Below are 72089 nucleotides of genomic sequence, written 5' to 3' on the forward strand. Positions count from 1 at the left end.
TCACTCTAAAACCCTAAACCCTTCTCTGCAAGTTCTCTGCAAGTTCTTTTCCTTCTTCATCAATCTTCTTCATGGATGCTCAACAGCAAGAAGTTTTTAACTTCTCCCAACAGATGGAATCCAGTTCTAATCCCCAAACCTCAAACACTCAAACACCAACTGTTACAGGCGTCACCATAACCCCTGTTTATCAAGAACCCCACATTCTTGAACGAGAAAGCCACATAAACCTTTCAACTCCCTTTGAAGGTTTGGATGTTTTGTGTGAATCCTTGGTTGATTTTGACAACCTTAGAAGAAATGGCGTTGATCTTACTAGGGAACTTCGTCAACAAGGATGGGAAACCTACTTCAACAGGCTTTATGGTCCAATCTACCCTCTTCTGGTCAAGGAGTTCTGGAGACATGCTGATGTAGATGACCAATTCATTGTCTCGTTTGTTCTAGGGGTAAAAATCGTTATCACTGAAGCATCAATTGCTTCCTTGCTGAACATGGAGAAAACTGGAGGAAAAAGGATTTACAACATTCCTCCTAGGTCTAAACGCATCACTGAAGTTATCAACCCAACGATTTTCAAACCAAATGTTGAAGGTAACCCCTCTAAGAACAAAGAGCTACACCAGAACCTCCGAGTGTGGCTGAAAATCATCCTGGGAACAATCCACCACCGTCCAGCTTCAAATTCTTCAGATTACATAAATGCAGACCAGAAATGCATTTTATATTGTATTCAGAAGGGTATCCAGATCAACCTCCCTGTTCTTCTCTTCAGATATCTGAGGGATTCTGTCAGAGAAACCAGAAACAACATGAAGCCAAGGTCTTACATCCCTCTGGGGAGATTGCTCTCTGACATCTTCATTGAGCATGGATTGGTAGATGATCTGGAAAAGACCAGATGTATGGATGATCTGGCAATTGATGTAGGGAGAGCTTTAAATGCCAAAAACCTCAAGAGCATGGGAATCATCAAAGAGATCAGAGTCAAGCCAACTCTGGATACATCCTGGGAGTCTCTAAAAGATCAGAGGAAGATGCCTCATGGCCTTGCCAGGTTCTTCAAGAATGAACCCAAGAGTGCCATTGCTATCTACCTTCAGGATCGTCTGGATGAAGGCGTTGATATTTCTGATTTCAGTCTCGACGACTGTCTGGATTCAGTAGAAGATCTGGTCAGATACAAGAGAGGTGTCTCTGAGAAACTGATAGCTGCTGAGGCAAGGAAAGCAAAGAAAGCCAGACTTGGAGAATCTTCTGGAATCAAATCTCCTGCTCCCTTGCAAACTTCTTCTTCTGGTATGTCTATTCCTCTTGTTACTTCTGTACCTATGATGGCTTCTTCTCATCCTCTCACAACATCTCCCATATTTACTACCTCTGAAATCCCACCTACAACCATCAGAACCTCCCAACCTTTACCAATACTAAAAATTGCCCGTACTTCCATCCCTCCATCTGAACCTACACAAACCACTTCCTCTTCATCATCCTCAGAACCTGAAACACCTCCTTATGTTTCTCTCTCCTCTGACCCTGATTTTTCTGATCCTGAATCCCCAACCATAGCCACTCTCTATGCCAACAGACTTGCCTCTCAACAACAAACTCTAACACAATCTGAAGTAACCTCACCACTCCAAACTTCACTTCCACCACAACAAACAACAACTCTCCCCTCTGAAACTCAACCATCTGATCCCTTCACCTCTAATATCACTCCACCAATTATTCCCGCTGTACCTGGACCAGACTCTGACCCATTAGACCTAAATCCACTTTATGCTTCATCCCCCAGTCTTCAACCAAAAGCAGATTCTGAACTTCAACCAGAAGCAGAATCTGAACCTCAAACTCTAAATCTTAGCCCTCCAAACTCTCCACCTCATTCACCTGAACTTACCATACCTACCCTTGAGGAAGCCATCAGGCAGGTAGCAGAAGCTTCAATCCAGAAGATCAAGTCTCTGGCTAACAACTCTGAAGTCAGTGATGATCCTAAATCTGTTAGGACACACTGGAACAGAGTCATTAGTTGGATGACCTCTGAGTCTTATAGGCTGAAGAGTGTCTCTGAACAAGTCAGAAATGGCTACATCAGAGATGCTGAGGAAAGACTCCAGGAGAGATTAGCTAGAGAGGCTGAAGCCAGAAGGCTTGAGGAAGAAAGGTTGGCTAAGGAAGCTGAAGAAGAAGCAAAGAGACTAGAGGAAGAAAGACTGGCAAAAGAAGCAGAAATCCTAAGACAACAAGAAGCTGAAGCTAAGGCTCTGGCAGATGCAGAAGCTCAAGCTGCTGCAGAAGCTGAAGCCCAGCAGGCTCTGACTCAGGGGGAGTCTTCAACTGCTGTTCCCATGATTCTTCAGACTCTGAAGGACCTTAAGGAAGATCAGAACATCCTCCGAGACAGAATGGACAAGCAAGATACGGTCAATGAGAATATCCAGAAGATGCTTGCCATGATCTTGCAGAAATTGCCTCAGAACCCTTAGGCACTTAGGATTTTATGTTTTGCTTGCCTTTTTGTTTTCTTTTTGCTTCTGTCCTCTTTTTTTGGATCTAATGTTTTGCTCTTAATGAATCTGATGTTTCTCTTTTAATGAAGTGTTTTTCTCTTTAATTCAATTTTTATTACTATGTCTTTTTTATTCTGACAAAAAGGGGGAGAAATCATTAAATAGCTCTGATGAAAATTGTCTAAAAACCTTAAGCACTCTGCAACAATTGTAGAAATAGCTCTGATAAAAACAGATCTGATTAAATAGCTCTGATTAAATAGCTCTGATTAAATAGCTCTAACATTAAATTTAAGAAATTGCAGAAAGTTTTCAGAAATCTCATTACTTGGAAAGCTCTGGTAAGAACTTCTGAACTCCCTAGCACTAACTCAGGGGGAGCTTCTGTCTATCTGATCTTATTTCATTCATGTTTCATCTGCTATTTTAAGTAGTTTTGTCATCATCAAAAAGGGGGAGATTGTAAGAACAAAAATTGTTCTACAACAGATTCCTTGATTTTGATGATAACAAAGGATGAAACCAAAAATGGCACCCTAACGAAAAGTTTCTAAGTGTGCAGGGTTCTAAAGAAAGAAGAAATAAATCTGATGATGTCATCAGATGCACAACAAGATCAGATACAAATTTTCAAGTATCAGAAGCATCTGAAGTGGAATCTCTTTCAAGAAAGTCTGACTCTGGACAAAACTACAAAGTTTCAGAAGCATCTGAACATGAAGTAAAGTCTAGAAGCTCTGACTCTGAACAACGCCCTCTGAAGAATCTATTTAGATCAACATCAGAAGCAAGATTCCTAGTTTCTCCAGAAACACAAATACTCTGATTATGGATTTGCTAATCATGAAGAAGTAACGTTCAAGTCAAGTAAAGATTTTCAAATAGATTTCCTAAACAGAGAAAGAGACGTTAATCTCCTCTTCCAAGAGAAAAGATACTACTTGTGGTAAGTAGTCACTTCAAAGATGAAAAGTTAAACTGCAGAAGCTATTTAAGTGATGGAGTAAACTCAGTTTAATATCCACCAGATTCAACTCTACTCCAACTCATATATAAATAGAGATGCAATTAACATTCAGCAATAAGAAATCAACTAGCCAAAACTATACTGAATTATTTCACGCTCAAGAAAATCATCTTTGCTCTCAAAGAAGTTCACTAAGCTTTTGCTTATTAAGTGAAAAATCTATTCTTAAGTTTGTAATACTTGCTTTCTTAGAAGCACTCTAGATTACATATCTTGTATCTTTTATTTGTTTGATTTCCTCAAGTGACTCTGTGTAGTCTGTAGACTTGAGAAGACTAAGAGATTTTCTTCTCTCTTAGGTGTTGTTTGTAATCTTTCAAGATTAGTGGATTAAGTCCTTGTTGAAGGCGAAATCACCTTGGTCGGGTGGACTGGAGTAGCTTTGTGTTATAAGCGAACCAGTATAAAATCATTGTGTGATTTTCATTTTGGAAAAGCGCTTATTTTTTTAAACAATTCAAACCCCCCCTTTCTTGTTTTTCTAGCCGCATAAGCAACTCTACTGGGGATACTGCCAGCCACTCCAATGGTGATAAACCCACTGAGGGAAAAATAGATCACACAAGTAGATTCTGCCACAAGCCACTCTACTGGGGATCAAAAGTATCAGGAAATCAACCAAATCTATGGATGATAGATCACCAACCAACCCGACTAGGGAACAGAAGTTTACAACAGGCAGAAACTGCCACAAAAGTAACTCTGTTGAGAATATCAATTCTGTTGGAGATGCTGCAGGGAAAACATGAAACTTCTGCAGGAAACATCACAGACACAATCCACCGTAACACGAATCTACTGGCGAATTATCTGAGGATGAGAAGGAAAGCTGGGGATCAACCACCAACTACTGAACCTTCCAAGAGGAAACCACCAACGGCTGAGGAGGAAATAATCACTGCTCTGCTGAAGGGATAAGAGGTGAAAACCTCAACAAGCACTCTGATGGAGAAAGATAGCATAGATGAGGTATATCATGCCAACAGCTCCGCTGGCGACTTTACTGAGGAAACAGACGAAGTACCGGGATGTCAACCCACCAACTACCGAATCTTCCAAAAGGAAAGAAACCATGCTGGGGAGAGAATATTGTTGGAGAGGATTGTAGAGTTCTCAACAAATACTCTGGTTGGGGAACAAAATCTGAATAGAAGCTCTGCTTAGGGAACAACCCCAACAAGAATCTGGAGAAAGAGGATACAACCAATGCCAGGAATATGAACAAACGTCTTACCCTGTTGGAAATCATGCCACCCTTGGGAGAGCACTAAGAAATTCTTAAGTATCCTTTCATCATTGTGAATGTTCACTTTGTTTAAAACAACAATTTGAAAAAATTTACTTGTTTAAAACAATGACATTTTATCAATTAAACATGCAAAATATTTGTTGAATTGAAACAAATAAGAGTGCAAATGATTGGATAAAAGCTCAAATTGATTTAATGGAATGGTAGCCTGCAAATGGCAAGACTCCATAGATCTGTACAAGTTTGAAATCAGTGATATATATTGGAAGAGGGCTACATTGAACATAATGATCATTTCTCTACCAATTTGAATTTTAATGTATTCGAAGCTTCAGTCGGTGACGAATCGAGAATCTCTGACGAAAAGACAGCTGTGGAACAGAAAGTCTTGTCAGGATGCAGTTACTTGCCAAATCCCTGATTTTTGCCTAGATTTCCCCAGGGTGGGGTACTCAATCTAGCGGGATGCAGATATTCTCTTTTTTCAATGTCTCTAACTTTTGCCTGGATCACCCTTTCGGGTTTTCCACCGAGACGCTCATTTTTGCCTAAGCTGCCCTTTCGGGTTTTCAACTTAGCGAGCCATTCTGTTTTTCTTTTATATATTTTTTTTAGGCAAAGTATTTCTTGATTGCATCTGAATTCACAGGACGAGTGAAATCCTCCCCATCCATCGTTGTAAGCATCAAAGCTCCGCCTGAAAAGGCTCTCTTAACAACATATGCACCTTCATAGTTTGGAGTCCACTTGCCCCTGGAATCGGGCGCGAAAGACAAGACTTTCTTGAGCACGAGGTCACCCTCTCGGAACACACGAGGTTTGACCTTCTTATCGAATGCTTTCTTCATTCTCTGCTGATATAACTGACCATGGCACATGGCAGTCAATCGCTTCTCTTCAATCAAATTCAGTTGGTCATAACGACTCTGAACCCATTCAGCATCAATCAAGTTGGCTTCCTTCAAGACTCTCATTGATGGGATCTCCACCTCTATTGGGAGAACAGCCTCCATGCCGTAAACAAGAGAGAAATGGGTTGCCCCTGTTAAAGTGCGGACAGATGTATGATAACCATGCAAAGCAAATGGCAGCATCTCATGCCAATCTTTGTACGTAACAACCATCTTCTGGATAATCTTCTTGACATTCTTGTTAGCAGCTTCAACATCCCCATTCATCTTGGGTCTGTAAGGAGAGGAATTATGGTGTGCAATCTTGAATTCAGTGCACAACTCTTCCATCATCTTATTATTCAGATTAGATCCATTATCAGTAATGATCTTATTAGGCACACCATAACGGCAAATCAGCTGATTCTTAATAAACTTCACGACCACTGTTAGATGCCCAAAAGTGCTTATTTGAGCTATCATATGTGGGCATCTTTCACTCTTTTGCCTTGCTAAAATTGTCAAAATCACATTTATTTTACATGGAATGCGTACATTGATAAACAAGCTTGGTGCCTTTGATGTGTTTGTTATTGTGCAGGAAAGGCATGAATCAATTGATAATAAAGACACAAGAGAATTGGCAAAGGAACCAAAGCAAAGGAGCATTTCATCTGCCTGCTCGCTAGGCGAGGCTGAGGCGAAGAATGGGTTCGCTAGGCGAGCTCCTGGCGAACAGCTCCAGTAAATTAGCAAATTAATTCGCTAGGCGAGCTCATGGCGAAGTCTGCAGCGAATTCATTCTGTTTTGGTGAAAAAGTGCAGCCAGCACTCACTCGCTAGGCGAGGCTCTAGCGAGTCCCCAGCGAGCATTCCAGTAGCAAAACCTCTCAACCTCGCTGGGGGCGAGCTTGAAGCGTTTCCTTCGCTAGGCGAAGGTATGTTCGCTAGGCGAACATGACAGTTTAGCAGGCCCTGTTTGCTCTGGGCGCAGGGGCTTTTTGTGCCCATTTTAGGACCTCGCTAGGCGAGCTATTATGCTCGCCTAGCGAACATGACAGTTCTGCACTTGTCTATAAGTAGCAGGTGCCACTTTTGGGCACCATACCTCATTTTTACCAACTTTTCCATTTTTTGTACTTTCTCCTAGATATTTTACAGCATTGCTTTGTGGGAGATTTTATGCCCTAATTTCATTTCTCTTCATCTAGCTACCATCTTCCACAAAAAGAAGGTGGATTCCCATCCAACTTCGATTATTCGACTTGGATGTTGATCAACCCTCTTTTCTTACTTGCCGACCAAGCTACCATGAAAATGAGTAGCTAAGTCTTCCATTTGTCAAGGTTAGATGTAGGTGATCGCTAGCTTTGTGTGTAAATGTAAGGATCCTCATATGTAAACTCTTTAACGGTAAATATATGATGAAAACTTTGTTTCTATTTAAAACTCTTTGTGTTGGTATTTGATCGAGAGATGTTTACCGATTCTTGACCTAGGTTTTCATCCAAACTTGTTTGTTAGCTAGAGATAGTAACGAATGATTTTGTTCACCATAAGGTTGAACCAAAACGTTGTCTTTTTGATAGATTGTGTTCGAGAGAAACAATGGATCAAAATGACAAAACTCACAATGGGTGTTCGAGAGAAACGCATTGAGAGGACTTTGTGAAATTATTTATCATCTAAAGGAGTTTATAAGATTGTTGACCGAGCAAATACATGCAAAGCAAATGTAATCATTGAAACCTAACTTTGACAATATTTCTCATATTAATCAAAACGTAACTTTTACCGCAATTAATTACTTTGTATGCAAGATAACTTGATTAAAACCAAAACCCTAGTGTTACATTAAGTTAAGATTAATTCAACCATTGAACGGCAGTGATATCTTACAATCTCTGTGGATACGATAACAAAACCCGACACTTAAAAACTGTCTCAACAAAAATGGCGCCGTTGCCGGGGATTGTAAATTGATATTGCGAGCATCGCATTGGTTGTTTAAGTTTTAGCTTGTGAATTTTTGACTTGTGCTTGTAATTTGTTTGGTTTAGTGTGCAGCTTACGTTTTATGCGAGGGAAAATCCCTGTGGACGAACTTCTTTTTGATCCTGAGATCGAGAGAACCGCAAGGAGGCTCAATAGCAAAACAAGACGTAGGAGGCAACAGGCTAGGCAACGCCAAGAGCAAGGAGAAAGTTCTTCAACCACAAATCCACACCCATTCGTACCAAACATGGAGCCACAACCACCACCACCGATTTCTACTCCATGTATCAACAGTCCAAGGAACACCGCTCAGTTTGCCAACCAAACTGGAAGGCAAGCTGAGATGAAGACGGGAACTCTGAATTTATTGTATGGGAGTCCATTCACCGGAATGGACCATGAAGACCCATTTGCTTTTCTCACAAAATTCTATGAGATAGCATTGGCTGCCGGAGTGGATCAGGCTCAGGAGCTTCCGTTGTTCAGACGTTTATTTCCTCACGCTTTGCTCGGTAAAGCAAAGGATTGGTATCTCGATCAAACACCTGCCGTAATGACAGATTGGAATGTGTTAGAGGAGAAATTCATTGAAAGATTTTTCTCTCATAACCGATTCATGGAATCAAAGACGGCCATCTCGGTGTTTTCTCAAGGAACCAGTGAATCGTTGAATGAAGCGTGGGAGAGATTCAAGTCCATGCTAAGGAAATGCAAAGGGCATGGATTTGATGAATTAACTCAAATCCATATCTTCAGAAATGGACTTCAACCAAACTGTAAGACGTTGTTGGATGCCACCTCGGGTGGCTCGTTGATGTCAAAAAGTGCCGAAGAAGCCACAAACATTATCAATCGCATGGCTTTGAATGATCTTCAGAGTCAAAGTCGTGGAAATTCTTTGAAGAAGGCGGGAGTGCTTGAGTTAGGGACGAATGATGCCATACTTGCCCAAAACAAGCTCATCTCACAACAAGTGGAACTCTTAACGCAACAAATCAAAGAGTTAAGAGAACCGTCAAAAGCTAAACAAATAGCTTGTTGTGAACTTTGTAAAGGTGAACATGACACCGGATTTTGTCCACCTCCCGGTTTTGACGAAGTAAATTACATGGCCAATCAACGGGACTATCAACCAAGACAACAACAACCTTATCAACCGCACCCTCAACAACAACAACAACAACAACAATTCCAAGGGAACCAAGGGTTCCAACCTAGAAGCAACTATTATCATAACCAAGGTTATGGAGGTGGTTCTTCTAGCCGTCAAAATCCTCCCCAAAATCCGTATCAATCTCAACAACCGCCGGTAGTCAATTCTAAATTGGAAGAGACATTGACGCAATTCATGCAAATGTCAATGGCCAATCAAAAGAGTAATGACGCGGCCATAAAAAATCTTGAAACTCAAGTTGGGCAACTTGCCAAGCAACTAGCTGAACAACAAACCGGTCCTTCTTTCTCGGCCAATACGCAAACAAATCCTAAGGAGCATTGTAAGGCGATTATGACGAGAAGTGGAAGGGAGTTGGGTAGTGAAAATGAAAAAAGAGTGGAGAGTGAAAAAAGAGAGAAAGAGAAGGAGATTGAGGAGAAAATAGTGGATGAAAATGTTGACGGTGAAGTAGGAGTGTGGAGTGATGAGGAAGTAGTTGAAAATAATAAAAATAATGGTGAAGTTGAACAAGAAAAAGGTGTGGAGATTGAGGAAAATAATAATGATGAGGTGCTAAGGGAGGTAGTGAAGAAGCCTAGATGGAAAAGTGCTAGAATTGCAAAGGGAAAGGAGGTAGTGAGCGCTACTCCGGTCCAAAATCTTCCTTACCCTCATGCCCCTTCCAAAAGGGAAAATGAACGGCATTACGCCCGGTTCATGGATATTTTTAAGCAATTACAAATAAACATTCCGTTTGCTGAAGCTTTGGAACAAATGCCAAAGTATGCCAAGTTCATGAAGGACATACTAACCAAAAAGCGGAGGTATACGGAACCGGAGACCATCGTCCTTGATGCGAGCTGTAGTGCCATCATTCAAAGGACGCTTCCTAAGAAAGAGGTTGATCCGGGAAGAGTTACATTGCCGGTTAAAATTGGTGATGTGTATGTCGGAAAGGGACTTATTGACTTGGGGTCGAGCATAAATCTTATACCTTTGTCAATAATCAAGAGGCTTGGCAACATCGAGATTAAGTCCATCCGAATGACATTACAATTGGCGGATAAGTCGACGACCCATCCTCATGGCGTAGCCCAAGATGTGTTGGTGAAGGTCGACAAATTCTTTTTCCCGGTGGATTTTATTGTAATTGATATGGAGGAAGATGATGATGCTCCGCTCATATTGGGCCGACCATTCATGAAGACCGCAAGAATGATGATTGATGTTGATGACGGTTTAATGAAGGTGCGTGTTCAAAATGAGGAGGTCACCTTTGATCTATTCGAGGCGATGAAGCATTCCAAGGATAGAAATGATAGCTTTCGCATCGATGTGATGGAAGACGCTATTATGGAAGTTTCAAAGCATATCCATGAGATATCTCCTATGGAGTTAGCTCTCGACGACTCATTGGAGGTTTTCACTGTTGAGGAGGAGCTAGCTCTTGAGGAATGCTTAAAGGAACTTGATAGCTTGGAAGACCTACAACCGTGGGAAGTAGAGGAAGAAAATTTGAAGAAGGAGGTAATTGACGAGAAAGCGCCAATTGAATTAAAAGAGTTACCTTCGACTTTGAAATATGTGTTTCTAGATGAGACCGAGGCAAAGCCGGTCATCATAAGCAACCTTTTGACAAAAGAAGAAGAAGCCCGTCTAATCATTGTGCTAAAAACCAATCAAGAAGCTATGGGTTGGACTCTTTCCGATCTTAAAGGAATTAGTCCATCCTATTGTATGCACAAGAATTTGATGGAGGAGGATTTCAAGCCGGTGGCTCAACCACAACGCCGCTTAAATCCTACAATGAAAGAGGTTGTAAGAAAGGAAGTGGTGAAGCTTTTGGATGCGGGAATGATTTACCCGATTTCGGATAGTCCGTGGGTTAGTCCCGTGCACGTGGTTCCGAAGAAGGGTGGAATGACCGTAATCCGTAATGACAAAGACGAATTGATCCCGACTAAAGTAGCAACGGGGTGGAGAATGTGTATAGATTATAGACGGTTGAATACCGCGACTCGTAAGGACCATTTTCCACTCCCATTTATGGATCAAATGCTTGAAAGACTATCGGGCCAACAATACTACTGTTTTTTAGACGGCTACTCCGGGTACAACCAAATTGCGGTTGACCCGGTTGATCATGAAAAGACGGCTTTCACGTGTCCGTTTGGAGTGTTCGCATACAGAAAAATGCCTTTTGGGCTTTGCAATGCGCCGGCGACATTCCAACGATGTGTCCAAGCTATTTTTGCCGATCTAATAGAGAAAACAATGGAAGTCTTCATGGATGACTTCTCAGTGTTTGGTGGGACGTTTAGTCTATGCTTGGCAAATTTGAAGACGGTGTTGGAAAGGTGTGTGAAGACTAATTTGGTGCTAAATTGGGAAAAGTGTCACTTTATGGTGACCGAGGGGATTGTGCTAGGCCACAAAGTCTCTAAAAGGGGGCTTGAAGTGGATAGAGCTAAGGTTGATGTAATTGAAAAATTACCCCCTCCGGTCAATGTGAAGGGCATCCGTAGTTTTTTGGGGCACGCGGGGTTCTACCGGCGCTTCATCAAGGACTTCTCAAAGGTGGCTAAACCTTTGAGCAATTTACTCGCCAAAGATCAGGTATTTCTCTTCACCGACGATTGTTTGCAAGCTTTCGAGGTTTTAAAAGAAAAATTGGTTACCGCTCCAATAATAGTCGCTCCCGATTGGAAGGAAAATTTTGAACTAATGTGTGACGCGAGTGACTATGCCGTTGGAGCGGTACTTGGCCAAAGAAAGGACAAAACTTTTCATGCTATACATTATGCGAGTAAGGTTCTTAACGAGGCTCAAATAAATTATGCCACAACGGAAAAAGAACTACTCGCAATAGTGTATGCGCTAGAAAAGTTTAGGTCCTATCTTATAGGGTCTAAAGTCGTGGTATACACCGACCACGCGGCGATTAAATATCTGCTGACCAAGCCGGATTCGAAGCAAAGGCTCATCCGTTGGATCCTCTTGTTACAAGAATTCGATGTCGAAATTAAAGACAAGAAGGGGTCGGAAAACTTGGTAGCGGATCATTTATCCCGCTTGGTGAATGTCGAGGTCACCGCATCTGAAAAGGAAATCCGGGAAGAATTTCCTGATGAAAAATTGTTTAAGGTTCAAGTTAGGCCGTGGTTTGCAGACTTTGCAAACCACAAGGCTAGTGGTTGTGTGCCGGCCGATCTAACTTCGAACCAAAAGAGGAAGTTCCTTTCGGATGCGAAGTATTATGTTTGGGATGACCCATACTTGTTTAAGTTGGGTAGCGATAACCTGTTAAGGAGATGCGTAACTGGTGATGAAGCCCAGAGCATCCTTTGGCATTGTCACAACTCGCCTTATGGCGGACATTATAATGGGGTTAGAACGGCCACAAAAATTCTTCAATCGGGATTTTATTGGCCAACTATTTTCAAAGACGCACATACCCATGCGCAAAGTTGTGACAGTTGCCAAAGAAGTGGTGGGATAGGTAAGAGAGATGAGATGCCTCTCCAAAATATCCAAGAAGTGGAAGTGTTCGATTGTTGGGGCATAGATTTTGTTGGACCTTTCCCACCCTCTTACGGGAATGAGTACATGCTTGTAGCTGTTGATTATGTCTCTAAGTGGGTTGAGGCGATTGCCTCACCTCGGGCGGATGCCAAAACGGTGATAAATTTTTTAAAGAAAAACATCTTTTCCCGATTTGGAACCCCCCGAGTGTTGATAAGTGACGGAGGGTCACACTTTTGCAATGCACCTTTGGAAACAATTCTAAAACATTATGGTGTGTCGCATAGGGTGACAACTCCGTACCACCCTCAGGCTAACGGGCAAGCGGAGGTCTCTAATCGAGAGATTAAGAGAATCCTAGAAAAAACCGTGTCTAATTCTAAAAAAGAGTGGTCCCAAAAATTGGACGAAGCATTATGGGCCTACCGTACGGCCTTTAAAGCTCCAATTGGCCTAACTCCGTTTCAATTGGTATTTGGTAAAACTTGCCATTTGCCGGTTGAATTGGAGCACAAGGCTTTGTGGGCCCTAAAATTTCTAAATTTTGAACCTGAGTTGGCCGGTAACAAAAGGAAAGTACAACTACTTGAGTTGGAGGAGATGCGCAATGCCGCATACCACTCAAGTTGGTTGTACAAGGAAAAAGCAAAGAAGTATCATGACAAGAAGATCCGTACCAAAGAATTTGTGCCCGGACAATTGGTCCTATTGTTCAACTCCCAGTTGAAGTTGTTTCCCGGGAAGTTGAAATCGAAATGGTCCGGGCCATTTCGGGTGAAAGAAGTAAAAGAGTACGGGGCCATTATCATTGAAGACATGGACGAGAAAGACAGTTGGACCGTGAATGGCCAACGATTGAAAGTGTATCTCGGCGGTCATGTGGATCGCGAGAGTTGTGCTCAGCCGCTCGATGCTCCCCTGTGAGCATCGCACCGTCGAGCTTAGCCGACGTTAAACAAGCGCTAGTTGGGAGGCACCCCAACATTGTAAGTATTTATTGTTTTATGTATCATGTTGAATTCTGTTACAGTGTGCGAAACATGGCTGGATGACTTGCAAGTGCTGCATTTTCAAATGCATTTGCTGTCATGCTCGCTTGCAGCTCGCTAGGCGAGGCAGAAGCGAGCATGCTCGCAAGCTGCTCGCTAGGCGATGCAGCAGCGAGCGCTGCAGCACTGTTTTATATTTAAACACTTCAGCAGAGCCATTTTGCCCTACCTTCAAAAATTTGTCTGAACGGCTCTGCTGAGGATTTCGTGCGTGGTTTCTCAAACTCCCTCTGTTGCATCTTTATCACCGACACGTGCTTCTTTCGCCAATTGCAAACTCTCCCCACTTCTCTTTTCCAAATCCGTTTACCAAAGGTTTGCCCCACTTCCTTTTTCTTTTTGTTTACTCTTAAATTCCAAATATGCATAGCAAATAGGATAAATTTGGTATGGGAAACATGGAGGTTGCATGAGATATTGTGGAGTTTGCAATGTTGTACATTTAGGTTTTCTAATTAGGGATTTAATTTTACTTTAGGTTTTCCATGAAATTAGGCATCCCCAATAGCATTGAACAATTCATTATCATGAGAAATCATTGGGTTTTGCTGTGGGAACCTTGTGTGTACGGGTATTGGGAGAAACATCTTTGAAAATGCAGAAAATCCCAAAACCCGTAAGGTTCGCTAGCAGCTCGCTAGGCGACCTGGGGCGAACGTTCGCTGCAACTTCGCTAGGCGAAGCAGCAGCGAACATGACAGTAATTTGAATTTTGTTTTAATGGCTAATCTGTTTGTTGGTGTGTATTGTTTCTTTGTATATTTTGCAGAATGGAGTCTAGATCTGGAGCTGGTAAGAAGAGAAAAGGAGATGCAACTACTTCCAGGACCGTGCCGATTCAATTCGACAACGACAAGTTCGTAGGCCCGAAACAAGCGGCACGTTACATCGCTTTGGAGAAGCGAAAAATCCTTCCTGAGAGGCGTTTTCTGATCAACCCGCAGGGCACTTACCGAACTTTCGCCGGGTTGATAGACGCCAAGAAGTGGGATAGGTTGATAAGTCCCTTGGAGCATTATGACATTGGTACAGTGCGGGAGTTTTATGCTAACGCACTGCCCGACGACGACGAGCCCTTCACTTGGGTTTCTAGAGTTGCCGGGCATACTATTCCTTTTGACCGGGATGCGATCAACAGAATCCTAGGGGAACCGCTCCAGCTGGGAGCTGATCAGAGAGACCAGTACCACACCGACCTCAGACTTCATCGAGACGTCGCTGCCATTACCACCGACCTGCTTTTGGCTGGGAGATCGGTTGAGCCGAACCCATCTGGGGTTCCTGTGAGATATCACCGGGAGGACATGACTCCCATGGCTCAGCTGATTCTACTTCTGGTTTTAACCAACATCCAACCCAAATCACACACCTCTACTGTGCCGATCCCAGTGGCACATTTAGTCCATTCCATCCTGACTAATGTTGAGATTGATGTGGCGAGGATAATCGCCAATGAGCTGAAGACTGTGGTTGAGAGTGGGCTGAAATCGGGGGCTCGTGTGAATTGCCCACTGGCCTTCCCGTGTTTGATTATGAGCTTATGTATTCAGGCTAGGGTGAGACTTCCGTCTCGTGGACAGGTTAGGATCCCGGCTCCAATTGATGATCGGTATGTAGCTAAGTATTGTAGAGCTAAGGCTACCGCTGGCAGTGCGGCCTCGGGAAGTACTCGGGCTGCTGATGGTCCTAGTGCTTCTTCTCCCGGACTTGATCCGTACCTGAGGGTTGTTTGTGACTACAGTTTTGAGTGGATGGCAGCATCCCAAAGAGCTATGATTGACATGCACAACAGTATGCAGAGGTTGGAGCTGCAAGGTAATGACCCCTCCGGTGCTCGAGCATTGTTAGCGCGTGAGCAGTTTATGCTCAACGCTAATTGGCCTGTGGACAGGCCAGTCTATGGTGAGGGGGAGGGAGCTGAAGCTGATGATGAGGATATTGATGATGAGGCTACCGGTTCTGAGGCCGGTAGTGAAGAGGAGTCTTGAGCCCTTTGTGGGTTAAGTTTTTGAGTATTTGTATTTCAGTTTTTATTATGTCATTTTTATTTGTACTTTCGAATTTTGTATTTTGACCATGGGTTGTACTATTGGGGTGTTTTGTCCCCCACGAACAAAATTTTATTTTTCAGTTAATGTTATTTATGTTTGTTGTTAATTTTGTGTGTTTAATAAATTTTTGGTTGAATGAGTGGCAAACCCTTCTAGATTGGTTGCTCCTCAAGAAGTACCCAATGAAGGTGCATCCGAGCTTGGATGGCAATGATAAGAATAACAAGTGAATGAAGCTAAGTTACATGGTTACCGTCGGCTAGAATTTTAGAATGCATTAGGAACTTTACTCTTTTTGGTAAATTGAATATTGTCTTTGTGCAACATAATTGAATGAATGTTTCATCTAGAACCTAAAACCACAAAGTGTGAGGAAACCTCCATTGTTCACTTAAATGCTGGATTCTAATAAGTTTTGTTGATTCATGTGATTCATTATTTGTCTGTTATTATTGTGAAATTGTGGAAGCAATTAGAAATGATCAAGGCACTTGTTTTCTTTCGAGCACAACTACATCCAAAAACAACTTACCTGTGAGCAGAGAGAGTATTTGTTAACCCCTTTGAGCCTAAACAGTTGAATCTCGGCTTGAAATAAAGCGAGATCTCAAAAATCTTTTTTTTACAACCCGGAAAATATTGATTATTGTTCTTTTGCCGTAAAAAGGTAAGAGCATTCACTTAGGGTGTGGAAGAAATAAGTTGGGGAGAACGAAAAAGAAGTGGTAAGCACCACAACTCTTGAAAAAGAAAAGAAAAACCGAGCAAGCATAGAAAAATATATGTATAGAAAATATAGAAAAGAAACATCTGTTTTGTACATTTGATGTGAAAGAAAAGAACAAAAATATAAAGAATGAAAATGAATGCTTGCTTGGAAGAAAAATAGTGAAAAATAAGAGTTGAGTTGTGGAATATGTGTTGTGAAGGTTACAAATAAGAAACAGATGAAACAAGTCGAGTAGTGTGAATAATACTGTGAATGTCTCTTTTGCATCGGCACTTTCGTTTCAATGGCCTTAGAAATGACCCTTGTTGTTAACCTGACCAAGCTTCAACCGAAAAGCCCTTAGTGATCTTTATGCTTCCACAGTACCATTTTTAATTGATTAGACATTGTATGAATCTGTTTGATTTCTTCATTATTTGTTAGAGAGCGAGATTAGTCCCGCGGTTGCAAACGCTCAAAATCTTCATTCCTGATTCGAAGAGGAGAGATAGGATGATTCATTTAGAAGAGTATTGTTGTAGATAGATAAATATTTTGCATTGCTATTTAAGTTTAAGTTCCTAGGTATTATTTTATTCAAACCGTTGGGAACTTGTATATGCGAATTTCGCTTGTGTTTGAGCCGTTTATCCAACTTCGGAAAAACCGTTTCTTTATGCAAATCCTCTTGTCTTTCAAGAGGCATACTTTGCTTGAGGACAAGCAAGAATCTAGTTGGGGAGAGTTGTTAGATGCCCAAAAGTGCTTATTTGAGCTATCATATGTGGGCATCTTTCACTCTTTTGCCTTGCTAAAATTGTCAAAATCACATTTATTTTACATGGAATGCGTACATTGATAAACAAGCTTGGTGCCTTTGATGTGTTTGTTATTGTGCAGGAAAGGCATGAATCAATTGATAATAAAGACACAAGAGAATTGGCAAAGGAACCAAAGCAAAGGAGCATTTCATCTGCCTGCTCGCTAGGCGAGGCTGAGGCGAAGAATGGGTTCGCTAGGCGAGCTCCTGGCGAACAGCTCCAGTAAATTAGCAAATTAATTCGCTAGGCGAGCTCATGGCGAAGTCTGCAGCGAATTCATTCTGTTTTGGTGAAAAAGTGCAGCCAGCACTCACTCGCTAGGCGAGGCTCTAGCGAGTCCCCAGCGAGCATTCCAGTAGCAAAACCTCTCAACCTCGCTGGGGGCGAGCTTGAAGCGTTTCCTTCGCTAGGCGAAGGTATGTTCGCTAGGCGAACATGACAGTTTAGCAGGCCCTGTTTGCTCTGGGCGCAGGGGCTTTTTGTGCCCATTTTAGGACCTCGCTAGGCGAGCTATTATGCTCGCCTAGCGAACATGACAGTTCTGCACTTGTCTATAAGTAGCAGGTGCCACTTTTGGGCACCATACCTCATTTTTACCAACTTTTCCATTTTTTGTACTTTCTCCTAGATATTTTACAGCATTGCTTTGTGGGAGATTTTATGCCCTAATTTCATTTCTCTTCATCTAGCTACCATCTTCCACAAAAAGAAGGTGGATTCCCATCCAACTTCGATTATTCGACTTGGATGTTGATCAACCCTCTTTTCTTACTTGCCGACCAAGCTACCATGAAAGTGAGTAGCTAAGTCTTCCATTTGTCAAGGTTAGATGTAGGTGATCGCTAGCTTTGTGTGTAAATGTAAGGATCCTCATATGTAAACTCTTTAACGGTAAATATATGATGAAAACTTTGTTTCTATTTAAAACTCTTTGTGTTGGTATTTGATCGAGAGATGTTTACCGATTCTTGACCTAGGTTTTCATCCAAACTTGTTTGTTAGCTAGAGATAGTAACGAATGATTTTGTTCACCATAAGGTTGAACCAAAACGTTGTCTTTTTGATAGATTGTGTTCGAGAGAAACAATGGATCAAAATGACAAAACTCACAATGGGTGTTCGAGAGAAACGCATTGAGAGGACTTTGTGAAATTATTTATCATCTAAAGGAGTTTATAAGATTGTTGACCGAGCAAATACATGCAAAGCAAATGTAATCATTGAAACCTAACTTTGACAATATTTCTCATATTAATCAAAACGTAACTTTTACCGCAATTAATTACTTTGTATGCAAGATAACTTGATTAAAACCAAAACCCTAGTGTTACATTAAGTTAAGATTAATTCAACCATTGAACGGCAGTGATATCTTACAATCTCTGTGGATACGATAACAAAACCCGACACTTAAAAACTGTCTCAACAACCACCTACCTGGTCACACTCACATACGAAGCGACTTCAACCCATTTGGTGAAGTAGTCAATTGCTACGAGAATAAACCTGTGCCCATTGGACGCCTTCGGTTCAATCATGCCAATCATGTTGATTCCCCACATAGAGAAAGGCCATGGTGATGAAATCACATTCAAAAGTGTCGGAGGAATATGAATCTTATCCGCGTAAATCTGACACTTGTGGCATTTCTTAACATATTTGCAGCAGTCAGACTCCATTGTCAGCCAATAGTAGCCTGCTCTCAACATCTTTCTAGCCATGGCATGTCCATTGGAATGAGTACCAAATGAACCCTCATGGACCTCAGTCATCAACAGGTTTGCTTCGTGTCTATCCACGCATCTGAGCAGAACCATGTCAAAATTTCTCTTGTAAAGCACTTCACCACTGAGGTAGAAACTGCCTGACAACCTTCTTAAAGTTTTCCTATCTTTCACAGATGCCCCAGGCGGGTAGACCTGGTTCTGGAGGAAATTCTTGATATCAAAATACCAAGGCTTGTCATCATTCACTTCTTTAACTGCAAATACGTGAGCTGGTCTATCCAAGCGCATCACGGTGATATTGGGAACTTTATTCCAATACTTGACCACAATCATGGAAGCGAGCGTAGCAAGCGCATCTGCCATCCGATTATCCTCTCGAGGAATATGATGAAAGTCCACTTCTGTAAAGAACGTTGAAATCCTCCTTGCATAATCTCTATACGGAATGAGACCAGGCTGATTCGTCTCCCATTCACCCTTGATCTGATTGACCACCAAGGCCGAATCACCATACACATCAAGATGATTGATTCTCAAATCAATATATTCTTCCAGTCCCATAATACAAGCCTCATACTCAGCCATGTTATTCGTGCATTTGAAAGTTAGCCTTGCTGTAAAAGGAATATGTGTTCCATGAGGAGTAATGATTACTGCCCCAATTCCATTTCCATACTGATTTACAGCGCCGTCAAACACCATTGTCCATCTGGAACCAGGTTCCGGACCTTCATCAAGTGTAGGCTCATCACAATCTTTCATTTTCAAATACAGAATCTCCTCATCTGGGAAGTCGTACTGAACAGACTGATGATCCTCAATCGGCTGATGTGCTAAATGGTGAGCCAAGATACTACCTTTGATAGCTTTTTAAGCTCGATACTCGATATCATACTCAGATAACAACATCTGCCAACGTGCAATCCTCCCAGTTAAAGCAGGCTTCTCAAAAATATACTTGATTGGATCCATTCTGGATATCAACCAAGTTGTATGATTTATCATGTACTGGCGTAAACGCTTAGCAGCCCAAGCCAAAGCACATCATGTCTTCTCAAGCATAGAGTATCGAGACTCACAATCAGTAAACTTGTTACTGAGGTAGTAGATAGCAGATTCTTTCTTCCCTGATTCGTCTTGTTGACCGAGTACACAACCCATCGAGTCTTCAAGAACGGTCAGATACATGATCAAAGGTCTTCCTTCTACAGGCGGAGACAAGATCGGAGGTTCAGACAGATACTCTTTAATACTGTTGAAAGCTTTCTGGCAATCCTCGGTCCAATCATAAGATTGATCTTTCCGGAGGAGTTTGAATATCGGCGCACATGTGGCAGTCATGTGGGATATAAATCTGGAAATATAATTCAAGCGGCCAAGAAAACCTCGGACTTGCTTCTCAGTTTTGGGTGCAGGCATCTCTTGTATTGCTTTGACCTTTGCAGGATCAACCTCAATACCTCTCTCGCTGACAACAAAACCCGACAACTTGCCAGAACGGACTCCAAATGTACATTTGTTCGGATTCAGACGAAGCCTAAACTTCCTCAAACGCTGAAAAAGCTTCAACAAATGCTCAACATGTTCAACTTCCGTTCGGGACTTAGCAATCATATCATCAACATAGACCTCTATCTCCTTTTGCATCATATCATGAAACAAGGTAGTCATAGCGCGTTGATACGTGGCTCCGACGTTCTTCAAACCGAAGGGCATCACTCGATAACAGAATGTTACCCAAGGTGTGATGAATGTTGTCTTCTCCATATCCTCGGGTGCCATCTTGATTTGATTATACCCGAAAAATCCGTCCATAAAGGAAAAGACTTTGAATTTAGCTGTATTGTCTACCAACATATCAATGTGTGGTAGAGGAAAATCATCTTTCGGACTAGCTTTATTCAAATCTCTGTAATCAACACACATACGGACTTTTCCGTCTTTCTTAGGCATAGGCACAATATTGGCCACCCATAGAGGATACGTAGAAGTCACCAGAAACCCTGCATCAATTTGCTTCTGAACTTCCTCTTTATTCTTCACTGCCATATCTGGATGAGTTCTTCTGAGCTTTTGCTTCACAGGCACGCACTCAGGCTTCAAAGGCAAAAAATGTTGCACAATATCTGTATCTAGACCTGACATGTCTTCATACGACCAAGCGAAGATATCGGAATATTCTCGTAGCAGACTGATCAACCCCTTCTTGACAGACTCTTCAAGAAGTGCCCCAATCTTCACCATACGAACACAATCTTCAGACCCCAAGTTGACTGTTTCCAGATCTTCGAGATGCGGCTGAATGATCTTCTTCTCATGCTCAAGGAGACGGGTAATCTCATCAGGAATCCCTTCAACATCATCTTCCTCTGCTTCGAATACAGGGAATTCAAAATTGGGAGATGGCGTTGGATCATTATGTTCAATGGGTTTTAGAATCAACCTGCATAATGATTTTGGATAATAAAAACTTTAGAATTTAAACAAGCAAGCCATTATGCAGATGAAAAGATTGCTTTTATTCTTGTTTTTAGGGTTTTTTGTGATCACTGATTTCATGCAAAAGCAAAAAGTGAAAACAAATGGAAAAAACAAATGTTTAACATGCATTAATTGAATGAAATATCATTGTATATATGCTGCCAACAATGTCATCACTTCTCCTTTTGGCATGGGAGAAGGGTTTTTGAACAAAGTGAACAAATTACGCTGACTTATGAATGACCGTAGGAACATCCACAGCGACCCAATTATGGCAGATCCCGCCTGGGATAACAAAGTTGCTCAAATCCTCTGCATCCTCTTCCAGAATAGCAGCAGCTTCCTCAGCTTGATCAGCATGGATGAAACCTCCATTCTTGAACAGCCCTTGCGCGTTGAATGCCCCAGAAGAATAGCCAATGCCAGCCCGGAACTTATTATCTTCAAGCTCAATCATCTTCCCCAAACCAGCAACTGCACCACATTTAATGGCCAGTTTCGCATCACGATAGGAAGCAAATGAAGGAGACTTCTTCTCAATCGGCTCAGCTATAAACAAAGCTTGGAAAGGCGTTCCAACTTCATCCTCAGCATCAATATATGAGAAAGAAGACAAGTGGCTAACCAGGAGAGCCTTTTCTCCCCCTACCACAACCAGTTTCTTATTCTTAATGAATTTCAGCTTCTGGTGTAGGGTGGATGTCACGGTGCCAGCCTCGTGAATCCATGGTCTACCAAGGAGACAGCTATAAGATGGGTGGATATCCATAACCTGAAAGGTAACTTGGAAATCACTTGGTCCAATCTTGATTGGGAGATCAACTTCCCCAATCACGATCTTGCGCGACCCATCGAAAGCTTTCACAATAATGCCACTCTGCCTCATGGGAGGCCCTTGATATGACAATCTCGAAAGAATGGTCTTCGGCAATACATTCAGAGATGACCCAGTGTCCACCAGTACGTTGGACATGGCGTCGGTCTTGCAATTCATGGAAATATGTAAAGCCATGTTGTGGTCTCTTCCCTCCTTAGGGAGATCAACGTCACAGAAACTCAAAGTGTTGCAAGCAGTAATGTTTGCAACTATACTGTCAAACTGTTCAATAGTGACGTCATGATCGACATAAGCCACATCCAATACTTTCTGCAGAGCCTCCCTATGGGGTTCTGAATTCAGAAGCAAAGATAGCACGGAGATCTTGGATGGCGTTTGTAGAAGCTGGTCTACAACGTTGTACTCACTCTTCTTGATGAGCCTCAGCATCTCATCACAGTTTTCATTCACAATGCCACTAGGGCCAACAGAAGAAGCAGGAGTCTTTTGTACAGAGGAGGGTTTGGCAACAGGTGCCGGATTCGGAACATTCACTGCAGTCCCAACCGGACGCTCAGCAGAATCAGAAACAACGTGAGGTTTCGGTGATGCAGAAAACACACGACCACTCCGGGTCAACCCGCTCACATCAGCAATATTTACCACAGAAGTCGAAGGCAAAGGCACTTCCTTCCCATCTTCAACAGCAACTGGGTTATATCGGAAGGGAATCGCTTTATCTGAAGCATAAGGCACAGGGCCTGCAGGTGATCAGTCACCATTTATGCTAGACATTCCACTATTTAACCGTAAATAAGTCAGGTGAACTGTGTAAACTGAAGCATTTTTAGTTAGATATAAGCTCAATTCTATAATATTAAGTGTGTTGTTACTTATGAGTTTCTTGAGGATATTTTACACTTTTGGGTATGTTAGCAGGTAAAAAACTAGTTTGGAAGCTCAGGGAATCAAACGTCAGATGCGAAATGGAGCCTGAGCAAGAAAACGGAAGAAAAAATCAAATTTTGGAGAACCTGCTGTCCATACGCGTATGACCTTACATGATACGCGTATGGACCTGCCCAGTACGCGTAGCATACGTATATGACCAGAGGGATGGAAAATCAAGCAAAATAGCAAGCCTCTGGTGATACGCGTATGGGACTGGGCAGTACGCGTACCAGCCTGGGCAATACGCGTACCAGCCTGGGCAATACGCGTATCAGAGGCTGTCTTACGTGCAGTACGCGTTTGAGACTAGGAAGTACGCGTATGAGACTGGGAAATACGCGTATGGAGCACAAAATCAGGAAAAGTCCAACTGTATAGCTATTTAGAAGGCAGAACACGATTTTCCAGGGGTTGGACGATTTTGGAGAGAAAAAAGACGCGTTTTGAGAGCTGGAGACTCTACGGTTATCAGAGGATTCATATGTTCATGAGTTTTCCGACGATTGAAGATTGATTCCTCACGAAATTCTGTAATGACAACAATGTTAATCTTTGTTTTTATTTCGATTATGAGTAGCTAAACCCCCCATTGCTAGGGGGGTGACCCTGATTCTGAATGTGACAGATTTTATGTTTATGAGTGCATTGACTATTTCTTCTTTTCCATTGATTTGTTCTTATTACCGTTCTTTATGCTTTATTCGTCGGACCAACGAATGATGATTAATATGAATACTTTAAGCTGGACAGCGATTATTCATTGATCTGGATAAGAACTTTGGATAGTAAAAATAACCTAGGACTAGGGATTTTCTAACTGACCGGTAATTCTTGATATTTGAATGTTTGAGTATGAACTTAATTATTTATGGACATAGTAATTAGGTTACATAATCAAAGGTCTTTTCACTAAGGAATTAGGAATAGACACCCTTGAGGACCGGAATTAATTGGACTAGAATATCGTCTCAACTTTCATAAATTATATCTGTTACAGGAAGTTTCATTCACCGAACCCTAGCAATCTTCTCTCATTTGTATCTCGTTCAACCTTTTTACTTGTTTTATTTATTTGCAATTGGTAATATATTTACTCACAACACAAAAACTAAAGGCTTTTGTCTAATTGAAACAATCTATAAACTTTGTATCGTCAAGCAGTCCTTGAGATCGACAAACGGGGAATTTCCCTTTTATTACTACAGTGAGAAAAATAGTACACTTGCTATTTTCCCATCAAGTTTTTGGCGCCGTTGCCGGGGACTGCCAAAGATAATAGAGTTTATTAATTTATTTTCAATTAAAATTATGTTGCTCTGCATCCAAAATTTTATTTACTGTTAATTTTATTTTTTTTATTATTATTATAACTAATTTCTGTCTAATCTGTGTATGCGAGGTAAGGCCTCAGCTGATTTTCATTTTGACACAGAACCAGAGAGAACATTGCGCGCAGAGCTCAGAGAAGCTAGAAGAAAGAAACTGGCAAACTCTGACACCGAAGAACCGGTCACACCTGGCACACCAGTCTCTGTTCATTCCGAAAAATCTGAGTCAGACACAGATTCACATCCAGACACTGTAAACATGGCTGCAGACCCACCCCCAGCGGAAAGACTTTTAGGTGACTATGGCAGACAGAATAACCCAGCAGTTCGGTTGACCATTGTTAACCAATCTGTTAATGTTGCTCACTTCCAGTTACACCCCTCAACTATCCGCCAGTTAGAAAGCAAACCGTTTGCAGGAAAGATAAATGAGGATGCAAACAAGCATCTGCAGAGGTTTCTGACTATGACTACATCATTAAAAATTGATGGGCATTCTGAAGAGGCAAAGAGATTGGTCATGTTCCCATTCACGTTATTTGAGGACGCTGAGGAATGGTTCTATTCCCTACCCGCAGGAAGCATTACTACTTGGCAACAAATGGAAACAGCATTCTTGAACGAGTATTTTCCTGCTTCTGTGTATATCCGTAAGAGGTATGACATTGTGAATTTTAAACAGAAAGACGGAGAGACACTTGGAGATGCATACAAAAGATTCAAGAGATGTTTAGTTGCATGTCCTACACATAATCTGGATGAAACTGAACAAATGCAGAATTTTGTAAATGGGCTGAAGATGAGAACTAAGAAACTCATTGATACAGCTGCTGGTGGCTCATCTAATTTTTCAACAGTAACCGGTATCAAAAAGATCATCGAAGCTATTGCAGCGAATAAGCATTTGGAATTATATGACCGTACTGTGAATCAGCCGGAGGGAAAAATTGACTTGAAATTAGCAAATCAGGTAGTGAAAATGGAAGACCAGATTGCTGCTGAGGTTGAAAGAAGATTGAAAGCTATGAATTTAGGTACCCAGACTGTTGCTCAAGTTCAACCGGTTCCGACCATGATTTGTGAGATTTGTAGTGGACCACACTTTGCCATGCATTGTGTTGCAACCGCAGAACAAGTGCAAGCTATAAATTACCTGAGGCAGAATAATCCCTACTCAAATACATATAATCCGGGGTGGAAAAATCATCCTAATTTCTCTTGGAAAGATCAGCAAGGTAATATTCAGAAGCAAGGACCTCTACAACAACAACCACCTTACCAACCACAATATCAGCCGTAACAACAACATTATCATCAACAAGTACCTAAGAAAGCGGATTGGGAGATTGCTATAGAGAAGATGGTAACTCAGAGTATGCAATTTCAGGAAGAAACCAGGAATAATCAGAAGAGCACCAATGCATCCATTAAAAATCTGGAGATTCAATTGGGTCAGATAGCACAACAGATAACAAATTCCCAAATACCAGGCGCATTACCTAGTACAACAGTGACAAATCCGAGGGAGCACAATAATGTGAGTGCGGTAACAACAAGAAGCGGAAAATCTGTTGAAGATCTTAAGAAGAAGGATGAAGAAGAAGATAAATTGCTTGAAGTGGACCTGGAAATCTTAGAAAACAAGACACCACCTGAGGAAGAAAGTGTGACACTGCCGGTGGTACAAGAAAAGCTACCTGAACCAAAACCCATCATTAAGCTTCCATTCCCACAAAGAAACAAAAAGAAGAAGCAAGATGAGAAAATTTTTCAGAAATTCATGGAGTTGTTCAAGAAATTAGAAATCAATATTCCATTCTCTGAGGCACTCGAGCAGATGCCTATCTATGCGAAATTCATGAAAGACATCATCTCCAAGAAGCGCACCACTGACACTGACCCTGTTATACTAACTGAAACTTGTAGTGCTATTTTGCAGGGTATGAAGATTCCAGTAAAGAAGCCAGATAGAGGTTCTGTGACCATCCCGTGTACCATTGGAGACAGGTCTTTTAAAAGGGCACTGATTGATTTAGGGGCTAGTGTTAGCCTTATGCCTTTGTCTATTTACAGGAAGCTAGGAATTGGAAATGTTCAAGATACCAAAATGACACTTCAATTTGCTGACCACTCAGTGAAGAGACCTTTTGGGGTAGTTGAGGATGTTCTGGTCAAAGTTGATAAATTTGTTTTTCCTGTTGATTTTGTAATTTTGGAAATGCCAGAAGATGAAGAGATACCTCTGATTCTGGGCAGACCTTTCTTAGAAACAGGTAGATGCATGATAGACATTGAGGGAGGTACCTTGACCCTAAAGGTATATGATGAAGAGCTCAGAATTGATGTCCGAGATACTATGAAACATAAAGAGGATATGTGTACAAACCACTCTGTGGAAGTAATTGATCAAATGGTAACTAGCACAATGCAAAGAAAGTTTCCTGAATTACCATTGGAAAGAGTTCTTAGTCTGTCGGTCAGAGAGATTGAAGAGAATGATGATGAAAAAGAAAAAGAAGTGCTTGCCATGCTGGGTACACAACCTCTTTGGATGAAATCCAAACCACGCCGGTGGGAGGATCTGAGATCTTCACCAGAATTAGAAAATGAAAAGGTAAGTAAACCATGTATAAATTTTGAATTAAAACAATTACCTGTAAACCTTAAATATGTCTTTCTAGGATCTGGAATAAATTATCCTGCTATTATCAGTTCTGAGCTAAATGCCATAGATGAGGAAAAGTTGATACAGGTACTAAAGAAACATAAAAGTGCTATTGGGTGGACTATTGAGGATTTAAAAGGTATTAGCCCCACAGTATGCATGCATAAGATACTGATGGAGGATAATTAGAAACCAGTAGTACAACCACAAAGGAGGTTAAACCCAGCAATGAAAGAAGTGGTAAGGAAAGAGGTTGTAAAGTTGTTAGATTCGGGAATGATTTACCCCATTTCTGACAGCTCGTGGGTGAGTCCAGTGCATGTGGTACCAAAGAAAGGAGGAACCACAATAATCTTAAATGAAAAGAATGAACTGATCCCAACTCGCACAGTGACAGGGTGGCGAGTATGCATCGATTACAGAAGACTGAACATTGCAACAAGAAAGGATCATTTTCCTCTCCCTTTTATTGATCAAATGTTAGAAAGACTTGCAGGTCATGAGTATTATTGCTTTCTGGATGGATATTCGGGATACAATCAAATTGCTGTAGCCCCGGAAGATCAGGAAAAAACTGCATTTACATGTCCTTATGGTATTTTCGCTTACAGACGGATGCCATTTGGGCTATGCAATTCCCCAGCTACTTTGCAGAGGTTTATGGCATCTATATTTTCCGACATGCTTGAAAAGTATATGGAGGTGTTTATGGATGATTTCTCTGTGTTTGGTTCTTCTTTTGATAATTGTTTAGCTAACTTGTCTCTTGTTTTGCAAAGATGTCAGGAAACTAACCTTATTCTCAATTGGGAGAAATGTCATTTCATGGTGCAGGAAGGAATTGTGCTAGGACACAAAATTTCCCACAAAGGAATTGAAGTGGACAAAGCCAAAGTGGAGGTGATAGCTAGCCTCCCACCTCCGGTGAATGAAAAAGGGATAAGGAGTTTTTTGGGCCATGCAGGTTTTTATCGCAGGTTTATCAGAGACTTCTCAAGAGTTGCCAAACCATTGACTGATTTGCTAGTTAAGGACAAGCAATTTAATTTTGATAAAAACTGCATGGTAGCTTTCGAAACGTTAAAGAGTAAGTTGAGCAGTGCGCCTGTTGTAATCGCCCCCGATTGGTCCTTGCCTTTCGAAATAATGTGTGATGCAAGTGACCTTGCTGTGGGGGCTGTCCTAGGACAGAGAAAGGACAAATTATTGCATGTGATTTATTATGCTAGTCATGTCCTTAACCCGGCCCAAATGAATTATGCAACTACCGAAAAGGAGTTGTTGGCCGTGGTTTATGCTTTTGACAAATTTAGATCATATTTGCTTGGTTCAAAAGTCATTGTGTATACTGATCATGCTGCTTTAAAGTATTTGTTTGCTAAACAGGAATCAAAGCCGAGACTTTTGAGATGGATCCTCCTTCTTCAGGAGTTTGATTTGGAAATCAAAGACAAAAAGGGGTGCGAGAACACGGTTGCGGACCACTTATCTCGCATGTCCCCAATCAAAGAAACTGAGGAAGAACATCCTATTCAGGACACATTCGCTGATGAGCAAATACTTGCTGTTCAGGAGATACCATGGTTTGCTGACTATGCGAACTATGTGGTAGGTGGGGTTATACGATAACACGAAATTATATCATATTTTAGGACTTAATTCAATTAAATTTTATTATTATTTATTTCAGTTCACTTCATTTTATTAGATATTACGCGGTATTTTCTTCCTATTTGTCTCAGGTGGCTTATTTTGAAGCACAAGTAAAAATGGAAGAAAAGGAGGTGCAAAAAGGAAAGAAAATGAACCAAATGTCAAAGCCCAGCCCAAAACACAAAAGCGCAGGTGTCGTGCATGTGACGGACGTCACAGAGGGCGTGACGAGCGTCACGCCTTGCACACTCCTGTGACGGACGTCACACATGGTGTGACGAACGTCACACCATTCCCCTACATTTTTGGCGCAAGCAACGCCTCAGAGACGTTGAGGAGACGTTGAGGAGTGTTGAGCCCTATATCCACGCCATGCATTTATGCACGTTGAAGACCTTTTTGGCAGCGGAAGCGGTTACTCAAGCATATATAAATAGCCACTTGCAAAACCAAAAGGGGTTCCGAAGCTTTTCCACATTTTTTCCTTTGCCGTTTTCGCTTTTGCATATTTTCTTTTCCAGCAACTTAACATTATTGTTTCTTTATTATTTTTACGAGTTCTACATTATCTCTCTTGCAATTTATATTTTCCTTTTTCCTTTTTAGCATTTAGTTAATTCTTTTCGTACAATAGTTTCTACACCGGAAACTATTGTGCACCTTTTTACCGGATCTAACCTTACGTTAGAATCTAGTTTTATTTCCTTCGTTTTAATTTGTTGTTTAATTGAAGAATCCAAGAACAAATCCTACCGGCTTGTGGTGGAGTGTTCAAGACTATTGTTTACCTCATTCAGGTTCTTTAATTATTATTTAATGCTTTGTTTTATTATTTATTTATATTATCTGCCTGGGATGAGTCTGTTTATGCATGATAAGTATTTTAGTTTGTTTAGCATGTCTGGCTAATTCGCTTAGATATCGGTATGTAAAGTAAGCGGAATAAGGAATCAAAACTAAGTCGGTTAAATTAAGTTTAGAATTAAAATCACTCTTTTTACGGTCTCAATTTACAGGTTTAATAACAAAGGTTTTTACGAAAGTAAAAGACATAAAGAAGTTAAAATCAATAGAGCGAGAGTTTGAGGTTTTAACTGGACAGTGTAAATTAGACATTAATTCTAGATCAGGGCGAGAGCAAGTTTTAGAGTTAATTAAATTCCGATCTTTTCCAAAAAGTATTTTTGAAGATTGAATGTGAGGACGAGAGTTAAGCATTCGAATTTAATTATATAACCTAAGTCAACAGAGCGAGAGTTTGAGATAAGGGTGTTTAAACGGTCAGTGTTTTCTTGAAAAGAGTTTCTATGGACTGTATTGCTTTCAAAAAATGGTTTTTGACTTAATTATAAGTGACAGCTACATTAACATAAAATCATGGTTTATTCAACAGAGCGAGAGTTTGAGATAAAACTTTTAATCAATAAAGTCAACTGAAAAGATTTATTTTAAAACCAAGAGACCGACAAAGGATTGATTCCCTAATTACGACGAACTACATACCGATATCTGCTTTATTAATATTTAGTCTAGATCTTAGTTTAGTTTTTAGCTTTCCCCCAAACAATCAAAGTATTACCTGCCTTAGCTTTACGAAGTAATCTTAGAAAACGGTATATCGATTCATAAGTCCCTGTGGGATCGATATCTTTTAAAACTACGCGATAGAACTGTGCACTTGCAGTTTGTACCCCAAATTCGACTCATAAAGTCGCGATCAAGTTTTTGGCGCCGTTGCCGGGGACTTTTATTTAATCGATATCGTAACTCTTCCGTTACGCTGTAGAGACTAAGGTTTCTTTTTCTTCTATTCTTTCTTTCGTTGATTTGTATGCCATGCACTCGCTCTCAAGGCGAACCGCTCTATTTACGAATCAACGATATCGAACTATATCTCCGAGTCCTACGACGAATTCGGGAATATCGTGCTGCAAACAATCTCCCTCCTATAGAACTTCCTGATTTCAAAAACCTTTTTCCTTCGATAACCGAGATGGCAGAACCAGCTCGTGCTCTTAGAGATTACGCCGCTCCATCGCAAGATGAGCCGCATTCAAGTATTGCTCCACCCGCAATCAAAGCAAACAACTTCGAACTTAAACCTTCGCTGTTGCAGGCTGTGCAACAGAACCAATTCTCTGGAAATCCTACCGAGGATCCAAACCTTCATTTATCCGTATTTGTCCAATACGCTGATACTGTTAAAGCTAATGGTGTCACTTCAGAGGCAATTCGACTTCGTCTTTTTCCTTTCTCATTAAGAGATAGCGCTAGAAGATGGCTTCAATCTCTTCCTTCCAACTCAGTCACCACATGGAACGAGTTGAAGAAAGTTTTTCTTGCCCGATACTTTCCGCCAAGCAAAACAGCTATGTTAAGAGCCCAGATAAACGGATTTAAACAGAAAGACAACGAGTCTCTTTTCGAAGCATGGGAAAGATACAAAGACATGATGAGACTTTGCCCACACCATGGTTTGGAAGACTGGTTAGTAATTCACACATTTTATAATGGTCTCTTGTACAACACAAGGTTAACAATAGACACCGCTGCAGGTGGTGCACTAATGAACAAACCTTATGCTGATGCTTACCAGCTTATCGAAAGCATGGCCCAAAACCACTATCAGTGGGGAACCGAACGAACAATGGTGGAAAAACCTCAAACGAAAACTGGCATGTACGAGATAAGTAACCTTGATCACGTTAATGCAAAAGTGGATGCTTTGGTCCAGAAAATTGAAAGTTTAAATGTATCACCTCCAGCCGCCGTGGTTGCTATAACTCAGAATTGCGAGGTCTGTGGAATCCAAGGTCACACTCCTACAGATTGTCAACTCTTGACAGGAATCCGAGCAGAGCAAGTAAACTATGCTCAAGGAAGCCCCTACTCGAATACCTATAACTCAAATTGGAAGAACCACCCAAACTTTTCATATAAGAGTAATAATGCTTTGTACGCACCTGGACAGTCTCAAAATCAAACCCCAGCTATACCTCCGGGATATCAGAAACCGAACCCATCCATGCCTAACAATAACACCCCTAGGAAATCTAACTTGGAAATCATGATGGAAAACTTTATAGCTTCCCAACAACAAACCAATAAAGATTTTTTAAACCAGAATGTACACACTGGCGAACAACTTAAACAACTAGCAAGCAAAGTAGATGCCTTGGCTACCCATAACAAAATGCTGGAAACACAAATATCACAAGTAGCCCAACAACAAGCACCTACTGCTGCCCCAACTGGTACATTCCCTGGACAGCCCCAACCTAACCCGAGAAGCCACGCTCATGCAATTATATTAAGAAGTGGAACGGAAGTGGAAGGACCGTCTGATCCAAGGATAGAAAACCAAAACCCTAAGAAATCAACTGAGGAAAGTGAACCTAAGGAAAAGGAAGAGAGTAATAAGGAAACCCTAGAAAAGAAGGAACCTTATGTACCTTCACCACCTTACAAACCACCTATCCCTTACCCTCAAAGGCTTGTTAAAACCAAAGATGCGGGCCAATTTAGAAAATTTGTTGATCTCCTTAAACAATTAAACGTTACAATTCCGTTCACCGAAGCTATTACGCAGATGCCCTCCTATGCTAAATTCTTAAAAGAAATTCTTTCTAATAAGAGGAAACTTGAAGATAGCGAAACCGTTACACTCCCTGCCGAATGTAGCGCTATAATCCAAAACATGCCTCCTAAACTCAAGGATCCAGGTAGTTTCTCTATACCCTGTCACATAGGAAAATTTGTCATCGACAAAGCCTTATGCGATTTAGGAGCCGGAATTAGCGTTATGCCTTTATCCATATGTAAGAAATTGGAAATGGGAGAATTAAGACCAACCAAAATATCTGTGCAACTAGCAGATCGTTCCATAAAATATCCTGTAGGAATTCTTGAAAACGTTCCCGTACGCATAGGTCAATTCTACATTCCAACTGATTTTACAATTATGGACATTAGAGAAGATGATATTACACCCATTATACTGGGAAGACCGTTTTTAGCAACTGCCGGTGCAATCATAGACGTAAAACGAGGACGACTCACCTTCGAAGTAGGTGAAGAGAAAATTGAGTTCATTCTTTCCCAATTCTTGAAAGCACCTGCAATAGAAGATACATGTTACTTCATGGATATCATCGATGAATGCATAAAAGAAGCAGAGTTAGGAGAAGACAAATCATCAGACTATCTTTTAAAAGACAAATCTAACCAATGTTTAGCAATAACACCGGACCCCACGCAATGTCTAAACAAACCAACCCTTGACCTGAAAACACTTCCCAAAAATCTGAGATATGAATTCCTAGATTTAGAACTCGAACGACCCGTGATAGTTAATGCAGACCTAGGAAGACTCGAAACAGAAAAACTCCTACATATCTTAAGAAAGTATCCAACCGCACTAGGTTACCACATCACCGATCTTAAAGGAATAAGTCCTTCTATTTGTATGCACCGCATCATGTTAGAAGAAGACTGTAAAACCTCTAGGGAACACCAGAGGAGACTAAATCCGATCCTGAGTGAGGTAGTAAAGAAGGAAATAACCAAGTTATTAGAAGCAGGTATTATATATCCTATATCTGATAGCAAATGGGTTAGTCCTGTACACGTAGTACCAAAGAAAGGAGGCATAACCGTTATTGAAAACGAAAAAGGGGAAACTATAACTAAACGAATCGAATCGGGATGGAGAATGTGCATTGACTATAGGAAACTAAACAAAGCAACCCGAAAAGATCATTTCCCTTTACCATTCATTGACCAGATGTTAGAACGATTAGCAAAACATTCACATTTCTGTTATCTAGACGGTTATTCAGGCTTCTTCCAAATACCAATTCACCCTAATGACCAAGAAAAGACAACGTTCACGTGCCCTTTTGGTACCTTCGCTTATAGACGAATGCCGTTTGGCCTGTGTAATGCTCCTGCAACCTTTCAAAGATGCATGATGGCAATTTTCGCCGACTTTCTCGAAAACATCATGGAAGTATTTATGGATGACTTTTCCGTATACGGACAAAGTTTTGAAGAATGCCTTGAAAACCTAGAAAGAGTTCTTGAGCGATGTGTGAAAGTAAACTTAGTACTTAACTGGGAGAAGTGCCATTTTATGGTACAAGAAGGAATTTTTTTAGGACACATCATCTCGAACAGAGGAATTGAACTAGACAAAGCCAAAATAGAGGTAATCGAAAACCTTCAACCCCCGAAAACTGTGAGAGAAGTACGAAGCTTCTTAGGACACGGCGGTTTTTACCGACGATTCATCAAAGACTTCTCTAAGATAACTAAACCTTTAACCGGACTATTGATGAAAGATGCTGATTTCATATTCGACGATAACTGTTTAAAAGCATTTCAAGCGCTTAAGCAAGCATTGATCTCCGCACCCATAATGCAGACACCCGACTGGAATGAACCATTCGAAATAATGTGTGATGCCAGCGATTATGCTGTAGGTGCTGTCTTAGGACACGCCGATTTTTACCGACGATTCATCAAAGACTTCTCTAAGATAACTAAACCTTTAACCGGACTATTGATGAAAGATGCTGATTTCATATTCGACGATAACTGTTTAAAAGCATTTCAAGCGCTTAAGCAAGCATTGATCTCCGCACCCATAATGCAAACACCCGACTGGAATGAACCATTCGAAATAATGTGTGATGCCAGCGATTATGCTGTAGGTGCTGTTTTAGGACAACGAAAGGATAAAAAGCTTCACGTTATATATTACGCAAGCAGAACCCTGGATGAAGCGCAAATGAATTACGCCACTACCGAGAAAGAACTCCTAGCAGTTGTATTTGCGCTAGATAAATTTCGTTCTTACTTGGTCGGAGCCAAAATAATAGTTTACACTGACCACGCTGCTATCAAGTACCTTTTAACAAAAAAGGATGCTAAACCTAGACTCCTAAGATGGATCTTGTTGCTACAAGAGTTCGATTTAGAAATCAAAGACAAGAAAGGAACTGAAAACGTAGTAGCAGACCACCTCTCTAGACTTGAGAACCTTGAACCGGAAAGAACCTCAATTAACGATGATTTCTCGTACGATAAACTTATAGCTACTTTGGGAGAGAACAACTCCGACACGCAAGCAGAAACCACCTTAGCTATATCTGTCACACCATGGTACGCTGATCTCGTCAATTATTTAGCTGCCGGAATAATTCCGCCCACTTTATCCTACCAGCAGAAGAAACGATTCTTCTACGATATAAAACACTATTACTGGGACGATCCCTTACTTTTCAAAAGGGGCCCCGATGGTATTTTCCGTCGATGTATACCCGAAGAAGAGGTAGAAAATATAATCCAACACTGCCACTCCGCTCCTTATGGTGGACACACAAGTACATCCAAGACCTGCTCTAAAATCCTACAAGCCGGCTTTTATTGGCCAACTATATGGAAGGACGTACATGCGGCTATTAAGGAATGTGACAGATGTCAACGCACCGGAAACATATCTAGACGTGACGAGATGCCACAAAAAGGTATTTTGGAAGTAGAGATCTTCGACGTGTGGGGAATAGACTTCATGGGACCTTTTCCATCCTCTTTCGGTAACAAATACATACTCGTGGCAGTTGACTACGTATCAAAATGGATCGAAGCTATAGCTTCTCCAACAAATGACACCCGAGTAGTAACTAGACTCTTTAAGAATATAATATTTCCGAGATTTGGCATCCCAAGAATAGTAGTCAGTGATGGTGGATCGCACTTTATATCCAAGGTACTCGAAAAATTATTATTTAAATATGGCGTGAGACATAGGATAGCGACACCTTACCACCCTCAGACCAGTGGACAAGTGGAAGTATCTAACAGAGAAATCAAGCAAATACTAGAAAAAACAGTCGCCACTTCCAGGAAAGATTGGTCATTGAAATTACCAGAAGCTTTGTGGGCATACCGAACTGCTTATAAAACCCCCATAGGGACGACCCCATTTAAGCTCATATATGGAAAATCCTGCCATCTCCCGGTAGAATTAGAACATAAAGCCTATTGGGCTATTAGAAATCTGAATCTAAACTATAAAGCCGCCGGTGAAAAGAGAATCCTTGACATAAACGAATTAGAGGAACTCAGAAGAGACGCCTATGAAAATGCCAGAATCTACAAAGAAAGAACAAAACAATGGCATGACAAGCGTATATCAAGGAAAATCTTCAAGCAAGGCGACACAGTCCTTTTATTTAACTCTAGACTAAAGTTATTCCCGGGAAAACTACGATCCAGATGGCCAGGACCTTTTCATATCACTAACATCTTTCCCAGTGGAGCGATAGAAATTAAAGGCAAATCCACAGAACCGTTCACTGTAAATGGGCAACGTCTAAAACACTATCACTATGCGGAAACCAATGGAGATTCGCAAATCCTACACTTAGACGAAACGCCTACAGGATTAATAGATTATATTTAACAGTTTCTTTGTCGAGCTTGCGACATTTAAACAAAGCGCTTAGTGGGAGACAACCAACAATTATTTTATTATTTCCTTATATATTATTATTATCTTCCTATTTCTTCCTTAATTATTCTTTTAATTTCTGTTTAGTATTCATTCCTAATTCATTTTAATTTAATAATAACTTTTTTTTCTTCTTTCGGCATTTGGCCAAATCCTGACTAAAACTCATGTTTTCTTTTCTCTAGCTAACACTAACCAGATGGGACATATTGATCGTATGGGTATCAAATTCAGAGGAATGACTCAGAAACAAAAGTTTGAAGAACTAGCCACTAGAGAGATGCTACCTAGTTTATATGCTGATGATTGGGCTATGACTGCCCTTGGACTGAGACAAAGTGTCCTGTATTTGCTGAATCAGATAGGATGGGAGACATCCCCTATCCTAAGACATTTCACCACCTACCGGAGACTCACACTAGAATTCCTTAGCTCATTAATTTATCTACCCAGCCATGGAAAAGGAATTAGCAGAGGTTTTATCCAGTTCAGAATGTTCAACATGGAGTACCAATTTAATATTAGAGACTTTACCAACCTTTTGGGTTTTCCTACCTCCTTTGACACATTCACAGTAAGCCAGGAAGAACTTTTTGAATATAGAGAACTTGAACACTTTTGGGGTAAGTTGACTGGAAATGACGAGCCCGAGGAACATGAGTTTCTCTCTGGAAACATACACAACCCGGCCTTTCGCTATTTCCATAAGATCCTGACCCACACTTTATTTGGGAAGAAGCCAAATGGTACTTCAGTTTCACGTGATGAACTCTTCATCATATTTTGTGCTTCCCAAAACCGTCCAGTAAACGGTGCCACTTTTATGTTAGCTAATTTGGACCACCTTATCCCGGATGAGCGAGCACCAATCCGAATAGGCGGTTTGATAACTATGATAGGTAATGCTATTGGATTACGTCAGCCTATGCTTGACCTAAGCCCTTTTTGTGGCATTACTACTATGAGTATACCCTTCCTCTTCAACACTATGTTTATAGCAAACCTAGGGTCTGACGAGTTTGAGCTTATTATTGATAACCAAGTTCTTTGCCTTTTCACCATGCCCGATCCTAGGACTAGTGTTCATAACCGCAGTAACTGGCTCTACAACCTGAACGAAACCCCCTCTCCGGCTAGATCCACTGAATCCATCCAGGACTATGAGATTTGTGATGACTATGAGACTTATGATGACCAGATCCCTCATGCTGAATCTGACCCTCAGACACCATCTGGCTATTATGATATTGACCCTCCTCCTCAGCCTGTTCAGACCGAAGAATCAGCAGTATCCGACCTCCGGCATCATATGCCCGGAACTGATTATAACACCGCCATTGAAGCTTTGATGTCAGAACAAGGCGCCCTCAGAGAAGAATTTACTGACATGAGACACGAAGTTCTAGGATACATGAGCAGTATGACAGATCAGTTTCACGAGTTGCTACATCGTGTTGACTCTTTTGCTCCTCCGGCCAGAGATCGTGCAGATGGATAGTATTTATTTGTTTTTCTTAGTTATTTAGTTTTAAGCTAGATTATTCATTAATGTTATTTGAATTCATGTTCGCATTTGTTTCCTTTTCGCATTTCTTTTGTTCTTCTTTCCAATATTACATTATGATCATTTTATTGAAGTTATTTATTTAATTTTATTATGCAATAGCTATTATGTTCTCTACTGTTGCTACCTATGACTTATTATTATACAAAGTAAAATAAGCATGCAGGAGAAATTAAATTGCAGAATAAATCATTCAGTAGAAAACAAACAAAAAAATAACAATATATAATAACTTACCTGAAGGACGCTAGCTGAACATTGGCCAAACAGACAGTGTGACGAGCGTCACACATTCTGTCACGGACGTCACACTAAGAACCTGTTACGCCCGTCATGCACCTGTAACGAGCGTAACGCCCTTCAGACTAGGTGAACGTTAAGGAGCCGTTGGAGACGAACGTTACACCCCTTCAACTTTTTATCTTCCCCATTTATTCATATTTACCCACATTCATTCACTTTTCAACTACCTCCTTTCCAACTTCCAAATTCTTTTCCTATAAATACCCACCAAACCTTCCTTCATTCACCACAAACCATTCTCTCCTATCAAATACATTTCTTTTCTTTCCAAATGACTCCTTCAAAATTCATTCATCACAATGGCAGGAAATCAGAATTTCGGAAATATCATTTTCCGATCCGAAGATGAAAATTATCAAAGGGAGCAATTCGAGCGTTTCCAACAGCGAGGCATCGTTTCCACCAGGTATCCCGATTTAACTTGTTTACAACAATTAGGATTACTCCAAGGTATCGAATGGATGCTCCGCCTAGCCAACTTAACCTTCCTTTGCACTCATAATCAACCCACCTACCCATCCCTAACCTTAGAATTCTTAAGTTCATACGACTACACCACTCCCGCCGGTGAAGACGAATTTTTAACTGGTACCGCAACCTTCCGTATGTTTAACACCGAGTACTCCTTAACCCAAAACCAATTGAGTACCATGCTACAATTTCCCATAGAAGGTCTGGTACACCCCAGAATCCCTCCAAACTCAAACTGGAACACAGTTGACGTTTTCGACCTTTTCAAGAAGATTTCCGGTATATATGCCTACAACTGGGAAGAGCTCCTTCTTTCCCATATACATAACCCCACTATCCGGTACTTTATCCGCATCTTACAAAACACAGTTTTTGGAAGACCAAACAACAACAAGGTCAACTCAAAGGAGCTATTCTTCCTCCAATGCGTCTTCGAACCGGATACTCAGGTAAACGCCGCCTCCTTTCTATTTCATCATATCCGCACCTTATGTGCTAGAGGCCGACAACCTTTTATAATTGGTGGATTAATCACCACCATAGCACTTGGCCTAAACCTAGGGGATAAGCTCCAAACTTCAGAATCTCTACCTCCCCTATCTATGGATATCAGCTACTGTCGATCCAGCCGCCTGATTAAGAACAGAGTAGGCGGAGGATATTATCTTATGGTGAACAACCAGGCAGTCCCAAGCGTTGTTCTACCAAATATCGCCCTAACTGATGTCACAAACCCCGACCGCCACCTCTATGATCTAAACGCTCCCGAAGCCACCGAGCCTTCACAAACAAACCCGCACACAGACGAGTTTGAAGCAATGGAGCAAGGTGATCATCCTCCTACACAACAGTCAGTCCCGCTCAACCCTTCCGGTAATGCAACTGGCCCATCCTCCCAACGTCGTCGACGAAGAAGGCCTGCAACCAACGACGACATCATGGATGCTATTGATGGTATGCAGGCACAGAATGTCGAGATGATGCAAATGATGCGTCAAATGCAACAACAACAGGATGCTAGGAATGCCATAACCGACCAGCGGTTTACTGAGTTGTTCAGCAGGTTCGACAACTTAGACTTACGTCAGAGATCACCAGGTCCAAGAACCAGAGGCGGAAGGCAGCCTTAGTTGTAGTTTCTTTTTCCTTTCCATATTGTATTTCATTTCCTTAAAACATTGGGGACAATGTTTAGTTTAAGTATGGGGGGGAAACCATGTTCTTTCTATTTTCATTTCTTCAAGTATGTACCTTTCCTTTCATTGCTATTTTAATCATTATTATTTAAAAAAAAAAAAAAAAAAAAAACTATTATTTTAAGTTAAGTCCCGAGTGTGAACAAATTTCCATTATCTATTCCCTCAAACTTTCATGAGCCACAACAACAAAAATTCAACACCCAATAAGTATAAAGGTTGCTCATCTTATCGATCTTGAGTCGAATCAAGACAAAGACTACTACCGCCAAACACTCTAAATGAACCCAACACGTTAGATCAGGATAAGTACCTATTATACCAATTCCTTGAACTTTTAGTTTTATAGTAACCCCAAGTAGTTTATACGAGAAGTCAACACCATCTTAATAGCAAACTACGTGGAGAGCCGATGAATATAAGTGGATGATTCCCAAAGTAACATAAAAAATATATATATATCAGGAAATGCAATAATTAAGTTAGGTGATCCTTACCAGATCATTTAATCTAAAGGTTGCAGATCATACAAAACACAATATGAAAGATCCATTATGAGTTGGTTCAGTAGGTATCTGGTACTGAACTTGGTAGGGCGAACTACGGTTCGATCCCCCGCAATTTGCAATGGGCTGAATAACGAAGTTATCCGACTTATGTACCAGAACTTCTAGCAAAAAGGGGGATCATAATCACTAACCGGTTACTCCACTATATGCGCGAAAAGATAAAGGGCTTAATGTGATTTCGCTAGAATGAAAACGGGTGAAATAAGAGTAAAGGAACCAGGATAGCTATCATAGTGTACTTGAACTGATTGGCATAAGGCAGGGTTATCCAGGTTGTGACGGTGGTTGTTGATGTCAAGATTAAACTCAAGCTGCTTCTAAGAAAAATCCACTTGCAACCTATTACGAATTGATGTGTGTTTTGAAATTTCATCTGGCTAAATTTTTAAAACAAGTTCTATACTGAATTTTGCTTGAGGACAAGCAAAGATCTAAGTATGGGGGAGTTTGATAACACGAAATTATATCATATTTTAGGACTTAATTCAATTAAATTTTATTATTATTTATTTCAGTTCACTTTATTTTATTAGATATTACGCGGTATTTTCTTCCTATTTGTCTCAGGTGGCTTATTTTGAAGCACAAGTAAAAATGGAAGAAAAGGAGGTGCAAAAAGGAAAGAAAATGAACCAAATGTCAAAGCCCAGCCCAAAACACAAAAGCGCAGGTGCCGTGCATGTGACGGACATCACAAAGGGCGTGACGAGCGTCACGCCTTGCACACTCCTGTGACGGACGTCACACATGGTGTGACGAACGTCACACCATTCCCCTACATTTTTGGCGCAAGCAACGCCTCAGAGACGTTGAGGAGACGTTGAGGAGTGTTGAGCCCTATATCCACGCCATGCATTTATGCACGTTGAAGACCTTTTTGGCAGCGGAAGCAGTTACTCAAGCATATATAAATAGCCACTTGCAAAACCAAAAGGGGTTCCGAAGCTTTTCCACATTTTTTCCTTTGCCGTTTTCGCTTTTGCATATTTTCTTTTCCAGCAACTTAACATTATTGTTTCTTTATTATTTTTACGAGTTCTACATTATCTCTCTTGCAATTTATATTTTCCTTTTTCCTTTTTAGCATTTAGTTAATTCTTTTCGTACAATAGTTTCTACACCGGAAACTATTGTGCACCTTTTTACCGGATCTAACCTTACGTTAGAATCTAGTTTTATTTCCTTCGTTTTAATTTGTTGTTTAATTGAAGAATCCAAGAACAAATCCTACCGGCTTGTGGTGGAGTGTTCAAGACTATTGTTTACCTCATTCAGGTTCTTTAATTATTATTTAATGCTTTGTTTTATTATTTATTTATATTATCTGCCTGGGATGAGTCTGTTTATGCATGATAAGTATTTTAGTTTGTTTAGCATGTCTGGCTAATTCGCTTAGATATCGGTATGTAAAGTAAGCGGAATAAGGAATCAAAACTAAGTCGGTTAAATTAAGTTTAGAATTAAAATCACTCTTTTTACGGTCTCAATTTACAGGTTTAATAACAAAGGTTTTTACGAAAGTAAAAGACATAAAGAAGTTAAAATCAATAGAGCGAGAGTTTGAGGTTTTAACTGGACAGTGTAAATTAGACATTAATTCTAGATCAGGGCGAGAGCAAGTTTTAGAGTTAATTAAATTCCGATCTTTTCCAAAAAGTATTTTTGAAGATTGAATGTGAGGACGAGAGTTAAGCATTCGAATTTAATTATATAACCTAAGTCAACAGAGCGAGAGTTTGAGATAAGGGTGTTTAAACGGTCAGTGTTTTCTTGAAAAGAGTTTCTATGGACTGTATTGCTTTCAAAAAATGGTTTTTGACTTAATTATAAGTGACAGCTACATTAACATAAAATCATGGTTTATTCAACAGAGCGAGAGTTTGAGATAAAAATTTTAATCAATAAAGTCAACTGAAAAGATTTATTTTAAAACCAAGAGACCGACAAAGGATTGATTCCCTAATTACGACGAACTACATACCGATATCTGCTTTATTAATATTTAGTCTAGATCTTAGTTTAGTTTTTAGCTTTCCCCCAAACAATCAAAGTATTACCTGCCTTAGCTTTACGAAGTAACCTTAGAAAACGGTATATCGATTCATAAGTCCCTGTGGGATCGATATCTTTTAAAACTACGCGATAGAACTGTGCACTTGCAGTTTGTACCCCAAATTCGACTCATAAAGTCGCGATCATTATACCTGATGACTTTAATTCTCACCAAAAGAAAAAAATTCTTTATGATTGCAGGTTATACCTATGGGATGATCCATTTCTCTATAAAAAGGGAGTGGATGGTTTGATCAGAAGATGTGTTCCAGAAAGAGAGCAAGCCGACATTCTGAGAGCTTGTCATAATTCGGAGTATGGTGGACATTTCAGTGGAGATAGAACTGCAGCAAAAGTCCTCCAATCAGGTTTGTATTGGCCGTCACTATTCAAGGATGCAAATTCTATAGTCCGAGAATGTGATAGGTGCCAACGAATAGGTAACATTACAAAGCGGAATCAGATGCCGCAAAACTCCATGCTAGAAGTGGAGCTATTTGATGTTTGGGGTATTGATTTTATGGGACCGTTTCCGCCATCATCTGGTAAGAATTACATATTGGTTGCGGTCGATTATGTGTCAAAGTGGGTAGAGGCTATGGCATTACCAACAAATGATGCTAAAGTGGTGGTGAAGTTCTTGAGGCATAACATCTTCTCTCGGTTTGGCGTACCACGGGCTTTAATTAGTGACCAAGGTACGCATTTTATAAATAAACTCTTGGAGAATCTGTTGAAGAAGTATAATGTCAAACATAAGATAGCCACACCATATCACCCCCAGACGAGTGGGCAAGTGGAAGTATCCAACCGTCAAATAAAGCAGATCTTAGAAAAGACGGTAAGTGCTTCTCGGAAAGATTGGTCAGTAAAGCTGATGATGCATTGTGGGCATACAAGACTGCATTTAAAACACCAATAGGTATGTCCCCCTATCAACTAGTTTACGGTAAGGCTTGTCATTTACCACTCGAACTCGAGCACAGAGCCTTCTGGGCCTCCAAATTCCTTAACTGTGATCTTTTCAAAGCTGGTGAGTCCCGAATTCTTCAACTTCATGAGTTGGAAGAATTCAGGAATCAAGCTTATGAAAATGCCAAAATTTACAAAGAACAAACAAAAAAATGGCATGAATAAAAGATCCAGAAGAGGGAATTTCGGGAGGGACAACTCGTACTGTTGTTTAATTCCAGGTTGAAGCTGTTCCAAGGGAAATTGAGGTCAAGATGGTCTGGACCGTTCGTCATTAACAAAGTACTTCCTCATGGAGCAATAGAGCTTAAAAATGAGAAGAATGGCGACACCTTCAAAGTTAATGGTCAGAGGTTGAAACCATACAATCCCGGTGAAGGCGGACCAATTGAAACTGTTAAACTCATCTGAGTATGAGGTGTCCCGTCGAGCCATGCGACGTTAAACGAAGCGCTGCTTGGGAGGCAACCCAAGGGAGGTTTGATAGGTTTTGTTATTTTATTTTTGCCGAGTCAGTTTTAAAAAAAAAAAAAAAAAAAAAAAAAAGAGAAAAAAAAATGAAAATGAAAATGAAACACTGCCAATACGCGTATGGACCTCATGATACGCGTATTGGACCACAAAATTACGCTCCTCTGGTGAAACGCGTATGATACGCGTGTCAGAGAAGAATACGCGTATGATACGCGTAGTGGACCAGTCAATACGCGTATCACATTCTGATACGTGATTTGCTACGCAAATCACTTTTTGCACTGGTTTAAGCAACGTATCATACGCGTAAGGCAGATTAATACGCGTATGGTACGCGTATGGGAGCCAAATACGCGTATTGGCTGCGTATCATACGCATATCATTTTGTGGGCATGCTTATATAGTTTTTGTCCGTACGAACTTCATTTTCTCACTGTTTTCAGTATGTGTTTTGTGCGTATTGCTTTGATTTTTCTCTGTTTTCTTCTCTTTCATTCAGTCTACAGATCCTACAATGTCTCAATCACCAGTCAAGATATTCCGTACCTCCTACCATGAAGAAAGATATGATCAGATCAAGAGCCGAAGTATGGTTGAAGAGAAGCATTGGATGTATCAAAATGAAACATATCCAGAAGTCACCAATCTTCTAAAAAAGTAGAAGTTAATATTTTTTAATGATAAAATCCAAACTGTTGTGCTGGATTTGATTTGGGAATTTTATGCAAACGCGCAACGGGTGACCTCCGATTAAGAAGACCCAACAGGGAATGAATCTTTTGTTACATGGGTACGAGGCAAGGTGATCAAATATGATTCGAAAACTATCAACAGTGTCTTGAAATGTAAATTCTATGATTCTGTTTGCCCGTTTGCTGAGTTGAAGCGTTCGGACAAAAACTATTGGCCATACAATGATATGAAAGAGTCACTGATTAGGCCAGGTCATGATTGGGCACCTACTTCAAAAATCTCTCCGGCGAAGATTATGGTGGTTGATCTAGCTCCGATTCCTAAGGCATTGGCTTATTTCATTCATCACAATTTGAGTACTAATCGGAGCGGGTCGGAATTGATATTAGAGCGTGCCCTACTTCTCCATCAGATCCTACAAAAGAAGCAGGTGAATATTGGGCGAATCATCGCTGCTGATATGGATGAGATTGCTCAGTCGCCAAAGAAATCCCTAGGCCATGCGACTGTGATTTACCTGCTGTGCAAGAAAGCTGGTGTTCCGGATTTCTCTAATTCACTGATGTTGCGACCGGCTGCACCGCTGAACGCCCATTGGATGAAGGAGAGGACGGTCACAGATGATCCGCCCCGACCTCTGAGGCGACCACGAGACAGGGAGGGCAGCACCAGTGCTCCGCGCCAGGAGGCTCAGCCGACTGCTACAGAGACACAGCCACCTCAGCCTCCTCCGATTGATGAGAATTCCAGAGAGTACCGGATGCAGATGTCACCGTTTTGTGTTATGCAGGACTTCTGCTTTCAGTATGGACTGTCAGGGAGAGTTCTTACTCATCAGACTGATCTTTGGGAGGAGGCACAACGCTTTAGAGATAGATTCTCCGAACCGCCTCCAGCACCTCACTTTGGCCAGTTCACCTTTCCTTGGTGGAACCAGCCCGTTCAGATAGGGGGAGAGATTCCGCAGCAGCCACCGCACCAGACACCACCTCAACAGCAGCATACTCCATCGGGCCACACAGAGACGTTGACGCCTATCTCTGCCTTCGCACGAGGGCACACTTTGTTGGATACGACAGATGAGATTGATTTTGACACTCATATGCAGGACGGTGGACTGGGTGATTGATTATGTTTTTTTTGTACTTTTGGTTTTTTTCTGTGTATTTTTTTTTGTTTTTTTTTAGGTTGATTCAGTTTTTATTTTCTTTTGCTTTGATGTAATCACCTATTATGGGTTGGCTTAATCTAATGAATTTGATTTGGTTTACCTCCATTTTCCTGTTTATTTCGTTAGATATGTGACTATGCCTGGCTATTGGTTTTCTTGATCACTTACACCAAATACTTGGGCGTCCTCTCTTTCAGTCCCCTGACTGTAGATACTGTTGTTTATGATTGGACACACTGGTTAAGATTAACATCAGAACCACGAGCATGAGCTTTGAACTCAGAGGTATGATAGAACAAGTCAGCTTAACCCATCCTGGTGAGATCAGAAAAAGCCAAACACTTATCATCATATGAGAGATATCAGGTATGTCTTTATCAATCTTAGTTTGCGTATGTTCTTTTGTTATTATTAGTTGTACGACTACACACACTGAGGCATGTTTTTTGTTTATCACCTAGAGCCTTTCTAGCCATCCCATTATTATTATTATCCATTGTTTTACCCTGTTGAGTCTGGTAATTATTTATTTCTGATATACCCGTTTTTTTTCTAAAGCCATGACCTTGTACCTATCCTACCCTGTTCAGAGTATGTGAGGATTGATTTCATCTCTACGTTTCTATCTAAGTTTGGGGTTGCTGTTGGAATAGCAACCTTTAAGTTTGGGGTAGCTTTGCAGTACGTGAATAGTAAGTGAATGTCGTATAAAATAAAAAAAAAGGAAAAAAAAAAGAGAGAAAAAAAAAGAAAGAAAGAAAAACAACAACAACATGAAAAGAAAGAAAGAGAAAAGCGAAAAACAATAAAAGAACAGCTTTTGAAAAATGCTACATTCACTATAGATAAAAGGAAAAGAGGATTGCAAAATCCTACAGGAATAATAGGAAAGAAACGTAGTGAGAGAATGATTTCATGTACTCTGAACCAAAAGACCCAAAAACCGTTGTTCCAATTTCATACCCTACCTAAACCAAAGCCCCGTTACAACCCAAAAAGACCTCAAAAAGTGTGTGTGATTGTACATGTTGATAGGATGAGAGAATTTATTCAAACTTCTGATTTGATATTGCATATTATGATTTGAGAGTGATAACACTTTAACCTAGAGAGACTTGGTGAGAGTGTGATATAAGCTGACAGGTAAAGTCATATCTCTGAGGGAAAGAGTTTCTAGCTCGTTGGCTATGTGGAAGAATCAGAAAACCTGAAAAAAAAACATCAAGAGGTCCAGTGCGAAAGATTTCAGCAGTATTGTGGTAAGAACTGTTTTACAGTAAGTTTGGGGTGACATGATCTTTGATGGTAATAAAATGTTACTTGAGAACAAGCAACAAGCTAAGTTTGGGGTTGTGATCAGTCACCATTTATGCTAGCCATTCCACTATTTAACCGTAAATAAGTCAGGTGAACTGTGTAAATTGAAGAATTTTTAGTTAGATATAAGCTCAATTCTATAATATTAAGTGTGTTGTTACTTATGAGTTTCTTGAGGATATTTTACACTTTTGGGTATGTTAGCAGGTAAAAAACTAGTTTGGAAGCTCAGGGAATCAAACGTCAGATGCGAAATGGAGCCCGAGCAAGAAAACGGAAGAAAAAATCAAATTTTGGAGAACCTGCTGTCCATACGCGTATGGCCTTACATGATACGCGTATGGACCTGCCCAGTACGCGTAGCATACGTATATGACCAGAGGGATGGAAAATCAAGCAAAATAGCAAGCCTCTGGTGATACGCGTATGGGACTGGGCAGTACGCGTACCAGCCTGGGCAATACGCGTACCAGCCTGAGCAATACGCGTATCAGAGGCTGTCTTACGTGCAGTACACGTTTGAGACTAGGCAGTACGCGTATGAGACTGGGCAATACGCGTATGGAGCACAAAATCAGGAAAAGTCCAACTGTATAGCTATTTAGAGGGCAAAACACGATTTTCCAGGGGTTGGACGATTTTGGAGAGAAAAAAGACGCGTTTTGAGAGCTGCAGACTCTACAGTTATCAGAGGATTCATATGTTCAAGAGTTTTCCGACGATTGAAGATTGATTCCTCACGAAATTCTGTAATGACAACAATGTTAATCTTTGTTTTTATTTCGATTATGAGTAGCTAAACCCCCAATTGCTAGGGGGGTGACCCTGATTCTGAATGTGACAGATTTTATGTTTATGAGTGCATTGACTATTTCTTCTTTTCCATTGATTTGTTCTTATTACCGTTCTTTATGCTTTATTTGTCGGACCAACGAATGATGATTAATATGAATAGTTTAAGCTGGACAGCGATTATTCATTGATCTGGATAAGAACTTTGGATAGTAAAAATAACCTAGGACTAGGGATTTTCTATCTGACCGGTAATTCTTGATATTTGAATGTTTGAGTATGAACTTAATTATTTATGGACATAGTAATTAGGTTACATAATCAAAGGTCTTTTCACTAAGGAATTAGGAATAGACACCCTGAGGACCGGAATTAATTGGACTAGAATATCGTCTCAACTTTCATAAATTATATCTGTTACAAGAAGTTTCATTCACCGAACCCTAGCAATCTTCTCTCATTTGAACTCGTTCAACCTTTTTACTTGTTTTATTTATTTGCAATTGGTAATATATTTACTCACAACACAAAAACCAAAGGCTTTTGTCTAATTGAAACAATCTATAAACTTTGTATCGTCAAGCAGTCCTTGAGATCGACAAACGGGGAATTTCCCTTTTATTACTACAGTGAGAAAAATAGTACACTTGCTATTTTCCCATCAGCAGGCTTGATCACCAAAGAAGGAGAGACCTTCGGCTTGCTACCATCATAACGGATGACAACAGGCTCAGGAATCTTGAACACAGGAGAAACCACATTCACCTCAGGTTCGTCTTCGTCAACATTTCTGTTTTGAAGAATCTCAATAGTACCCTCATCCAACAGCTCTTGCAGCTCTTTGCGCACTTGGCGACAACCCAGACGATTGACGGAGCAGATACGACATTTGTCATGGTCGTGTTCCATATGACTGTAATCACACAGCAGACGATGTAACTCAACCAATGACTGTCGAATATGGCTTACATATTTGACCTTATATTTGCCAGGGAAACCCTGGACCATGTTAACCGACTTCCCATGCTCGGGCAATGGGTTCTTCGTAACATTGGGGCCTGAGTCCTCAAAGCTCAGAATGCCGCATCTCATAAGGTCTTGCACCTTAGTCTTCAATGGATAGCAGTTTTCTATATTGTGACCGGGAGCACCGGAGTGATAAACACAATGCTGGTCGGGCTTGTACCACCACTGCGGGTTAGCAGGCACAGCCGGAGGATCCCTCGGGGTAATCAGTTTCCGCTCTATTAAAGAGGGATATAGCTCAACGTATGACATAGGAATAGGATCGAAAGTGATCTTCTTCCTATCATAATTCAAATTAGCCTGATTACTGTTGCCACGAGGCTGGTAAGCCTGTTGCTGTGGACGATGTTGCTGTTGATACTGAGGTTGTTGCTGGTTATGCTGATGTTGCTGATGCTGATAATTGTCTCTGAAGACAGGTGCTACACTAGGCACCTGGTGCTGACTGCTGGCATGACGCACAGGCTTCCTCTTGGTAGAGGGTCTTCTGGGTTTAGCATGGGATTGCACAGCATGTGCCTCCCCATCTTTCTTCTTAAACGCCCCATATCGTTTAGAAGAGCTTTCATCCTTAGATAAACGTCCTTCCCGGACTCCTTCCTCCAATCGCATCCCCATGTTCACCATCTCGGTGAAATCAGAGGGAGCACTAGCGACCATCCGCTCATAATAAAATGAACTAAGAGTTTTTAGAAAAATCTTAGTCATCTCCTTCTCTTCCAGCGGAGGAGTAATCTGAGCTGCCAGCTCTCGCCACCTCTGGGCGTACTCTTTGAATGTCTCTTTGTCCTTCTGGGACATAGCTCTGAGTTGATCACGGTCAAGAGCCATATCCACATTATATTTGTATTGCTTGACGAAGGCTTCGCCAAGATCGTTGAAGGAACGGATGTTTGCGCTATCAAGGCTCATATACCAACGAAGAGCTGCACCAGACAAACTATCCTGAAAATAATGAATCAGCAACTGATCATTATCTGTTTGAGTAGACATTTTCCTGGCATACATAACCAGGTGACTGAGCGGGCAGGTGTTCCCCTTATACTTCTCAAAGTCCGGGACTTTGAACTTGACAGGAATCTTAACACCGAGAACCAAACACAGTTCAGCAGCAGATTTGCCGAACAAATCTTTCCCTCGGAGAGTCTTCAGTTCCTTGCGGAGTTCAAGGAATTGGTCATTCATAGCTTCCATCTTTTCATTAACATCTGGGCCCTCAGACGGCTCAGAATGATAGATGGTATCGTCTACCCTAGGAATGGTATGCACGACAGGAGGAGGCATTGCAAGGACCGGGCTAGATGCCGACATGGAAGCAAATGTAGGCGCTGGAATATCTGGCATAAAACCTGGAGGCATACCCCACGGAAATCCGGCTGGCATGGCATTCGGCATGAAATGGGCACTAGCAGCTGGCACTGTCGAGGAGACAATCTCTGATATCACAGTCCTCTGGGGAGGAGTTGCAGGAGGTGGAGACGGTTGATTCTGGGCAGCTAAGAACTGCTCCATCAGAGCACTCAGTCTGGCGACCTCTTCCTTCAGCTCTCGGTTCTCTTGTTCAAGTTGATCCATCACTCTTGCAGAATTAGCTCGGGTGTGGTACCGATGAGTCAGCTTGTCTTCAAAATAAATGAAGAGCACAGAGTTAGGCCACAGACAAGAAGACCAGAACAACACCTGCTCATGCAAATGATGCATGCAATGCTTGTGCGTATGCTTTGTTTTTATTTCAAGGAACTTTTAGGGTTCTATTTGCAAGTTTTGAAATATTAAACATTTAATAGCATATGGAAAATATCTCATCAAATATATTCAAACAAAGAAGTACAGCATTGTTGATTTTTACAAGGGAAAAGGAAAATGAACATCCTATGGATCCCTAGAAGCTCGAGATGCCGGAAGACGAGATGCACAAAGCTTCTTGATCTCTCTCTCATATGCTGCTTCCATATCCGCTTTCTCCTTAGCAAGTCGATCATACTTCCTCTTCCAAAATTTGGAAGACTGAGGAAGCAGAGAAGTCCAGGTATCATTCGGATCATCTATCACCTGATGCTCGAGGAATTCGATCAGAGCGTCCTTCTCTTTAAGCTGTTGAAGCAACTCTTCTCTTTCACGGATCCAGGCACGTGAAAGGTCTTCTTCTCTCAACTCCTCTACGCCTTGGTTAGGGAGGGTTGAAGGCCCAGCCACAGCCAACGGTGTAGGTCTCGGATAATCATATGGCATAAGATACTCTGACGCTCTATGTCTGACCCAAGAAGTATACGGCTCCAAAGCAATGCAGTTCTTCGGACCCAACTCACTTCTACCCTTCTTGTGAATCTTGCGCCAAGCGCGGACCATCCTGGCTTTCAGACCTTGGGGATCTTTACCCTCCTGAAAGAACACACCTTCTAACAGAATGTTATGAGGCTTATCCTTTAGGGGGAACCCAAACTGACGACGTGCTAAGATAGGGTTGTAGCTGATCCCACCACATGTACCAAGAAGAGGCACATTAGGGAATTCACCACAATAATCAATAATCTGAATTGTATCATACACGCGATCATACCAAGAGATATCGTCATTAGTGAGAGACATAAGTCTCGTAGACCACCTTAGACATCCCTTGTTCTCCTTGAAAGCAACCGTCTGCGGTAAGTGAGAAATAAACCACTTATATAACAGAGGCAAACATCACACAATAACTCCTCCACCCTTTGCATTCCTCAGATGCAAAGAGAAATAGGCATCACCCAACAGAGTAGGAACGGGATTAAGAACAGAGAAGATCCTAATGGCGTTCACATCCATAAATTTGTCGATGTTGGGAAATAGTACCAATCCATAGATGAGCAGCACGAATATGGCCTCAAAGGCATCCTCACTCATGGCCTTCCCTTAAACGGTAGCTTGAGCGATGAGGAAATCAGAAGGAAGACCCCGAATTCCACCTTTGGTGGTCATATGCGCTTCAATAAGGGATTCATCTATGTGCAACAAGTCTGCAACCTCTCGAGAAGTCGGAATACTCTCTAAGCCACTGAACGACACCTGATCCAGAATCAGAATACCCACAAGATGAGCATACTCCTCAAGCGTAGGCAACAGCTGAAAGTCCGGAAAAGAGAAGCAGTGATACAGAGGATCATAGAACTGCGCCAAAGTACTCATCAACCCTTCATCAACCTGAGTAGTCAACAGAGGCAGAAGCTTCCCATAACGAGCTTTGAAACCCAAGGGATCTAATACATAAGATGTCAGATTCCTTAACTCTTTCAGATCGGGTTGTCGAAAGCTGTACTTCTTTGTATGCCTTTTTGGTCTTTCCATGTCTGAAAATTTTGCAAATAAACCCTTTAAGTTCCTTGAAAATTTTCTGATTTTTTCTGATGACATGAATGCAGATGAATGCATGAATGTATGAATGCAGCAATCACACTCAAAGATCAAGCAAATCACACCAGACAAAGGTCATGGGAAAGCTCATAGTATCCTTAATATCAATCATCCATTTTGGTGGATTATGGTTTTCACCTTATCGACACCCAAGTTCCATTGATATTAACGGTACATGAACCGGCTCAATCATCCTTAATATCAATCATCCATTTTGGTGGATTATGGTTTTCACCTTATCAACACCCAAGTTCCATTGATATTAAGGATGTCTGAACGACTCAACCATGAATCACGGGTTTGTTGAGAGTCACGAGCATGGAGTCTCGGTTAAGAACCACCCAAAGGGAGTGTACTAGGGTTTAAACCTGCCGAACATGTTCTACAAGAGGTTCCCATAGTCATCATCCCATCTTTCGAATATTATCAGAGGAACGAATACTCGTATTCCAAAAATATTCTCAAGAGAGACTCTTATGAGTGTAGTATCGTGTAACAATCACATCAGATCTTACATTTGAACGACCTCCGCACTACGTCCTAAAAATAGGCCAAGATGGGCTTGGTAAACTAAGGTCCTTGGCTTCTAAGGCACATGATTGAAAGAATAATGCCTAACCACAAATAACTTGTGTGACATTATTAATCCAACATGACCTCCACCAAGTGAATGGACTCGCAAGTCAACTTGTTAAGGAATACTCCACACAAGTCGACTAGACTATGCCATTCTCCTATCCTAAGGTGCACTCGAGTTCGGGTATAGAACTCATCTCACAGAGATCACCAAGCAAACAACAATTGTATATCAAGCAATTCAATCATTACAATCAATATAGTAATCCCAAATTGTACAAAAATATGTCATATAACAAATAAACAATATCATACAACAAGGGTGAAAAGTAGGCAAAACCACCAAGGAGAGTATCTATCCCCAGCAGAGTCGCCACTTTTCTGTAGCGGTGTATTCGTCATTTTATGATTTATTGACTAAATCAAAAGCAAAGCATACAAAGAATCGAGTCGCCACCGCACTTTTATTTATCCAAAGGAATGGCTAAAAAGCGAACAAAAGCCTAAGAAGTTTTACACATAGAAAACTAATGAAAAGATCAGAGATCTGGGTAAGGGGTTAATTACGCAATGGGAAGGTGTTAGGCACCCAAAACGTCCTAGGTACTCCTAGGGAGCCCTTTTCACAACTTGTTGTACGAAATGTTATTTGTTTATGAAATATTTATTGTGCAAACATGGATTGAAGGGATGAGAAAAAGAATATACAATTTTATTATTTTTGTGTTTGAACGGATTAACCCGTTGCCTACGTACCTTTCCATGGAAGGTAAGGATCAAAACGCCGTAGTTCGGCTAAAAGATTTCCAAAATATAAGTGGGTTCATTTTAAAATAAAAGCCCTAAGGTCTTTCGTTATCCACGGGAGAAAACTCAACCTTATACAAACAACAAGTCCACCATGTGAGAAAAGCTTCAACTTGCTAGTGAGGGGTTAACCCTATAATAAGCAAGGAAGTCTTACAATTCAATCACTAAGGACAAAAGGTGAGATTAACATCAACCAACTAGGATAAATCAAACCTATGGCTAATGTATGAAAACTTATCAAGAATGGACAAAGCCACAAAACAATTGAATGAGTGAAATTAACCAATTAGGATTATTCACAAAAGTGGTCAAGATATGATTAGAATTCAATTCAAAAGAAGTATTATGAAGATGAAGTTTGAAAAATAAAAGGCCTAGGGCCTAGTGTGACGGTGTATTCGTCGCTATATGATCTATCGATTAAATCATAAGCTAGGAGATACGTTGAAATTTCGAGTCGCCACCGCACTTTTATTTATCCAAAGGATTGGCTAAAAAGCGAACAAAAGCCTAAGAAGTTTTACACGTAGAAAACTAATAAAAAGATCAGAGAGTCTGGGTAAGGGGTAAATTACGCAATGGGAAGGTGTTAGGCACCCATCACGTCCTAGGTACTCCTAGGGAGCCCTTTTCACACTTGTTATGCTAAATTGATATTTGTTATGACATAAAGATTGTGCAAAAATGATTGGGATGATGAGAAAAGAATATACAATTTTTATTGTTTTTGGGTTCGAACGGATGAACCCGTTGCCTACGTACCTTCCATCAAAGGTAAGGATCAGAACGCCGTAGTTCGGCTAAAAGATTTCCAAAAGTTGGTGGATTCAGTTTTAAACACAAGCACTGAGGCTTTTCATTATCAATGGGAGAACACTCGACCAAAAACAACATCCACCATGCGAGGATAGCTTCGACGTACTAGAGGGGTTAGCCCTGTTTGAAGTACGGAAGTCTTACTGTCGACTCACTAAGGATAGGCAAGATTTACATCAACCACAAAGATAATTGAAGCCTATGGCTAATGCATGAAAAGATTAATGGACAAAGCCAAAACAAGTGAATGAGTGAAGTTAATTGATTGTGATTATGAAAGTGAAATCAAAGTATGATTAAGATTGATTTGAAAGAAGTATTATGAAATGAAGTTTGAAAAAAGTCAAGGACTTGAGTCCAGGTTTTTAGTTAGAAAACATGAAGATGTTTGCACAACACTTATGTCAAGTTTGAAAAGTAAAAGTGTGAAAAAGTCTAGGACATAATGAATGATGAATGGATGAGAATGTATAGTAAAACTTCTTAGAAGGTTCACTTCTTGAAATCATATAGAAGATGATTCAAGTGTGTCCTTTGGAATACAATGGATAATAGAAAACAAACAAAGCAGAGGCGGATATCGGATGCCAATCAATGGTCTTATACCAATCTCCTAAAACAAAACGGGATGTCAGAAGCCACTCAATGGTCTTACACTAATCTCCACAGGCAAAGAAATAAAAAGCGGATACCGGATACCAATAGATGGATTTACACCAGTCTCCTAAAACAGAAATGGATATCAGGTGCCACTCAATGGACTTACACTAATCTCCTCAGAAGAAAAACAAAGATGGAACATGGAAGTCAACTGCCAATCTGTCTGGACTTAGGTTAACTCCACAAATATGCTCATAGGAATACCAATGCCACGTTACAGGGACTTACAATGGATCCTCACATATAAGAACAAAAGCAACAATATGATCACAGGAATGCAAATGCCAACTTACAGGGACTTATAATTGCAACCTCTCATACAAACAGATAAAACAAACTATGATCACAGGAAAGCAGATGCCAACTTACAGGGACTTATAACTGCAACCTCACATACAAATCAAACAGATCAAATTATGATCACAGGACAACAGATGCCAACTTACAGGGACTTATAATTGTATCCTCACATACAAACAGATAAAACAGAAGATATGAGTGACCAATGAGGTCTTACACTCTATCCTTCCATATCATAGGAGCAAATGCCAAAGCAATGGACTTACAATTGTCCTCAATGGGCAAGCAACAATAATAACATCACAAAACAAATGAGATGATCATGCACTAATGGCAATTGATGATGATGATAAATGCATAGCATATAGGCAAGCAAGTGCACATGAAGCAATCAATCAATCAATGAATATCAAACAGCACACTCTATAGCCAAACAATGGGGGCTCACATAAGAGGGTTTGACTTTAAAAGTCCACTGTAATGGGTGAAGGTTGCTCTTAACCTGGCCATTGAGGGGCTCAGGTGAAGCAGATGAAAAGGAGATGAGGGGTGTGCCTCATTGCTTCAATCTCATATCAGAGAGAGCATCAAAGAAAGTGTGGGAGTTCAGAAAGTAGGAACTCTCTCCACATTATTGACTCGATTAGATCTTGGGTATTTATCTCATTTGCTTCAACCATGTAATGGGAGCAAAGAGAGGACACACTGAATAGTGGGGGATAGATTGCTTATCCCTACCTTCCACCAATTGCCTTACTTGAAGGACTTTTCCTGCTTGGGACAATTTTAAACAAACACAGGCATTGCCTCTTAAGGAGGACTTCAGACAGTTTGCCCGGTCAAATAACAGACCGGGTCTCCAGACTACATGAAGAAGAAAGGTTTATACCTCAAAGCAAATGCTAAAAAGCAAAGCAAGCAAGTTCAGAGAACTTAAGCAACTAAAGTACCTGCAAAAGTCAAACCAATTAGTAAACAGCTCAACAGTCAAAATCAAAAGGAAATAACCCAATAGTCAACCACAAAGGGACCAATTGTGCAAGGCACAAAGACTCAAGCATATGAGTCACCTACAAAACAAAGGTTAGCACATCATATAATTCAACTCAAACAAATATTTGAATGATCCTCAAGGCATTGGTGCTTACCCTGAAACAGATGAACTCAACATAAGCTTAGAAGACCACTAGGGCTAGCCTAGGGTCAAAGATGAAAGAAAAAGTCAAGGCAGCAAGGAAAAGTCAACCCAAACCAAGTCTAAACATTCAAGAAGCATTCTCAATTGGATTCATAATTATATCATGCATCATGGTCATTTCATATGCAAAATAATGCAAAGCATGGCAAAAGAAGCATACAAAAGTCAACAGCAAAGACTTCATTCAAAAGTCAACTCAAACAATCTCAAAAATTGTGAAATAAATCACACTCAATCCTAACATCTAACATGGTATACATGTAAAATTTCATGGCATTTGGATGAGAGGAAGGCAGTCAAGTAAAATCATGAAGTCAAACCAAATTCAAGTAAGCATGGTGAAAGTCAACAAGCATGGGTCAACTTCAAAAAATCATATCAATTTGAAAACAGAAGAGAAATGAATGAGATTAACACCAATGCAAAGCTCAATGTGTCTAATTATCACATATGAAATTTCATGAACATACAATAAGATTTGAGAATTTCACAAAAGATTTGGCAAGGCATAGCACAAAAAGTCAACAAATGACCACATATGGAAGAAAATTCTCAATCAAATGGAAAACAGCAAGATTAAATCCAAGAAAATTCATACACAAACTAGACATGTAAAGGATCATTCATGCAAAATTTGGGATTAATTGGATGTAGGGAAGCATGTGAACAAAATTTGGGAAAATGCATGTTCATGGTATAGCACCAAATGTAACACATAACTTCAAAAAAATCATAACTCCCAATCCACAAATGATAAATGCACAAACTTTATATGGAAATGAAGATCAATGTGTCTAGTTTCACCACAAAAAATTTCAAGCTCATTGGATGCAACATGAGTATTTCACAATTGAAATGGCACAATGTATCATTTTGGCATACATGTCAAGAAAATAATTGTCAATTAAAAACCAACCAATGGAAAATTAATTAAAATTCACAATTAAATTCTAGACTCATTTGTGAACATGTGTAAAAAATTTCATAATTTTTTGATGAAAAATGAAGGAGAAATTAATTTGTGGAAGATGGATAAACATTGGGGTGAAAACATGAACAAAAGCAAGACAAATGGTCAACACAAGGGTCAACCGTGGCATTGTGGTAATATTGAACCTCACTTAGTAAAACGGTAGCGTTTCAGGGGCGCCCAGGAAATGTCCTGATTGGCCCGCCCCCAATGAAACAGTGACCAGGGCAACAACAACCAATCACCTTCAAGTTTTCTGGGTTTTACAAAACCCTAAGGGCTGCAGCATGGCAAAGGCATAGCACAAAAGCAACACACAAACTCGACCAACACTTACAACAGCATAGCATTTCATCATGTAGGCATCAAGTAAACAGCATGGTAAAACAAAGTTCTACATGACATAACAACCAAACAACATGAGCATGAAGATTTCATGGGCAAGGCTAGGTTCATGTAACAGCAGCAACAACATTCCTCATCATCATCATTCAACCAAACAAAACAAACCACAGCAAGGTATAGGCAATATTCCTACTGCAACCAAACAACAGCACGCATGTATACATGGATTTCAGGACAAATGCTCATGGGGTTTCAAAAATGCAGCATGGTTTTAGCAGCATGGTATTGGTATCATGTTCTCATAGCAAGCAATTAACAGCATGTAACACAAAACATATGGATTTTCATAGGCAGCCTTGGGGTTTAATAGCAGGGCACATGCTCATGTTCAACCACATCAAACAAACATGATTCAACCAAACCACACAACAGCATTGTATTGGTATAGCAACATCATTCAGCAACACACAAGCATAATCATGAAGATTTTCTGGACAGGAATTAACAACAGGGCATATGCATCAAGTTCATCATCATCATATACTCATCATAACTAACAGCAAGTAAGGTTTTCAAGGAGTTTCAAAAAAAACTGCAGCAAGATCATATCAGCAATGGTATCATGTGTTCATCAACATCATATCAAACAAAGCAACAGCACACGACAGCATATAAACAGCAAGCAGTATTTCATCATTATCATGCAATCATTATAACAACCTCAAGCAAACAACATGGCAGTAGTAATGCTCTTCAATGCAAACATGTTATACAACAAAACCAAGACAAACATGAGATTTCTAGGCATCTTAAGGCAGCAAAACAGCAGGGGTATTAACATTTAATGGTTCATCATCCAAGCATCAACCGTAACCAACATCAACAATCAAAACAAATAATGTAACAGCATCACTAAACAGCATCAGCCAACATCAAAACAAAACATTAATCAAGGGAGAAATCTGAGCATGGTAGGTTCATGTAACAGCAAAACAACATGATCATGGGAGTTTATCTGGATATAACATCAGGTTTGAACAGCAGCATTGGCATTCAGCATTCAAACTCATGTAACTTCATGCAATATCAAAATGAAGTCCAACAAACAAACTCAAAACAGCAGGGCAATGCATCAAGTTCATCATTCAAACAGCACCAGCTCCAAATAGCATACAGTGAAACAAATGATACTCAGGCAATCACCATTCAAACAAACAAAACACAAGAACCTTAAATTTCTGGAAATGAACTTAGGATTCTAAAACCTAACAGCATTCATCTTCATTATTCAAGCATCAATCACCAAATCATGAACCAACACCCACAATAAAACATGGTCATGAGCATTTATCAACAAGCAGCCCTAGCTAACAGCAAGACCACTCAAGCATGAGGAATTTCTGGACAGAAATAGGGTTCAAGCATCACAGCAGGATCATCATCTTCATGTAAGCATGAAAAATCAAAATGCTCAGAACTTAAAATTAAGTGCACCAATAGCATCATCAAGCAATAGGCAGCAAGAATATAGCATCAAAACTCATCAAACTAATGCAAGCATGGCAAATCGAGCAGAAATGCATTTGGATACAAAATAAGAAACTCAGATTTCTTCAACATAATAGCACCATTTCAAGCAAGGCATAGCATTTCAGAATCAGCATTCAGAGACCTCTCATAAACATAACATAGCAAGGCATATAATGGAAGTCGATTACTTACTTGGTTTTGAAGAAATTGTTGAAACAGTGGTGTATTGGATGATTTAGGTGTAAACAGGTGATGCTTATGCTTTGTAGTGATGGATGCTGAAGCTTTTCTGGCTCGAGAATACTTGGAGCTCTTCAAATCTCATCTTGCCATTAAAGGTCCTTTGCAAAACAGAGCTTGAAAATGTTGGTCCAGCTGGTGATTAAAGATCCAAAAAGTTTCCAAAGGTTGGTTGGATCATGAGGGAACTAAAGATGTTCAAGGGTTTTTGGAGTTTTTATGCAGAAAATCCTTTTAGTGCAAAAATGCAAATTCTGAGAGAAGAGAGGTTTTGGTCGTGTGGCTGCTGAAAAACTAGGTTTAGAAATGCTGAAAAATCCCTTATAAGGGTCTGTTTAGAGTTGGATTAGGGAGTGCTAATCTTGCTTAGCTTGAATGAGTATAATTGCAAACTTGCTAATTTTGGACAAAGTGGAAAATGGAGGTGTGTTTGCTGCTTGAGTGGGCTTGGACATAGGCTGTACAGACTATGCAAAATGCTGTTTTGGTTGTACATATGAAATGCTGTACTGGTTTTGCTTTTTGAACCAAAATGCATAAAAATGCCAACTTTGTACCTTGGTCCAAAATGGTAGTAACATGGTGATATGATGATGGTTTAAGGCTTGAGGCAAGTCACAAATAGGATATGAAACATTTCCCAATTGGCAAAATCAAGAAAAAGTCAAAGAAACCAAAAGTCAAAGTTTGGTCAAACTTTGAATTTAAATGCAAAAGGTCCAAAAATGCCATTTTGAATGGTAAGGTTTTAGGTCATGAAATTTATATTTTTGGAAATAGGATGAAAAATGTGGTTTGTAGGAAAAAACCCCACCAAATTTGGCCTTATGGTTTGAGAGTTATGGCTTGTTGAAGTTCAAAAATTGGTGAAAATGGTTTGATCATATCTTGACAACCACACATGGGATTTTGATGTTCTTGGACTTTTTGAAAATGGGAAGACAAGATCTTCAACTTTCATGTTGGGCAAAAATTCATTTGAAGCTTGTATCATGATGTAAGTTTAAGATCAAGAAGTTTCCATTTTTGGCAGTTGAAATTACAGGTCCACTTTCTATTTCTGGAAAATTTTCTGATTGACTTGATTTTCTTCCATGATGAGGTTGAACATGATAGATGAGGTTTATACAAGCATGAATGAGCTCCTTCAAATCAATTCTATCCATCAAATCTCTGATTAAATCAACTGTTGACCAAGTTTGACTGTCTGTTGACTTTTCTAGGGTTTTGGATGACTGATGCACTTCTGATGAATTCCAAACCCTGATTCCTTGAGAACTTGACTTCAAATGATGTCCCAAGATGTATGAACTTTTGATTAATGATCATGATGCCCAAATTCCACAAGAATGGCCATCATCCATTGCTTTGACTGACTGTTGACCATCTTTGACCTAATTTCTGATGATTACTTCAACTGCAAGCAACAAGGTTAGACTGACAATATTTTTGTACTTTTTGAATGATAAACATATGAAAGCAAAGATATACAAATGCAAAGTATGCTTGGTGATCAAAAAAACAAAACCCACAAGGCAATCTATCCACTAAGAGGAAAGCAAAGGCATGCATTGATCCTTGAGGCCATGATATGAATGATATGGGCCATGAGGGATCTTAGGGCCCAAAATTGGGGTCTTACAGATGCCCCTATTTAAGGTCATTCTAGCCGGAGAAGTGAAGTTTAGAAATCTTCATCTCGACGCGGTAGAATGGGCTTAAATAACAGTAATGAGACAAATTTTGGTCCCTAAGAGACCTCATGATGCAGATGTATGCATGCAAAAGACACAAATTCTGTGGGGAATATGATTCACACAGAAGAAAAGACGATCCATCGGAGTAATGCACTCACCAGGAACAGAGACTCTAATAAGACTCTATGGGGATAATAAAAGAAAAAGACATGTGTGAACAAAGACACGACTCTAAACTGGGAAAAAACAAAACTGACACAACGTGAACAAAACACGACTCTGATTAAGGAAAACAGAAAACAAACTGGAGGACTCACTGGGGAGTGAAGGACTCACACTGGGGAAAAGAATTCCAAATGGAAAATAAATCCATTGGAGAGACACAAGCTGACTCCTGGAGGAGAAACAACAGAAAACTTCACTGGGGAAGTAACAAACAAAATGAGATGTTACCGGGCATACGGGTAACAAACTCAGGAAAATCTGACTCCACAGGGAGACCGAGGTCATAATAGGGAGCAGAAAGGAGGGAACACCAAGGATACCGGTTACTGGGTATATAATAGGTGACCGACCAAAGCGTGAATTGGATTTCACTTCCAAAACACTCATCATCCTGAAGAGAGCGAAAGCAAACTTGTTTATAGGATGGACATTCAATTCCACAAGGAAAATGAATCTTACTCTGAGGGGAAAACAATCAAAAGATTGACTCAAGAGCGTACGAGATATAATATCCATTACCGTCAGAACGTGGATAGAATACTCAGATGAGACATATTATTCATTACCGGCAGACCGTGAATAATATACTCGAAAGGAAAAATTATCCTGAACCGGTTACTGGGTTGTTTATAGGATAAAATCCGAAGACGTGAATTGGTTTTCACTTCCAAAACACTCATCACCCTGAAGAAAGCTAGAACAGCAGACTTGTTTAAAGGATGGACATTCGATTCCACAAGGAATGCGAATCTTACTCGACTGGGAAAATCAACAAAGGATTCCAACTAAAGAGCGCATGAGATATATTATTCATTACCGGCAGACCGTGAATAATATACTCGCATGGTAAGAAACACCAGAGATACCGGTTACTGGGTATATAATAGGTGATCTACCGAAACGTGAATTGGTTTTCACTTCCAAAACACTCATCATCCGAAAGGAGGGCTTGAAAAAGCAAATCGACTTACAGGATGGGCATTCGAATCCACAACGGGAAAACGAATCTTACTCAAATGGGGACACAAACCCAAAGAGTGCATGAGATATAATATCCATTACCGGCAGACCGTGGATAAGATACTCGCATGAGATATATTATCTATTACCGTCAGAACGTAGATAATAAACTCGCATGGTAAGAAGCACCAGAGATACCGGTTACTGGGTATATAATAGGTGATCTACCGAAACGTGAATTGGTTTTCACTTCCAAAACACTCATCATCCAAAACGCAAACTGGTTAAAGGATGGACATTCGATTCTACAAAGAATGCGAATCTTGCTCAGTTGGGGAAAATCAACAAAGGATTCCAACTAAAGAGCGCATGAGATATATTATTCATTACCGGCAGACCGTGAATAATACACTCGAAAGGAAAAGACACCAGAGATACCGGTTACTGGGTATATAATAGGTGACTAACCAAAAAGAGAGACAATCGATACCAAGCATACGGGTAAACGAAAGACAACTCAAGGGATAAATTGCAAGCATCCGGCAATTATCCAACAACAAGAATATTCGACTCCACAAAGGGAAATAACGAATCTTACTCGACTGGGGAAACACAAAAGGCTTCGACTGAAGAGTGCATGAGATATACTATTCATTACCGGCAGACCGTGAATAATATACTCGCATGGAAGATTATCCACAACCGGTTATTGGGTTAACAAAGGATAAATCAACCGAACAGAAAGGCATCGGGATACCAAATTAGGTATATAATGATGACCAATCAAAAGGAGCAACAGACATTACCGACAAAAGGGTAAATGAAAGGCGAACTGCTGAGGATAAATTGCAAGCATCCGGCAATTATCGACAGAAGACTAGCTGGGGATGCATTGGTATACAACCAATGATCCGGGGAACAAATCACTAGCATACGGTGAAAAGACCCACTGAGGATAAAATTGCTAGCATACGGCAATTATCCACAAAATACTTGCTGAGTATATAAGTGCTGATCTGAGCAACTTATACAAGCAAAGGAAAATCATCATCAAAGACTAGATGAAGATAACCACAAAAATTAGGGTTTACATCTACCGAATACGGGGTAGAAGACCAAAAACTCCGCGTGGGGATAGAACAAATCACAAATCCGCACGGGAAACCAAAATAGGGTTTATAACAAACCACCAACTGCTGAAGAGCAGGAAAAATAGGATTTACAACTACCGGGTAGTAGGTAGAAAACCAAAACTCTGGCTGGAGAATAAAAGGTGTATAACCACAAATTCTGTTAAGAAAGCCAGGAAAGATAGGACTTACAACTGCTGGTTTATAGGCAGAGGCCCAAAAACATTCCGCTGGGGAATAACCCACTGGGAAACACAAGACGTTTGACAAATAGCCAATTCGGGAATGATCCGAAAAGACGGACTGAATCAAGACACGTCCTAATGAGGATGTAACTCAAATAGGAAAATCCATCCCAATACATGTGTTGGGAGGAAACGGAAGAAACCGTCATCCACGAGGGTATATCTCAGTGGGGAACTGCAGAAGGAAAGACAAACATTTTCTGCTTATGGGGGTTGACTCTAAATGGAGAGATTTTAAACACCCGGCATCTGCTTGGGGAGATCTGTAAAGAGATCTATATCACCAAAGCAGGAGACACGACAAACAAAAGATATATGGCGAGAAATACAACATGAATATCTTGAATGTTTATGAATATGCATTTATGTTTGATGAATGCTGACAAAACAAACAATTCTAACACAAACAGGTTCAGGAACCAAACGTCCGGTATTATACTTCCAGGGGAAAAACCAGCTGGAGAGCCAATCTGCAGAGATCTTCGTGCTGTAAAGCAAAGATCTGCAGGTACTGCTGAAGAAGCAGAGAATCGGAGATATCAGGACACAACCCAATCAGGGTACAGAAAGTCACAACGGGCGAAACGGCCACCAAGACGAATCTGTAGGGGAACAAGAGAAATCCTAAAGATATCTGCAGGGGATCCCAGTGTCAATTGAGAAACAAAAGGGTGCATAAGCACGAACTGTTGTAGAAGCAAAAATCCACATAACTCCGCTGGGGGAAAACCCACTGAGGGAGAATGATATCATCCAAATAGAATCTGACTGCATAAGCAACTCTATTGGGGAAAACTGTCGGCTACTCTCTTGGGAACGAACCACTGAGGGAGGACAGATCAAACAAGTATATTCTGCAACGGACCACTCCACTTGGGGAGAATATACAAAGCAAACTGATCACAACAAATAGATTCTGCAGTATAAGCCACTCTACTGGGGATCACAAACAGTCAGGAAATAAATCCGTTCACTGGAGGCTAGCGCCATCATCCGACCATATCGGGATTGAAGGAGTAATCAACGGGCGAAACTGCCACAACAAACACTCTGCAGACTAAGCTGAGGAAAGATGATTGCAATATACTGGGATGTCAACCCAATCAACCACGGAGTAGGAAAATAAATCCTGCTCTGCTGGAGAGAATAACTCTGATGGAGAGATAGCAACAATTCCACAGACGACTTCGCCGGGGAAAAGGTAAAGTACCGGGTATCAAACCACTGACTTACCGAGTCTTCAAAAGAAAACAAACGTGCTGAGGAAACAGACAAATCCTGCTGGCACACTGCATGGGGGAAAGCGGTAACAACTCCACTTACAACCCTGGTGGGGATATCAATAACAGCTCTACTCGCGACTCCGAGGGGAGTATCAATCAATCAGTTATACTCATGACTGCGCTGAGGAGACAAATAAAGTCTGGGGATATGACCCACTGGAGAAAGTGACGGGGCACCAAGATGACAAACCATCAATCACCGAAACTTCACAAGAAAACACCCATGCTGAGAAAACTGCTGCTGGAGAAAATGAAGTCTTCAACAACACTCTGCTTGTGACTATACTGGGGAACAACCCCAACAACAACTTTGTCTGAGGAACAACCCCAACAAAGATCTGAAGAAAGAAGATACCACCAAACCAGGAATATGAACCGATGTCTTACCTGTTGGAAATCATGCCACCCTCGGGAGAGCACTGAGATATTCTTGAGTATCCTTTCAATCTTGTGAATGTTCACTTTGTTTAAAACAAAAATTTTGAAAAATTTGATTTGTTTAAAACAATGACATTTTATCAATTTAAAACATGCAAAACATTTGTTGAATTGAAACAAATAAGAGTGCAAATAAATTGGATAAAAAGCTCAAATTGATTTGATAGAATGGTAGTCTGCAAATGGCAAGACTCCATAGATCTGTACAAATTTGAAATCAGTGATATATATTGGAAGAGGGCTACATTGAACATAATGATCCTTTCTCTACCAATTTGAATCTCGATGTATCCGAAGCTTCAGTTGACGACGAATCGAGAATCTTCTGACGAAATGACGACTGATGAACAGAAAGTCTTGTCAGGATGCAGTTACTTGCCAAATCCCTAATTTTTGCCTAGATTGCCCCAGAGTGAGGTACTCAATCTAGCGGGATGCAAATATTCTTTTTTTTCAAGTCTCTAATTTTTGCCTGGATTACCCTTGCGGATTCTCCACCGAGACGCTCATTTTTGCCTAAGCCGCCCTTTCGGGTTTTCAACTTAGCGAGCTATTCTGTTTTTTCATTCTTTTTTTCATTTGCATATACTTTTTTTTTAGGCAAAGTATCTCTTAACTGCATCTGAATTCACAGGACGAGTGAAATCCTCCCCATCCATTGTTGTAAGCATCAAAGCACCGCCTGAAAAGGCTCTCTTAACAACATATGGACCCTCGTAGTTTGGAGTCCACTTGCCCCTGGAATCGGGCGCGAAAGACAAAACTTTCTTGAGCACAAGGTCACCTTCTCGGAACACACGAGGCTTGACCTTCTTGTCGAATGCTTTCTTCATTCTCTGCTGATATAACTGACCATGGCACATGGCAGTTAATCGCTTCTCTTCAATCAAATTCAACTGGTCATAACGACTCTGAATCCATTCAGCATCAGTCAACTTGGCTTCCATCAAGACTCGCATTGATGGGATCTCCACCTCTACTGGGAGAACGGCTTCCATGCCATAAACAAGAGAGAAAGGGGTTGCCCCTGTTGAAGTGCGTACAGACGTACGATATCCATGCAAAGCAAATGGCAGCATCTCATGCCAATCTTTGTACGTGACAGTCATCTTCTGTATAATCTTCTTGATATTCTTGTTAGCAGCTTCAACAGCCCCATTCATCTTAGGTCTGTAAGGAGAGGAATTATGGTGTGCAATCTTGAATTCAGCGCACAACTCATCCATCATCTTGTTATTCAGATTGGATCCATTATCAGTAATGATCCTCTCTGGCACACCATAACGGCAAATCAGCTGGTTCTTGATAAACTTCACAACCACCTGTCTGGTTACATTCGCGTACGAAGCGGCTTCAACCCATTTGGTGAAGTAATCAATTGCTACGAGAATAAACCGATGTCCATTGGACGCTTTCGGCTCAATCATACCGATCATGTCGATTCCCCACATAGAGAAAGGCCATGGTGATGAAATCACATTCAGAAGTGTCGGAGGAATATGAATCTTATCCGCATAAATTTGACACTTGTGACATTTCTTCACATACTTGCAACAGTCAGACTCCATTGTCAGCCAATAGTAGCCTGCTCTCAACATCTTCTTAGCCATGGCATGTCCATTGGAATGAGTACCAAATGAACCCTCATGGACCTCAGTCATCAATAGGTTTGCTTCGTGTCTATCCACGCATCTGAGCAAAACCATATCAAAATTTCTCTTGTACAGCACTTCACCACTGAGGTAGAAACTGCCTGACAACCTTCTCAAAGTTTTCCTATCTTTCACAGATGCCCCAGGCGGGTAGACCTGGTTCTGGAGGAAATTCTTGATATCAAAATACCAAGGCTTGTCATCTTTCACTTCTTCGATTGCAAATATGTGAGCGGGTCTGTCCAAGCGCATCACAGTAATATTGGGGACATCATTCCACCATCTGACAACAATCATGGAAGCAAGCGTAGCAAGGGCATCTGCCATCCGATTATCCTCTCGAGGAATATGATAAAATTCAACTTCTGTGAAGAAAGTTGAAATTCTCCTTGCATAATCTCTGTATGGGATGAGACCTGGTTGATTTGTCTCCCATTCACCTTTGATCTGATTGACAACCAAAGCTGAATCACCATAGACATCAAGATACTTGATTCTCAAATCAATGCATTCTTCAAGTCCCATAATACAGGCTTCATACTCCGCCATATTATTCGTGCATTTGAAAGTTAGCCTTGCTGTAAATGGAATGTGCGATCCCTGGGGATTAACAATTACTGCCCCAATTCCATTTCCATATTGATTAACAGCGCCATCAAACACCATCGTCCATCTGGAACCAGGTTCTGGACCTTCATCAAGTGTAGGCTCATCGCAATCTTTCATCTTCAAATACAGAATTTCCTCGTCAGGGAAGTCATACTGAACAGACTGATGATCTTCAATCGGCTGGTGCGCTAGATGGTCAGCCAAGATACTACCTTTGATAGCTTTCTGAGCTCGATACTCAATATCATACTCAGACAACAACATCTGCCAACGGGCAATCCTCCCAGTTAAAGCAGGCTTCTCGAAGATATACTTAATTGGATCCATTCTGGATATCAACCAAGTTGTATGATTTATCATGTACTGGCGCAAACGCTTAGCTGCCCAAGCTAAAGCACAGCACGTCTTCTCAAGCATAGAGTACCGAGACTCACAATCAGTAAACTTCTTACTGAGGTAGTAGATAGCAAACTCCTTCTTCCCTGATTCATCTTGTTGACCGAGTACACAACCCATCGAGTCTTCAAGAACTGTTAAGTACATAATCAGAGGTCTTCCTTCCACAGGCGGAGACAAAATCGGAGGTTCAGACAGATAATCTTTGATACTGTCGAAAGCTTTCTGGCAATCCTCGGTCCAATCATGAGACTGATCTTTCCGGAGGAGCTTGAATATCGGCGCACATGTGGCAGTCATGTGGGATATAAATCTGGAAATGTAGTTCAAGCGGCCAAGAAAACCTCGGACTTGCTTCTCAGTTTTGGGTGCGGGCATCTCTTGTATTGCTTTGACCTTTGCAGGATCAACCTCAATACCTCTTTCACTTACCACAAAACCCAACAACTTGCCGGAACGGACTCCAAAAGTACATTTGTTCGGATTCAGACGAAGTTTGAACTTCCTCAAACGCTGAAAAAGCTTCAACAAATGCTCAATATGCTCAACTTCCGTTCGGGACTTAGCAATCATATCATCAACATAGACTTCTATCTCCTTGTGCATCATATCATGAAACAAGGTAGTCATAGCTCGTTGATACGTGGCTCCGGCGTTCTTCAAACCGAAGGGCATCACTCGATAACAGAATGTTCCCCAAGGTGTGATGAATGTTGTCTTCTCCATATCCTCTGGTGCCATCTTGATTTGATTATATCCGGAAAATCCGTCCATAAAGGAAAAGACTTTGAATTTAGCTGTATTGTCTACCAACATGTCAATGTGTGGTAGAGGAAAATCATCTTTTGGGCTAGCTTTATTCAAATCTCTGTAATCAACGCACATACGGACTTTTCCGTCCTTCTTAGGAACAGGCACAATATTGGCCACCCATAGAGGATATGTCGAAGTCACCAGAAACCCCGCATCAATTTGCTTCTGAACTTCCTCTTTGATCTTCACTGCCATATCTGGATGAGTTCTTCTGAGCTTCTGCTTCACAGGCACGCACTCAGGCTTCAAAGGCAGGAAATGTTGCACAATATCTGTATCTAAACCCGGCATGTCTTCATAGGACCAAGCAAAGATATCTGAATATTCTCGTAGCAAGCTGATCAAATCTTCCTTAACAGACCCTTCAAGAAGTGCCCCAATCTTCACCAGGCGCTCACAATCTTCAGATCCCAAGTTGACTGTTTCCAAGTCTTCGAGATGCGGCTGAATGATCTTCTCTTCGTGCTCAAGGAGACGGGTGATCTCATCAGGGATCTCTTCAACGTCATCTTCCTCTGCCTCAAATACAGGGAATTCAAAATTGGGAGATGGCGTTGGATCATTATGTTCAATGGGTTTTAGGATCAACCTGCATAATGATTTTGGTTAAGAAAAATTCAGCATTTAAACAAGCAAATCATTATGCAGATGAAAAATGTTGCTTTTACAGCTTTTATTTTTTGTTTTTATGGTTTTTTGTGATCACTGATTTCATAAAGAAAAGCAAAAAGTGAAAACAAAGGAAAAACAAATGTTTTGACAATGCAAAAATTGAATGAAAATATCATTGTATATATGCTTTGCCAACAATGTCATCACTTCTCCTTTTGGCATGGGAGAAGGGTTTTAAACAAAATGAACAATTACTCTGATCTATGGATAACTGTAGGAACATCCACAGCGACCCAATTGTGGCAGACACCACCAGGAATAACAAAATTGTTCAAATCTTCTGCATCTTCTTCTTCAATGATAGCAGCAGCTTCCTCTTCTGCAGGTTGATCAGCATGGATGAATCCTCCACTGGTGAACAGACCTTGCTCGTTGCATGCCCCAGAACCATAGCCAATGCCAGCCCGGGATCGGTTATCTTCAAGTTCAAGCACTTTCCCTAATCCAGCGACTGCACCACATTCAATGGCCAGCTTAGCATCTCGGTAGGAAGTGAATGAAGGAGACTTCTTCTCGATTGGTTTATCAATAGATAAAGCTTGGAACTGAGTTCCAACTTCATCCTCTGCATCAATGTACGAGAAAGAAGACAAATTACTGACCAGGAGAGCCTTTTCTCCCCCTACTACAACCAATTTCTTGTTTTTCACAAACTTCAGCTTTTGGTGTAGGGTGGATGTCACGGCGCCAGCCTCGTGAATCCATGGTCTGCCCAAGAGACAGCTGTATGATGGGTGAATATCCATTACTTGAAAAGTAACCTGGAAATCACTTGGTCCTATCTTGATTGGGAGGTCCACTTCCCCAATCACGGTCTTGCGCGACCCATCAAAAGCTTTTACAACAACCCCACTCTGCCTCATAGGAGGACCTTGATATGACAGACGAGAGAGTGTGGATTTTGGCAATACATTCAGAGACGATCCAGTGTCCACCAACACATTGGACATTGCATCAGATTTGCAATTCATGGAGATGTGTAAAGCCATGTTGTGGTCTCTTCCCTCCTCAGGGAGATCAGCGTCACAAAAGCTCAGAGTGTTGCAAGCGGTAATATTTGCAACAATGCTATCAAATTGTTCCAGGGTGACGTCGTGATCAACGTACGCCAGGTCCAAGACTTTCTGAAGAGATTCCCGATGGGGCTCTGAATTCAGCAATAGAGAAAGAATGGAAATCTTGGAGGGCGTGTGTAGAAGCTGGTCTACAATATTATACTCGCTCTTTCTGATGAGCCTCAGCATCTCATCAGATTCTTCATCAACAATGCCACTCGGGCCAACAACTGAAGAAATGGGAGTCTTTGGTACGGAGGAGGAAGGCTGGGCAACAGCAGGTGCCGGATTCTGAACATTCACAGCATTCCCTACAGGGCGCTCAACAGATTCAGAAGAAACAGCAGGAGCTTTGGCAGGTGCAGAAAACACACGACCGCTTCGGGTCAACCCACTAACATCAGCGATAGTGGTCACGGAAGTAGACGGCAAAGGTACCTCGACCCCATCCTGGACAGCAACAGGATTGTACCGGAATGGTACAGCTCGATCAGATGAATACGGCACAGGGCCAGCTGGTTTGATAATCAAAGAAGGTGAAGCCTTAGGCTTGTTGCTATTGTAGCGAATAACAACAGGCTCAGGCAATTTGAACACCGGGGAGATGACACTCACTTCGGGCTCAACAACATCAACATTGCGATTCTGGAGAATCTCAATGGTGCCTTCATTCAGCAACTGTTGAAGCTCACGGCGGACCTGATCACAACCCAAGCGGTTAACAGAACAGACACGGCACTTATCGTGTGATTATGCTCCAAATAACTGTGCTGACACAGCATTTTATGTAATCCAACCAACGACTGCCGGATATGACTGATATACTTCACTTTGTACTTCCCAAGGTCCTCCTGGATCATATTCACAGACTTCCCATGCGAAGGCAATGGGTTCCTGGTGACATTCGGGTTGGAGTCTTCAAAACTCAGAATTCCGCTTCTCATGAGGTCTTGAACCTTATTCTTCAGCGGGAAACAGTTCTCTACATTGTGGCCCGGAGCACCGGAATGGTAGACACAATGCTGGTCTGGTTTGTACCACCATTGCGGGTTGGCAGGAATAGCAGGAGGATCCCTGGGAGAAACCAACTTCCTCTCCAACAAGGAGGGATAAAGCTCTGTATATGTCATCGGAATTGGGTCGAAACTGACCTTCTTCCTATCATAGTTCACATTTGCTTGATTGGTTGTACTTCCACGAGGCTGGTAAGCCTGTTGCTGTGGACGCTGCTGTTGCTGGTGATATTGCGGTTGTGGATATTGCTGCTGATGCTGATACTGTTGAGCATTATCCTTGAATACAGGCGCCACATGAGCCACCTGGTGCTGATGTCCGGCACGATGTGCAGGCTTCCTCTGGAC

The 72089-nt window shown here is 40.9% G+C and overlaps 1 protein-coding gene and 1 pseudogene across 1 annotated transcript; one reads left to right on the top strand and one right to left on the bottom strand.

The window, feature by feature from the left end:
• Positions 1-11803: 11803 nt before the first annotated feature.
• Positions 11804-34542, top strand: LOC127135628 (uncharacterized; the record flags this gene model as incomplete). Its single annotated transcript, XM_051062290.1, has 5 exons — positions 11804-12155; positions 12279-13042; positions 27459-28182; positions 33434-34087; positions 34319-34542. Coding segments are annotated over 5 exons (2718 nt in total), but the record flags the coding sequence as incomplete, so codon positions are not given.
• On the bottom strand, positions 30986-31085 carry LOC127077264 (uncharacterized; annotated as a pseudogene).
• Positions 34543-72089: the final 37547 nt, after the last annotated feature.

Source organism: Lathyrus oleraceus, chromosome 4 (assembly GCF_024323335.1).
Source record: "Lathyrus oleraceus cultivar Zhongwan6 chromosome 4, CAAS_Psat_ZW6_1.0, whole genome shotgun sequence".
Classification (NCBI taxonomy): domain Eukaryota; kingdom Viridiplantae; phylum Streptophyta; class Magnoliopsida; order Fabales; family Fabaceae; genus Lathyrus; species Lathyrus oleraceus.